Raw genomic sequence first — 72,089 nt, forward strand, 5'->3', positions numbered from 1 at the left:
CAGTTGCTCAGTCATGTCCGACTCTTTGTGACCCCATGGACAGCACACCAGGCTTCCCTGTCCATGGCCCAGAGCTTGCTCAAACTCATGTGCATTGAGTCGGTGATGCCATCCAACTATCGAGTCCTCTGTCATCCCCTTCTCCTCCTGCCTTCAATCTTTCCCAGCATCAAGGTCTTTTCCAATGAGTCAGCTCTTCGCATCAGGTGGGCAAAGTATTGGAGTTTTAGCTTCGGCATCAGTCCTTCCAGTGAATATTCAGATCTGATTTCCTTTAGGATTGATTGGTTTGATCTCCTTGCAGCCCAAGGGACTCTCAAGAGTCTTCTCCAACACCACAGTTCAAAAGCATCAGTTCTTTGGCACTCAACCTTCTTTATGGTCCAACTCTCACATCCATACAAGACTATTGGAAAAACCATAGCTTTGATTATCTGGACCTCTATTGGCAAGATAATGTCTTTGCTTTTTAATATACTGTCTAGGTTTGCCTGGCATGCTGCAGTCCATGGGGTCTCAAAGAGTTGGACATGACTGAGTGACTGAACTGAACTGAACTGAACTGAGGTTTGTCATAGCTTTTCTTTCAAGGAGCAAGAATCTCTTAAGATGCTTTTTGCATATGTGTACTGACTTCTTATATCAGGCAGAGTTTGAAGACAGAAGCAGAAACACCATGGATAATTCAATAAGAAATTTATTATAGGCATTAGACCTTAGACAATTATGGTAGCCGATTAAGAAGTCTGTGCAAGGCTGTTGGCTCTGTATTGTGTAGGACCTGAAGTCATTCAGGCTAGTAACCAAGGGAGCTGGATATTAAAGTCTATGAGCAAGAACTAGAATCTATAAGGATAAACTAGAAACCACAAGGGTAAATCATGATGTTGAGTGAACTGCAGGAGAAGCTGGTGCCCTTCACCATGAAACTACCTATGCATTTGACCCAGGACTAGGAAAAGTTGAATGAGGAGATATGGGTTTGCTTGAGGAACTATGCATTGGGTACCGCTATAACCCTCACAACGTGCATTAGCAGATCAGTGACAATATGTGCTCACTATGACTATGCCTGACACAGTATTCTGATTTTCAATGTGAAAAAAAAAAGACAGTTAATTCACTCAGGCCTTCCAAAAAATGCTCATGCTTCTCCTGTGGCCAACTGTAACTCAGAATCATGCAGGGAAAGACATTTTGGGAAAGTTAGTTTGAACTTAGCTAAGTTGACATACTACAAAGACATCATACTACTTATATTGTTTATGATCCTGTCTACTTTGGTCTGGAACTGAAAACTTGGAGGAAAAAACACACCATAGCATTTAGCATTCTTTTATTTTGAAATTTGGGGCCTTAAAATAGCAAAAACCATTACCTTCTTTGTTCTATTTAATGAATTTTTAGTTAAGAAAACAAATATTTCTTCAAAAGATACAATTTTTGTTTTTTTGGGTCATGCCACACGATTTGTGGGATCAGGAACACCTTGTTCAGGGTGTTGGGCTGCTGGCCCCAACAGTGAAAGCCCTGAGTCCTAACTACTGAGCCTCCAGGGTACTTCAAAGATGTAATTTTTATCATATCACATAATTCATTTCAGAAAAGACTGTCAAACTCTTGTGCAGATTTGGCCTCTGGTAGAGGGTTTGAGTGCATGCTAAGTCACTTAAGACTTAAGTGTTCAACTCTCTGCAACCCTATGGACTGTAGCCCGCCAGGCTCTTCTGCCCATGGGATTCTGCAGGCAAGAAGACTAGAGTGGGTTGCCATGCGCTCCTCCAGGGGATCTTCCCGACCCAGGGATGGAACCCAGGTCTCCTGTAGCTCCTGCATCACAGGCAGATTCTTTACCGCTGAGCCACTGGGAAAGCAAGGCTGAGTGCGTTGTGCCAGCATGTCTAGCTTGACTGCATCCTTGTTTGGTACTCAACTAGTGCCCATCCACACAGATGTGGACGTTTAAACGAGTTTCAAAGAAGTCAGAATGAGGCAGGTAAATTCCCAAATAAGCACATGACAATTGTGACGTCTGCCTTCCACTGAGTGAGACAGAACAGCAGTGGAGCCCAGCATATTTCTGCAACAGATGACATATGTGCAGGGGGAGAGGATATGGTTTTTTAGGAAGGCAATCTAGAGGCAGGAAAATGAAAGGTATTTTTGTCAAAAATAGAATCGGGGGATTTCCCTGATGGTCCAGGGGTCCAGTAAGAATCTACCTTTTGATGCAGGGGTTGCAAGTTCAATCACTAAGATCCCACATGTGTCAGGGCGACTAAGCTGGTGCTGCAACTATTGCTTTCACACACTCCAGAACCCATGGGCCAAAACTAGAGAGTCTGTGCACCTCAATGAAAGATCCTGCATGATGCAAAAAAGATCCCTCATCCCATAATTAACTAATTAATTAAAAAACAAGGTCTGAACAAAAAAAAAAGAAACAAACAAACAAAAAAACATAATAAGGTCTGAACTGCATCAGGGACCATGAAGTTAAATATAAATAGTAAAGTTTAGTTCCAGCTGCTGCCATTGCACCCAAAGTTGTTGGATGGGCTTTTGCTATGGGGTGAAAATAGGGGGATATAATCAACTGGTTTCTGATTCCATTGTGCTATTGTTAAGAGCCCTAGAATTTGTCCTGATATTTTATATACAAATAGAAATAAAGGCTTATGATAATTAGGGAGTCCAAGGGTGGTGAATCTATTTAGGGCAAGGATTCAGATCCGTCTACTAATTAAGATCTTACAAAGAGGCAACCAGTAGAGAAAGTTAGAAATCCATGTCTACCATGCCCCATGAATTGAGAACTCTTCCAAATTATGCTTTGGTAATTAGCCAAGTAAAGTTATGAAGAGTAGCCATTCTCTGAAGCAAAAAATACTTTCCATTTTATATGGTGATGTCATGACTAACACAAAGAACTTTGACTTGAAAATTGTAGTTTATCCATTGAAAACTTGCATATCTCATTTGATAATACTATGAGCGAGTGGACAGAATCAATTCTTCAAGAACTTTCTATCTGGAGAGCGTAACAGAAGACCTACACCTTATATTAGAGTTTCCCCATCTCTGGGTCTCATAAATAGATGAACTAATTGGTGGAGTTTAGAGATTCCATAGAGGGCTTCCCTGGTGACTCAGTGAATTCCTTCGCCAATGCCAATGCGGTTCCATCCCTGGGTCGGGAAGATCCCCTAGAGAAGGAAATGGCCATCCACTCCAGTATTCTTGTCTGGGAAATCCCATGGACAGAGGAGCCTGGCCAGCTACAGTCTCCAAGAGTCGGACTCAACGTAGCCACTAAATAGCAACAAGAGAAATTTCTCTCTTTCCTTAGGAGGATTTAGACAGTTCTTTTTTTTTTTTTCTCTCTCTCTCTCAAACACTTACCATTTTATTGTTTTAATAGCAAATATATATATATACAACATTCGTTTATATATTTTAAATAACCCCCATATGGTCCTACAGAAGGTACTGCAGGGTTTTGTGGGCACCCAGCCCTTTGCTTGGCCATACTCCTGACAGGGCTGCTACTCTCTCTGCAGGACCACCTCCCCAGCTTCCTAGTGTGCTCACGGACCCGGTGTTTTTGTCATTGTTTAGTTTCAGTGACAGACGATAGAAAAGCCAACCCTGTTCTGGGGAAAATGGTGTTTAATGATGCTGCCCTGTTAGCCTTAAAAATAGCCTTGGTGCATTCATTCTTAGAAAACCTTTCCCCTCCGTTACATGTGGGCAGGTTGGTCCTAAAGCTGCCGGGGGCAGCACTCACAGAAGTGGGCGCTAAGGAAGCAGTCATAGGGGCAGAAGGAAGGCGGACGTGTGGCTCCATTTGCTCGTCTGAAATGTGGGTGAGAACTGCTTCCTGTCTCCTGGTCTGGCGGCTCCAGGGAGTTGAGCACACCACCCCTCCATTTCCGGGTACGTTCCAACAGACACAGGTGAATTTCAGAGGAAAAAAAGGCAGATCATTCCTCAGGATGGTGGCTGAGCCAGCGGAGGGCCCCGGAGGGCACACAACCTCTTCCGGGCTTGCTCACTGTGCGCGGCAGGAACACAGAGGCACCTTCCTGAGCAGCTCGCCCAGCAAAGAGCACTGTCCAGCCGTGGAGTGATGAGAGAGTATCAATTCTTAAAGGGGATGGGGATGGGGGGACAAAAGTGTGTCAAGCTGCCTCAAGGAGTAGCCACTCTGGTCCAGCCCTTGGAGCAGCTGTCCTGGGGCAGGATTTCCACTGCCCCACCTCTCTGTATAACTGAACTGGGCTGGGTGGGGACGGCGCAGAGGTGCTTCTGTGTCCTAGAGATCACACTCATTGCAAGTGCAGTGAAGCTCAATAGTCCCTCCTCGCTCATCGGTCAGGCCCTCACTGAGATCCTCCAGCACCTGAAGCTGCGCGATGCCCCTTGAGTGCTGCTGCGCCTAGTAAGGGGCTCGGAGCCCTCGCGGAGGCTGCTGTAATGCACGAGAGCAAGGCGACGCTGGGGACATCCCGTGGCACCAGGGAGGGGTGAGCAAATGGAAGGGACCTTGTCCCCAGACATCCGAGGGTCAAGCCACAGACTTGGTCTGAGCAGTGGGCACAGTGTACAGTGTCACATCCATAGCTCGCCATCCTCGCCCAGAACCTGGGGAGGGGGCAGCCAAGGGGGGACCTGGCGCGAGGCCTGACCACAGTCACTTCCAGCCACGTGGCTTTCCTCAAGTGACCTCGGCTCTTTGAGCCTCAACTTCCTCCAGTGGAAAGGGATAAAACTTTACCTTTTCAAGGTTATCTTGAGGGTTAGAGAAAAAGTGAGTAGCTGGCATAATAGAGTTCCAGTGGGCAAGAACTGGTATTATCAGAGGACACTGGCCTCTCTTTACACCCAGTTGGAAGAATCCAAGCCTGACCCTGCCCTGGGCAGAGAACACAGTCAGAGCTACCACATCATCGTCTACAGAACAGTGACATGAAACTTGTTCCACCTTTCCATCTTGATAACTTGGAAGGCAGTTTTAATTAATTTAGAATTCTTAGCTTTCTTGGATTTCTGCCAGAAAGATGAGCCCCATCTGGGCCCTGTCTGGTACAGGGGGACGGCTGGCACTGCATCTGTTGTTTATGGACTGTAGCCTACCAGGCTCCTCCATCCATGGGATTTCCCAGGCAAGGATCCTGGAATGGTTGCCATTTGCTTCTCCATAGATAGTTGTTAATGACATTATACAAACCTGATCTTGACCAAGCTTAAAGCTATGAGGTCAGCACACTTGGTCATCTTTACCTCTGATATAAGACATTATGAAGGGACATTGTTTGGTGAAAGGGGTATGTTTAAAAAGGAGCAATGGAGAGGAGGGAAGAGAATCTAGGGAAGGCACAGGAAAAAGAGGATGAGCAGAATGAGAGGTAGGAGGAAGAGGAGGTACAGGGGTCAAGGAGGAAAATCAATTTAGGTTTGGATCAGAAGAAAGAGAAGAGGTTTTAAGATTGGATTTTAGATCTTCCACGTTTATTAGCCTTTCCTGAGGCATCATTAACGGCAGGAATTTTCGAATTTTCTTTTAGAGGGTTCTTCATGCTGTTGCCAGACTCAATGAGTCTGTGCCAACAAATGCGCTAAGTTCAGTTCAGTTCAGTTCAGTTGCTCAGTCATGTCTGACTCTTTGCAACCCCATGAATCACAGCACGCCAGGCCTCCCTGTCCATCACCAACTACCAGAGTTCACTCAAACTCATGTCCATCAAATTGCTGATGCCATCCAGCCATCTCATCCTCTGTCATCCCCTTCTCCTCCTGCCCCCAATCCCTCCCAGCATCAGAGTCTTTTCCAATGAGTCAGCTCTTCGCACCAGGTGGCCAAAGTATTGGAGTTTCAGCCTCAGCATTAGTCCTTCCAATGAACACCCAGGACTGATCTCCTTTAGGATGGGCTGGTTGGATCTCCTTGCAGTCCAAGGGACTCTCAAGAGTCTTCTCCAACACCACAGTTCAAAAGCATCAATTCTTCAGTGCTCAGCTTTCTTCACACTCCAACTCTCACATCCATACATGACCACAGGAAAAACCATAGCCTTGACTAGACGGACCTTTGTTGGCAAAGTAATATCTCTGCTTTTCAATATACAATCTAGGTTGGTCATAACTTTCCTTCCAAGGAGTAAACATCTTTCAATTTCATGGCTGCAGTCACCATCTGCAGTGATTTTGGAGCCCCCCAAAATAAAATCTGACACTGTTTCCCCATCTACTTTCCATGAAGTGATGAGACCAGATGCCATGATCTTCATTTTCTGAATGTTGAGCTTTAAGCCAACTTTTTCACTCTCCTCTTTCACTTTCATCAAGAGGCTTTTCAGTTCCTCTTCACTTTCTGCCATAAGGGTGGTGTCATCTGCATATCTGAGGTTATTGATATTTCTCCCAGCAATCTTGATTCCAGCTTGTACTTCTTCCAGTCCAGCGTTTCTCAGGATGTACTCTGCATAGAAGTTAAATAAGCAGGGTGACAATATACAGCCTTGACGTACTCCTTTTCCTATTTGGAACCAGTCTGTTGTTCCATGTCCAGTACTTTGTCAAAGCAGAAGTATTTATTACTTGTGACAAGTAAAGAGGTGAGAAAATAGCTCTCAAAGCACTCTCTCTCCAAACAGCAGGATCAGGAGAGTTCTAAGCTAAGGGCATCTGCATATTCAAGAATGGATGAGTGTGATCTTCCACTAGAGGTGGAGTTCTAGAGGTGATTGTGCAGTGTGACAACCGGCTCAGTCAGACAGATGTTGCTGTTTAAAGCACAGCAGCTATCCCCGCCCTTGGGGCAGAGATTTTAACTTTAAAATGAGGCAAAGCTTACTCTAGGTTGACAAAATCCAGGCATCTAATTGAAAGAAGTCAAGAGGGTCAGCAAAGGTCAGCATCATCAATCCTTAGGCTCCACTTAGTCTGGTGGCTGAGTGCCTGGGGGAGGGGGGGGTGTTGGATCTTGCAAAACATCTCATGAATGTGGTTCAAACTGATCTTTACCTTTGAAACAGAACTAAAAGTCTTTATGACTGATTTATTATCTTTGCTTCGGCTACTTCTCCTTCCTGCTAATAGTCATTTGCTCCTGCATTCTTTGTTCTTTTAAAATCATTAATTGCTGAGATCTATTCTTTGTTTCCACAGGAACACCAAGGAAACCATAGTTTATCTTTCCCCCAATCATCAGCAAAGAGAACACAGAGGGGTTTTGAAATAAGCTTGTCCAGTGTATGCTACTATAGTATTTCTCTTTTACCTTACTTCTGCAAGATATGATACAATCTGGTTCAATCCCATCCCTTCCTTACTAACAATGCTCACTTGAAAATGCAAATGGTTAAATTTTTAGACCCTTTCAACCACTGTTTCTAAGGTACCAAGCAAATGAATTGTCTTATTCATATCCCAAGTCCCACAGAATAACCACTGAAGTTCTGAAGTGTCTTTTGTGAAGGACTTCCCTGGTTGTCCAGTGGTTAAGACTCCCCATTTATACTGCAGAGGCATGAGTTCGATCTCTGATTAGGAAACTGAGATCCCAGATGCATGTGGTGCAACCGAAAAGAAAGTGTCCTTGGTAATATCCTGCCAGAGCTTCCAATATTGAATACTTGTTGCCCCCCAAATTTTGATGCCATTTTCAAATGACAAGAGCAAACAAGAATAAGTGGGCCAGGAAGGTGTCTTGGAGCTATGAGCCCAGTTCATCTGTGAGAACCTGAAATAGTGAAAACAAATCAGGAGGCTTGCACCACAGATAATGAAAAGAATAAAGTTTTAGGTGATGCTTCGATACAGACAGCAAGATCAGGAGCAGGGCTCCTTGCAACATGAGGGGATGTGAAAAGGGGTCTCAGGCATGTTCTTTTCTCCTTGTTGTGCCCGGGATCTGAGTAGCAAGGGGTCCAGTCCTCACTGGAACTGAAGTGCCACAATATTAGAAAATGGGCCGGAACACTGTTTGCATAAACCTTTATTGAAGAATGCTGGGTAGGAGCAAGGATGGCATTTTAGCAAGAGGAGCCCATTGAAATTTAGCCAATTTGAGAAACAGATGGCCAAAGATGGGTCCTTGAGAAAGAAAAATGATTCTTAACTATTGGTAGCCACTGTTTGGTCAAGAGGAATTGAGGGGTGGTGATAGGTAAGGGTTATGGTCATGTGCAAGTAGGGGTAAGGAGGAACCACTGTGGGGACAAGGACATGAGAAGGCTACTTATGTCTTTCAGTCTCTCACAACCTTCAGTATCACCTTGGATATCACCACTGAGAAGGAACAGACCTGATAGAACGGGGTTAAAGTAAGGTCTTTAAAAACAAGTTGAATTTATCCTCCTTAATCATGAATCTTGAAAGAATAGTAGCTTCAACAGAGTAAATTGATTAGCAGCATCAGTCTCCAAGACTCAAAGCTTTTAGCACCTGAATTGCTGGGCTATTTTCTTTTTTGATTGCTGAATCCTGTGGCTACCTTCTCACTTTTTGTTCTTTGTTTTCCAAATTAACCTTGGATTTTGTTTTCCAGTTGGTATTTCAACTCACCAGATCTTTTTGACTATTCAAATACATAAAACAATGAGATCACTTTACCTAGATTGAGATGTTAACACCCATTGTCAATCATAGCAAAAGAATAACTTTCTTGGCACTACTGAACACTGTTCTAGCCTTTAAAGGAAGTAATCTGGCAATATCTGTTATGTTGAAATTACAGTTCATCCTAGCAATTCTCCTCCTGGGAATTCTTTGAATACTTGTGGATTGTTCACAAGTGGCAAAAGTTGGAAACAAAGCAAGTTTCATTAGAATAATAATTAATTTTAGGTAATTATTAAAAATGGCTTAGAGCTATTACTATAACCTGGAGGGATTGCTATGGCTTGTTGCATAAAGTAAGAATCAGAAAAGAGTGAACCATATTCTATTTAATAAAATGGTGAGTAATATCTCTGTATATGTATATTAATATATGGTTAAATGAGCATGGATAAAAGTACTGATGTACACATGGATTAGGGGGAATTAGTGGTTTGTATTAGTGGTTTATACTTACACCAATACCACACTTCTTGGTTATTATATAGCATGTCTTTAAATCAGGTTGTGAAAGTTCTTTTAAACTGTTCTTCAGGACTGTTTTCATTGTTCTTGGTCCTTTGCATTTCCAGGCTCAGGTCTCCAATTATTCCCCTTCTAGCCAAATCCAAAGAATATTTTCCAGTTTATTCTTACTTGATCTTTAAGAGGACTGAAATTTTTTTTTTACTTACATGAACTGCTCTCTTTCTCTGCCTCTCTGAGTATTCTTCTAGTTTTCCTTCTGTTTTTCTGGCTATTCCCATTTCCCTTCAGGGTGTATCTTCCTCCCTTTCTATTAAACACTAGAATTTTTCAAGACTTGGTCTGGACACTTTCCTCATTACACACTTCACATAAATTAATACTGTTTCATAACCAGAACTTTAATCAACTTATACATGAGAGAAATTTATTTTTTTTCTCTGTTATAGTCCTTTCTTGGTGGCTGGCTTAGTGATAAAGAATCCACCTGCCAATGCAAGAGATGCCAGTTTGTCCCTGGAAATGGAAATGGAAATGGCAACCCAATCCAGTATTCTTGCTTGGCAAATCCCATGGACAGAGGAGCTTGGTGGGTTACAGTCCATGGAGCTGCAAAGGAGTTGGATTCAACTGAGCAACTAAACAATAGTAATAGTGGTCCCCCAGCTGGAAAGCTCTTCTCTACAGGACTTGCAATACCTAGTTTACTTCTATTTTGTTCCTTAAACATTCCCTTGGGCAGAGGTTATAACACGGAGTCCATTATATTGACTTTTCTGTTGCTGACACAACAAATCACCACAAACTGAGCTGCTTGACTAATACCTACTTATTACCTCACAGTTTCATTTCCAAGCTTATTCAGGTTGGCATAATTTATTTCCTTCTCATGCTTTGTACATGGCCCCTCCAATTCTAGGCCAGCAACAGTTGAGCCCTCCTCATGCTTTCATTCTCACATACTTACTCCCTGTGATGGAGAAGGAAATGGCAACATATTCCAGCATTCTTGCCCGGAGAATCCCACGGACAGATGAGCCTGGCAGACTACAGTCCATGGCATCGCAAGAGTCGGACATGACTTACCGACTAAACCACCCACACCACAACCTGTGCCACCTCTCTCTGGCTTCCTCTCCTATCCTCATTGTTTGGGTTTTAAGGTTCAAATGATTATGCTGGCTGCTTCACCTAGATCCAGATAACTCAAGCTAATCTGCCTATTTGAAGGTCAGCTCATTAGTGATTTTAGTTATATCTGCAAAGTCCTTTTTGTATGTAAGCAATAATAACCAACCAGACTTTGCAAACCCATGAACCACAGCACACCAGGCCTCCCTGTCCATCACCAACTCTTGGAGTTCTCTCAGACTCACGTCCATCGAGTCAGTGATGCCATTCAACCATCTCATCCTCAGTCATCCCCTTCTCCTCCTGCCCCCAATCTTTCCCAGCATCAGGGTCTTTTCCAATGAGTCAGCTCTTCGCATCAGGTGGCCAAAGTAGTGGAGTTTCAGCCTCAACAACAGTCCTTCCAATGACCACCCAGGACTGATCTCCTTATGGATGGACTGGTTAGATGTCCTTGCAGTCTAAGGGATTCTCAAGAGTCTTTTCCAACACCACAGTTCAAAAGCATCAATTGCTGTGCTCAGCTTTCTTTATAGTCCAACTCTCACATCCATAAATGTCTACTGGAAAAGCTATAGCCTTGACTAGACAGACCTTTGTAAACGAAGTAAAGTCTCTGCTTTTTAATATGCTGTCTAAGTTGGTCATAAATTTCCTTCGAAGGAGTAAGCATCTTTTAATTTCATGACTGCAATCACTACCTGCAGTGATTTTAGAGCCCCCCAAAATAAAGTCAGCCACTGTTTCCCCATCTATTTGCCATAAAGTGATGGGGCCAAATGCCATGATCTTAGTTTCCTGATGTTGAGCTTTAACCCTACTTTTTCACTCTCCTTTCACTTTTATCAAGAGGCTCTTTAGTTCTTCTTCACTTTCTGCCATAGGGTGGTATCATCTGCATATCTGAGGTTATTGATATTTCTCCCAGTAATCTTGATTCCAGCTTGTGCTTCATCCAGGCCAGCATTTCTCATGATGTACTCTGCATATTAGTTAAATAAGCAGGGTGACAATATACAGCCTTGATGTATTCCTTCTCCTGTTTGGAACCAGTCTGTTCCATGTCCAGTTCTAACTGTTGCTTCCTGACCTGCATACATATTGCTCAAGAGGCAGGTCAGGTGGTCTAGTATTCCCATCTCTCTCAGAATTTTCCACAGTTTATTGTGATCCACAGTCAAAGGCTTTGGCATAGTCAATAAAGCAGAAATATATGTTTTTCTGGAACTCTCTTGCTTTTTCGATGATCCAGCGGATGTTGGCAATTTGATCTCTGGTTCCTCTGCCTTTTCTAAAACCAGCTTGAACATCTGGAAGTTCACGGTTCATGTATTCTTGAAGCCTGGCTTGGAGAATTTTGAACATTACGTTACTAGCATGTGAGATAAGTGCAATTGTGAGGTAATTTGAGCATTCTTTGGCATTGCCTTTCTTTGGGATTGGAATGAAAACTGACCTTTTCCAGTCCTGTGGCCACTCCTGAGTTTTCCAAGTTGGCTGGCATATTGAGTGTAGCACTTTCACAGCATCATCTTTTAGGATTTGAAATAGCTCAACTGGAATTCCATCACCTCCACTAGCTTTGTTCGTAGTGATGCTTCCTAAGGCCCACTTCACTTCACATTCCAGGTTGTCTGGCTCCAGGTGAGTGATCACACCATCGTGATTATTTCGCTCATGAAGATCTTTTTTGTACAGTTCTTCTGTGTATTCTTGCCACCTCTTCTTAATATCTTCTGCTTCTGTTAGGTCCATACGATTTCTGTGCTTTACTGTCCATCTTTGTATGAAATGTTCCCTTGGTATCTCTAATTTTCTTGACGAGATCTCTAGTCTTTCCCATTCTGTTGTTTTCCTCTATTTCTTTACACTGATCGCTGAGGAAGGCTTTTTTATCTCTCCTTGCTGTTCTTTGGAACTCGGCATTCAAATGGGTATATCATTCCTTTTCTCCTTTGCTTTTTGCTTCTCTTCATTTCACAGCTGTTTGCAAGGCCTCCTCAGACAGCCATTTTGCTTTTTTGCATTTCTTTTTCTTGAGGATGGTCTAGATCCCTGTCGCCTGTTCATTGTGACAAACCTCTGTCCACAGTTCATCAGGCACTCTGTCTATCAGATGTAGTCCCTTAAATCTATTTCTCACTTCCACTGTATAATCATAAGGCATTTGATTTAGGTCATACCTTAATGGTCTAATGGTTTTCCCCACTTTCTTCAATTTAAGTCTGAATTGGAAATAAGGAGCTCATGATCTGAGCCACAGTCAGCTCCCAGTCTTGTTTTTGCTGACTGTATAGAGCTTCTCCATCTTTGGCTGCAAAGAATATAATCAATCTGATTGCAGAGTTGACTGGTGATGTCCATGTGTAGAGTCTTCTCTTGTGTTGTTGGAAGAGGGTGTTTGCTATGACTAGTGCATTCTCTTGGCAAAATTCTATCAGCCTTTGCCCTGCTTCATTCTGTATTCCAAGGCCAAATTTGCCTGTTACTCCAGGTGTTTCTTGACTTCCTACTTTTGCATTCCAGTCCTCTATAATGAAGGGACATCTTTTTTGGGTGATAGTTCTAAAAGGTCTTGTAGGTCTTCATAGAACCGTTCAACTTAAGCTTCTTCAGCGTTACTGGTTGGGGCATAGACTTGGATTACCGTGATATTGAATGGTTTGCCTTGGAAATGAACAGAGTTCATTCTCTCATTTTTGAGACTGCATCCAAGTACTGCATTTCAGACTCTTTTGTTGACCATGATGGCTACTCCATTTCTTCTAAGGGATTCTTGCCCACAGTAGTATATGTAATGGACATCTGAATTAAATTCCCCTTTCCAGTCCATCTTAGTTAGCTGATTCCTAGAATGTTGATGTTCACTCTTGCCATCTCCTGTTTGACCTCTTCCAATTTGCCTTGATTCATGGAGCTGACATTCCAGGTTCCTATGCAATATTGCTCTTTACAGCATTGGACCTTGCTTCTATCACCGGTCACATCCACAACTGGGTGTTGTTTTTGCTTTGACTCCATCCCTTCATTCTTTCTGGAGTTATTTCTCCACTGATCTCCAGTACCATATTGGGCAACTACAGACCTGGCTGCGTGGTGCAGGAGCGATGGCTGTGAGGTGCAGGAGTCAACGAAAGGAGATATCCCACATCCAATGTGAGGAGCGGCATCTGTGAGGAGCTATCCCACGTCCAAGGTAAGGAGCAGTGGCTGCGCTTTGCTGGAGCAGCCATGAAGAGATACCCCACGTCCAAGGTAAGAGAAACCCAAGTAAGATGATAGGCGTTGAGAGAGATCATCAGAGGGCGGACAGACTGAAACCCCAATCACAGACAACTAGCCAATCTGATCACATGGACCACAACCTTGTCTAACTCAATGAAACTAAGCCAGGCTGTGTGGGGCCACCCAAGACAGACGGACGGGTCATGGTGGAGAGGTCTGACAGAATGTGGTCCACTGGAGAAGGGAATGGCAAACCACTTTAGTATTTTTGCCTTGAGAACCCCAAGAACAGTATGAAAAGACCATTCAGGTATAACCTAAATCAGATCCCTTTGATTATACAGTAGAGTGACAAATAGATTTAAGGGACTAGATCTCTTAGATAGAGTGCCTGAAGAACTATGGAAGGAGATTCATGACATTGTGCAGGAGGCAGGGATCAAGACCATCCCCAAGGAAAAGAAATGCAAAAAGGCAAAATGGTTGTCTGAGGAGGCCTTACAAATAGCTTTGAATAGAAGAGAAACAAAGAGCAAAAGATAAAAGGAAAGATATACCCATTTTAATGCAGAGTTCCAAAGAATAGCAAGGAGAAATAAGAAAGCCTTCCTCAGTGATCAATGCAAAAAAATAAAGGAAAACAACAGAATGGGAAAGACTAGAGATATCTTCAAAAAATTAGAGGTTCCAAAGGAACATTTCATGCAAAAATGGGCACAATAAGGAACAAAAATGATATGGCCCTAACAGAAACAGAAGAGATTAAGCAGAGGTGGCAAGAATACACAGAAGAACTGCACAAAAAAGATCATCACAATCCAGATAATCACGATGGTGTGATCAATCATCTAGAGCCAGACATTCTGCAATGTGAAGTCAAGTGGGCCTTAGGAAGCACCACTACGAACAAAGCTAGTGGAGGTGATGGAATTCCAGTTGAGCTATTTCAAATCCTAAAAGATGATGCTGTGAAAGTGCTACACTCAATATGCCAGCCAACTTGGAAAACTCAGGAGTGGCCACAGGACTGGAAAAGGTCAGTTTTCATTCCAATCCCAAAGAAAGGCAATGCCAAAGAATGCTCAAATTACCTCACAATTGCACTTATCTCACATGCTAGTAACGTAATGTTCAAAATTCTCCAAGCGAGGCTTCAAGAACACGTGAACCATGAACTTCCAGATGTTCAAGCTGGTTTTAGAAAAGGCAGAGGAACCAGAGATCAAATTGCCAACATCCGTTGGGTCATTGAAAAAGCAAGCGCGTTCCAGAAAAACATATATTTCTGCTTTATTGTCTATGCAAATCCTTGGACTGTATGGACCACAACAAACTCTGGAAAATTCTTAAAAATATAGGAATTCCTGACCACCTGACCTGCCTCCTGAGAAACCTGTATGCAGGTCAGGAAGCATTAGTTAGAACTGGACATGGAACAACAGACTGCTTCCAAATTGGGAAAGGAATACGTCAAGGCTGTATATTGTCACCCTGCATATTTAACTAATATGCAGAGTACATCATGAGAAATGCTGGGCTGGATGAAGCACAAGCTGGAATCAAGTTTCCTGGGAGAAATATCAATAACTTCAGATATGCAGATGATACCACCCTTATGGCAGAAAGTGAAGAAGAACTAAAGAGCCTCTTGATGAAAGTGAAAGAGGAGAGTGAAAAAGTTGGCTTAAAGCTCAACATTCAGAAAACGAAGATCATAGCATCCGGTCCCATCACTTCAGGGCAAATAGATGGGGAAATAGTAGAAACAGTGACATACTTTATTATTTGGGGCTTCAAAATCATTGCAGAAGGTGATTGCAGCCATGAAATTAAAAGATGCTTACTCCTTTGAGGAAAAGTTATGACCAACCTAGACAGCATGTTAAAAAGCAGAGACATTACTTTGCCAACAAAGTTCCATCTAGTCAAAGCTATGGTTTTTCCAGTAGTCATGTATGGATTTGAGAGTTGGACTATAAAGAAAGCTGAGTGCCAAAGAATTGATGCTTTTGAACTGTGGTACTGAAGACTCTTGAAAGTTCCTTGGACTGCAAGGATATTCAACCAGTCCATGGGAAATCAGGCCTGAACATTCATTGGAAGGACTGATCCTGAAGCTCCAATACTTTGGCCACCTGATGTGAAGAACTGTCTCATTGGAAAAGACCCCGATGCTGGCAAAGTTTGAAGGCAGGAGGAGAAGGGGACAACAGAGGATGAGGTTGTTGGATGGCATCACTGACTCAATGGAGATGAATTTAAGTAAACTCCGGGAGTTGGAGATGGATAGGGAGGTCTGGCGTGCTGCAGTCTATGGGTTGCAAAGAGTCGGACACAACTGAGCGACTCAACTGAACTAAATAATAACCATGGAGTAACACCAGGAGGTGAAAGTCATATGGTCCAAACTTATGCCTACCACATCCATGTATAGAATTTAGGAATACCATGAAATTGGATGGCAAACAATTAACTTTATTTTCATTAAACATTTTATCGAAAGATACCATTTCCTTCAAATGTAAATTTTGGCAACAAAACCACAGAAATATAGTACTATTTATGTTTTTTCACCATAAAAATCACAGGTATTCTTATGTTATTAGAGTTAATGCAGATAATCTTGAAATGGCATTTTATGTCCATCACTTTCAAAATCACAGTTGTTATTAGATCTGCTACTAGATCTTATTTGTTTTGTTAATACAGAAACATTATCATATCACACATTTGTTTTTTAAAATATTTTGTTAAGTTTTTATACTCAATTAATTTCTTTTGTAATCATATATATTTTATTTTAAGCATTCCAAAACATTATTCTATGAAGGGGTCTATAGGCTTCACCAAACTGCCAGAAAAATTCATGGCACAAGAAAGGAAAAGAATTTTTGCCTTCAGGAACAGTTTTCCTTTCTGAGGTTGAAATTAGGTTACTGCCATTTCTACATTCCAGTATAAACAAATTAGAGAGAGGAATTTCAGGGTAAGACATTCCTTCACACAGAAGTTGCATACAACATTTTTTGCTCATTTGTCATTGTGAGATCTGAAATGTGGCAATATTTAGCTGCAAGGGAGGCTTGGGGAATGTATTCTCCAGGAAAGTGACCTTGTACCTAAATACTACTAACAGGAGAAACAGAATATTGGAGACAACCAGGGCTTCCCTGGTGGGAGTAAAGAATCTGCCTGCAATGCAGGAGATCTGGGTTTGATCCCTGGGTGGGAAGATTCCTTGGAGGAGGGCATGGCAACCCACTCCAGTATTCTTGCCTGGAGAATCCCCATGGACGCAAAGAGTCAGACAAAACTCAGCGACTAAGCACAAGAAAAGAAAATCAATGACCTCATTTATCTCTTAAATGAATAATAGGCATCTTTATTTATTTTTTACAAATTTCTTACTATGGACTTGCTAATGATGTCATGCACTTTTCCAAAACATGTTTTTTAAGTTAAGGCATTAACAAGTCTTGAGTCTAAGTATTATGCTCTTGAAAGACTGAGATAACATCTATAGCCAAAGTAATTTGACTTGAGAGACTTTCTTTTGAATATTGTAAAACACAGGGAGAGCATCTGTAATTTATGACAGGGGACACAGCACAGAACAATCTGATCTTTTGAGGGCTCTTCCCCAGCCTGACCAGTCAGATAACAAAGTTACTCATTTGGCATACTGAGTTATAAATGTCTTAAAGAGAAGGCAACTTATAGTCCAGCCCCTGATTAAACAACTTTCAGGTCCTGGAGATTGTGTCCTCCCCATGCAAGTCTCCTTGCTGGTGACCCTTCAGGGCTGTTGTATTGACAAATGTCAGTTGTACTTTAGGAGTGATGGAAAGACTACACTTCGGAAAATCAGACAGGCTTTCATTGTCTAAAGGAGACAGGAGAAACTCAGCACAAACACAGGCAAGGATACACAGCATGGAGATCAGCAACTCCATCTCAAATAAAGTTGTAGCTTCCTGGGCACTACATCTTGCTGGACTAATATCTTCCTTAGGCTTCCTTCCTTAGGCACTATAGGGGGCTTCCCTTGCAGCTCAGTTGGTAGAGAATCTCCCTGCAATGCAGGAGACGTGGGTTCAATTCCTTGGTCAGGAAGATCCCCTGGAGAAGAAAATGGCAACCCACTTCAGTTTTCTTTCTTGGAGAATCCCATGGACAGAGGAGGCTGGCAGGCTACAGTCCTTGTGAACCAAGTATACCACCCCATATTCCAGGAACTGCTTTTAGCCATGTATTAGTTGATGTAAGTATCCGAACAATCCCGAGGTAAATATTAATGTTATTCTCAATTTACAGATGAGAAATCTGAGCAGAGACAGGTTAAGTAATTTCCCCAAAGCTGTATGTCTAGTGAGTGGCAGGCTCATGAGGGCAAAGGAATACCCTTTCCTGTATATTGCAAGAACTAAGCACCTCTGCCCTTTCTCATTCTTATTGACTCAGATTGGATTACTTGTTTACTTTGTTGACTCTAAAAATGAAAGTTATTTTCCCAGCTAAAAATGGGTTTATTCTAGAATAGCAGGGGACTTGTAACACAAAGAACAAACTTGACACCATATTGGATCTGTTCCTTTAGCTCTAACCTTTTGCTGGTGCTCAGTCATGCTGGTTCTGCAGCTTTGTCCAAAAGAATGTTGTCTGTAGCCTGAAATGTACATGATAGTCCTGTTCTCAAGGCTCTGCCTCCCAGGCTTGACCTTTAAATATGTGACAGTTTTCGTTTGCTGTTTGGTTACTAAGTGTTACCCTTTTATGACCCCATAGACCATAGCCCACCAGGCTCTCTGTCCATGGGATTTACCAGGCAAAAAATATTGGAGTGGGTTACCATTTCCTTCTCCAGTGGATCTTCCTGACCCAGGGATCAAATCTGGTTCTCCTGCATGCAGGCAGAGTCTTTACCACTAAGCCACCAGGGAAGCCCAATTTTCTTTTATGCAGAGATAAAAAATTGCAGAACAGAGAATAACAGTTGTCTTGTTTTATGTTTACAGGACCATCATAACCAGACCTATGTGGATAGCTGCAGGAGCAGAGGGTTATCACATCACCTTGGGGGTATGACCTGCACCAAGAAGGTCACACCTTCATACCTGCAACAACCAACCACACTCCCTCCCCCTTTAGTATAAAAGAAGCCTGAATTCTAATTCAGGTTTAAGATGTTTCTTTGGGACACTGGTCTGCCATCTTTTCTGTCTGCTGGTTTTCTGAATAAAGTCACTATCCTTTGTTCCAACAACTGGCCCCTCGATTTATTGGCAAGTCATGCAGCAGGCGGTGTCAGTTTGCATTTGGTAACTAAACTGCAATTTGGGTCAAGCAAACTATAGCAAAAGCCAGAGTACAACAAACAAAGCAAAGTTACTTTATGGAGAAAATTGAGTTTGGGAGCAGTTCTTTTGAAGGAAATATCATTGGGGAAAAGTGAGGGTGACAGTTTCTCATTGGCTGAGTTGTGGGGTAGTCTATTTCTTTTAGGAGCCCCAATGTATGGGTTGGTCAAAAAGTTTGTTGGACAGCTTACATCTTTTCCTGTTGGGCCCTGTAATTGACAATTCTTTCTGTAATTTACTGAGAGTGGTACCGTACTGTATGACAGCTCCCCCTTCTGGCCTCTCAACTCTATTTTGGTGAGGTTTCCCTTTACTGTATTAATTTTCACAACTTTGATCTATAGAAACCCTCAGGCAAAAAGAGTCTATTTCCTTTGAGAAAGTTTCTCTGTGTTAAAGGATGTTCCCCTTTGTTAGAAATATACATTTTCAGCCCGGAGTTAGACTTACTGAATGGGTAATTTTGTAGGTGGTGCTTTTCAGTCCCTTTTTAACAACCTTCAAAAGATTCTGATGCAAGTTAAAGACAGCCACTGTTGGAGAAGTTTTCTTCTTCAGATACATGAGCTGGCTGTGCAAGCTTGGGAGATAACGGGAGGGCCGGGCTCCCCGGACTCTATTTCATCCGAGCGGCACTAGGACCCCGGTACCGGATCCCGCTACTGCCGTTGCGCCGGGGCGGGGTTGGCTTTCCGGGAGTGGGCCTCCCCCCTCGACCCGCCCCTGGAGGCGGACCCGAGTTGACTTAAACTCCGGGGCCGAGAGGCGCTGCGTTTTCCTGGCTCGCCCAGGTTGGGTTCAGCTCCGGTAGGTAAGTAGGGACCTGGTTCCCGCCGGCACTCGCATGTTTCCTCGGGTTCTCGGCGCGGCGGGGGGGCACCGGCAGCCCAAGTGCCCACAGGCGGGGGCTGGGTGTGCGGCGGCGAGTGCTTTTGTTCTGTGGTGGGGACTCAGCGGCGGCTCCGGGGGCTCGGGTCTCGGGCCAGCGGTGAGGGCTGGCCCGTCGGGCTCGGCTTGGTGCCCGCCCACCGCGCGGGGAGGGCCGGGAACCGGGGCGGATGTCGACCCCTAATCGGAGGGCGGCGCCTCGCCGGGTGTTCTCTGTAGAACGCCTTTCCTCGCCATAGAGGTCGCGGGTGGCGACTGCGAGGACGCATTTTGTTAAACTGCAAGGCGATTGGTTAGACTGATGGATGTGAGAGTGGCTTATGTTTTTAATGATTTCCTGTCGCTGGCTTGAAAAAAAAAATCTTTGTTTTGAATTATTTTTCCAGTGTTCCCTTCCTCCCCACCCCCATTAGGCCGAACCTCCCAAAACAAAATTGCTCAGCTTGCGTCTCCAAGTGGCCCGCAAACACGTTTGTGCTGGAGTCGCTTTCCGTTCCTCAGGAGTAGTTAGTCCCTCCAGGCATTTTTAAATGCACAAATGCGCACGGATTTTAGATGTTCTCGAGGGATACGAATTTCCTAAGCAGATGTCCTTTGGGAACAGCAAGTTTTCAGAGAATGGTTTCAGTGAAAACAATTTATTTGTAATATTTTAGTGCCTGCCTTCAAAATAAAAAGGAGAGTAGGTGAAGGGGATGTGCTGGGGTGCATTTAAATAGACGGGTCGCAGAGCTTGTTTGGGGATTTTTCTGATTGATGTGTTAACTCTAAATCAAACGAGTTCTAATCGGTGTTAACATGAAAGAGTTACCGTTTTATTTTTTCCTGTGCACTTGGATTCTCATTTACTAATTCGATAAAGAATTGTTAAGTTGAAAGTGTTCAGAGTGATAGAGGGAGTGGATCAGGAGGCGTGCACTTGAATTATCACTTAAAAAGTAAATGGTAATTTACGGCAGACCCAGTTTCTATTTGTTACTTTGCCTTCTTAAGGATTCAGTAAGCTTAGTTTGCTTTTGATCCAGTCTTACCACGGTTTGAGCGGCAATGTCATATCAAGTAAGCAAATTAGTATGTATCTTTATTATAAGTTTAATGTGAATTTTATACAGTTACAAATTTTATATTGAATTTATTGTCAATTATAAAATGTTTACTGCTGTCCCTAGGACCAAAGAAGTAAACACTGTGTGGAGTGGTACTGACAAGTTTGGAGGGAAATGGTAACATATACAGTAATAAAGGAGTAATATATTTAAAGGTAAGTGTGTCAGCTTTAAGTACTCTAATTTATCTGTTGTGGAACAGAATGATTAAGCTGAATCAGTATTGGTTCAGTATTAAACTACAATGGCTCAGACAGTAAAGAATCTACTTGCAATGCAGGAGACCTGGGTTCAGTCCCTGGCTTGGAAAGATACTCTGGAGAAGGGAATGGCTACCCACTCCAGTATTCTTGCCTGGAGAATTCTGTGGACAGAAGAGCCTGGCAGGCTACAGTACCTGGGGTCACAAATAGTTGGACAACACTGAGCGGCTAACACCACCACCAGCTTACAATGGATTTGATGACAAAGTTTGAGGAGAAATAATATAGTTGACATAGCAAGGAATTCACTTATTCATCTTTATTAGAAAAGGAATAGATGATGGTCTAAATTACTGAGGAAGAGATCTACTTAACATTATTTTCTACAAGTTCTGTTTCTTATTTTACTTTTCAAATTCATTACTTGTGGCACATGGGGTAAGGCAGCACAGAGCAGAACTCTGAGAGAACCGACCCCTAAAATAGGGACCTCTACAGCCAAAGTGGTCGTTTCTGGGGTGTCCATTCTGTAAACTCCCAAGTAGTATTAGGGAAGTTTCTGTAATGATTTGAGACCATGGTCCCTGCAGTCACACTGCTGAGCATCAGATCTTGGCTCTTCCACTTACTATCTATGCAGCCTTGGGAGAATTATTAAACTTCTCTGTATCAACTTCCTCATCGTTTGTAAAATAGAGATAACAATAGTTTCAACCTCATGGGATTGTTACGGTAAGTTAATGAGTTTTGTAGATATAACACACTTGGAAGAGCTCCTGGTAAATGGTAAGTACTTAATAAATTTTAGCTGTTGTCATATTAGAGGAAATATATTTTATGGCCTGTCTTATAGGAGATGGTTCACTCATTTAAACTCTAAATCAGTTTATCAGCTTTGTGTTGATTAAACCCTTCCCTGTAGATCCTGTAAGTTCTATTTTTGTAAGGAAGTACCAGACACAACTCTAGTTTTTACCTGTTTGAAGTCAGTAATGCTTCTACAAAATTTTCCAGCCAGGGCAGATTTGTCCAAAAGCATTATATTCCCTGTTCTGGATATACAGGACTCTTCTTCCCTGATAGCTCAGTTGGTAAAGAATCTGCTTGCAATGCAGGAGATCCTGGTTCAATTCCTGGGTCGGGAAGATCCACTGGAGAAGGGATAGGCTACCCACTCCAGTATTTTTGGGCTTCCCTTGTGGCTCAGCTGGTAAAGAATCTGCCTGCAATGTGGGAGACCTGGGTTTGATCCCTGGGTTGAGCAGATCCTCTGGAGAAGGGAATGGCTACCCACTCCAGTACTCTGGCCTGGAGAATTCATTCCATGGACTGTATAGTCCATGGGGTCGCAAAGAGTTGGACAGGACTGAGTGACTTTTGCTTTCAATTTTGGAGAAGGAAATGGCAACCCACTCTAGTATTCTTGCCTGGAGACTTCCATGGTCAGAGGAGCCCATCAGGCTACAGTCCATGGACTTGCAAGAATCGGACACCACTTAGCGACCAGACCACCACCACTTCCCATTTAGATGAGCAATGTTTTAGATGTGATAAAAGTGCAAATGTTCAGTGCAAGTGATCCTACCTAATGTTTAAAAAGGATTTAGAAAGGTGAATTTCAGGAATTGCTTTTCATTTTAAATTAGTCATCTCTGTACCGCCACCCCTAGCCCCACAAAGGCATGTTCTGTGCGAAACAGGCTCAGAAAACATTCAATTTGAGACTTTATTTAGTTTCTCCATTGTGTATGACTCTGTGACCCATGCTCTGCAGCATGCCAGGCTTCCTTTTCATTCACTATCTCCTGAGTTTGCTCAAATTCATGTCCTCTGAGTCCAGTGATGCCATCCCAACTATCTCATCCTTTCGTGCCCCCTTAACCAGACAGTTTACCAACCCAATCTATTGAAATGCAAATTAAAATGTACTTTGTAATAAACCTTGTAAAGCAGTATCTTAAGGACCTTTGAAGAATTCTAAGTGCTTTGTTGTTGAGAGACAGCTCTGTGGTATGTCCATCCTTGATATCATAAGAGTGCTTATAAACTGAAGGGCAATGTTAGAGGCTAGCCTGTTGTAAATGTCTCAAGTGAAACATATATGTAATGATTGCAGAGATTTTGTGACAATCACCAAGATTCTCTTGAGATGTATTAAACTGCGGGGCTTCACTTGTAAATGAAAACTGTGTCCAGTACTTTGTCCACCTGATGTGAAGAACTGACTCATTGGAAAAAACGCTGATGCTGGGAAAGATTGAAGGCAGGAGATGGTTGGATGGCATCACCAACTCGATGGACATGAGTTTGAGCAAGCTCTGGGAGCTGGTGATGGACAGGGAAGCCTGGTGTGCTGCATTCCATGGGGTCTCAAAGAGTCAGACACAACTGAGCAACTGAACTGAAATCACTTGTAAATAAAATCTTGTGGTTAAAATCACAGAGTATTATAAGAAATTATTACGTTGTCCAGTTAGGTTTTAAAAAACAAAAAGTCATAAGCAAGTTTTTAGTTTTTAAGCTCCCAAAGAGAATTTATTGGATCATATAACTTAAAGAGTTCCATGTGGCTTGACTTTCAGGTTTGACTGGATCCAACATTTGAATCTGAAAGTTTTAAAGACTTGAAACACCGTCTTTGAGATCTGCTGTCTGCTTTGGCATTGACTTCATTCTCAGGCACACATCCCTTCATTGGATAGCCCTAACATCTCCAGGTATATGATCAGTCAGCTTCAACTTGCACAGAACATGCCTTTTGTCTGTGTGCTCTGCCAAAAGCCTGTACTTCATTGTGTCATGTGCCCATGTCTGTGCTGATAACTGGGAAAAAAATTTTTAAGCTACAGTTTAGAGATACAATTCATATGTCATTCATACAATTCACTTTATCCATTTACCATGTACAGTGGTTTTGCATATACTCAATACTATGTAACTAATACCGTAGTCACTTTTGGAACATTTTCTTGAACCCAGAAAGAATCTCTGTACTCATTAACGGACACTCTCCATTCTACCCATCTGCAGGCAACCATTTAATTAATCTAGTTTGTCTCTAGATTTGTGTATTCTGAACATTTCTTATAGATGAAGTCATAATATGTGGTCTCTTATGACCCTGAACACCTTGCATGAGGTTTTCAAGATGCATTCATATTGAAGTATATATGTCTTTCATTCCTTTCTATTGCAAAGTAGTAATTTCATTGTATGAATATACCACATTTTGTTTTCCTTTCATCAGTTCACACACATTTGGATTGTTTATGCTTTTTGGATTCTCTGAATGATGTTGCTGTGAGCATTCATGTACAAGTGTTTGTATGGACATACATTTTCAGTTCTCTTAGGTATATACCTGGGAGTGGAACTGATCTGTCTTATCATTTGGTAACTATATTTGGCCTTTTGAGAAATTGCCAGATTTTTTTGGCCATACCTTGTGGTATGCAGGATCAGGGATCAAACCTGTGCCCCCTGCAGTAGAAACACAAAGTCTTAATCACTGGACTGCCAGGAAAGTCCCTGCCAGACTATTTTTGATGAACTATGTACATTCTCAGTAGCAACATACAGGAATTTTAGTTTGTCCACATGCTTACCACACTTGTCTTTTTGGTTACAACTATTATAGTGAGCATTAAGTGGTATCCTGTGATTTTGTTGCTTTCCCATGGTCGTTGACAACCCACTCCAGTATTCTTACCTGGAGAGTCCTGTGGACGGAGGAGCCTGTTGGGCTGCTATCCATTGGGTCACACAGAGTCGGCCATGGCTGAAGTGACTTTGCATGCATTGGAGAAGGAAATGGCAACCCACTCCAGTATTCTTGCCTGGGAGTTCCATGGACAGAGGAGCTACAATCCATAGACTACAGTCCATGAGGGTTGCAAAGAGTTGGACACAACTGAGCGACTAACACTTTCACCAGTTCTTTGTATATTCTGGATTCTAGTTTCTTGCTAGTGATCATGTAGGTGAGGATTTGGTTTCTGTTCCATTGATTAGTGTCTATCCTAATTCAGTCCCACATGGCTTTTTTTTACTGTAGTTTTGTAGTTTAAGTTTAAAAATTGGGAGGTGTGAGTCCTTCAATATATTATACTCTTTTTCAAAAATGAATTTTAGGATCGGGTTCTCAATTTCTGCAAAGAAGTCATCTGGAACTTTGGTAAGGGTTGTCCTGAATCAGTAGATCAATTTGAGAAGTATTGCCTGCCACCTTGAGAGTGTCTGAATGTGGCATACTTTTCCACTCATTCATTTAGGTCTTTAGTTTCTTTTGAAGTTATCTAATTTCTGTATAATAATTTCTGTAAATTTTCCACATTTGTTCAATTTATTCCAAAGTGTTTCATTCTTTTGCTGTTAACTATAAATACATTTGATTTTTGTATATTGAGCTTGTACTAGGCAACCAAGTCAAAGTAGTTCTGTTAGTTTTTTTAGTGGATTCCTTATAATTTTCGATATACAAGATGATGCCATATGCAAGTAAAAGTAGTTTACTAGGTAGAGGGAAAACATTCAGGCTTTAAAGCTGTGGCTTTTTTTTTAGATGTCTTATTAAATTGATAAAGTTCCCCTTTGTTCTAGTTGTAGTGTTTTTATCTGAAAGGATGTTGAATTTTAGGATGCATTTAATTTCAGTCATGTTAGATGCTTTTTATACCTCCATTTCAGATGGTCATGTGGTTTGTGTCCTTTATTGTATTGATGTGTTACAGGATATTGGCTCTACATTAAAAAAAAGAAAAGTCAGTCTTGTATTTCTGGGATAAGTCCCACTTCATTATGGCATATAATTATTTTTATATGCTGTTATCTTTGTTTTGCTAGCATTTTGTTGAAGATTTTTCCATCTATATTCGTAATAAATTGGTCTGTATAGTTTTACTGTTTGTTTTTTCCACCTTTTCTGTTTTTAGTATCCTTAGTTTTCTTATACATTAAGTCATCATCCCTTGACCTTTTCTCATGACCCCCCACCATTTTACAGTGGACCAGATGTAGGGGCTAAAGATTAATGATCACCAGTTGTTTTTCCCTCAGGCATATGGAACAGAAGTCAATTACTATCCTTTCCTGGATCTAAGAGCTGATAATTTATCAGACCAAGGACACATTCCTCTAAGAACCAGGAATTCGAGACAAAGGATATAGTTTTAGGTTAATGGAGTGGGATGATTGAAACAGGCTGAGGTCTCAGAGTTCCTATACTAACTCCCTAATGATTTCTACCTCAGTATTTTATAGGATGATGCAAATTGATCTCCAGTGGGTCACTGCTTCATTAGGTCCCTAAAGAGTCACTGCCACAAATTCTATCAGATTTTACTCTTTCCTTCTATACAGTCATGTTATTTGACAAAGTGCTGTGGCTCAGGTGCATGGGATTGTTGACTTTATATCACATTCTTTCTCATCTAGCAGAATTTGAATGGCTCCCCCGTGCTTGCTGGAGAAGGAAGACAGTACTTATCAGGGGGTTGGGGGTGCATAGAAGTCATTGATTTACCTTAGACTGTCACCACTGTCTTCAACATAGCTGCAGGTCAAATGAAAATCTTAATTATAAGGACACTTGGAAACTCAGCAGCTGCTTATTCAGGGAGTGGATGTCCTTGGAGCTGTGTCCTTGGGCAAAGGCCTGAAAACATCATCCTATTAGTCATGATTTCTGATGGTTTTCTGATTAAGGGGAAGCAGAACTCTCTTGTATAAATTTTCTAGAATGTAGTTTTGGCTTGAATTTAACTGTTTGCTGGATCTGTCATCCTTTACTTGACCCTGCTGAAGATAAGGTAGATTATGTCCTGTATGTCTCTTCTGGTACTTGGGGGTCTCTTTGCGTCATTAATGTCAACCTCTGGTTTTATAAAATCTGGATCTTAACCCCATGACAACAAAATGCCTCCATGGCAGTTCTTAGAATCCTGTCAACCTGGGACTACTAAAGCAATCACTATAATGTGCCTGTAATGACAGGAATAACTAACAGTAAAAGGTTATATCAGTTGTCCCTTTAGAGGCATTTCATCATAACTTTATGGGAGCTGAATGGTGAACCTTAGTGGCCTCTGGGACATATTGGGAGCCTGGTTATGGCCTGATCATCATCTTGCTGGGGCTTACTGTCTAGTCACCCATACTCAGTGTTAACTAAGTGGAAATATACTTAAATAAGAGGTTGAGTGCCAGAGAATTTGCTTTTGAACTGTGGTGTTGGCGAATATTCTTGAGAGTCCCTTGGACTGTAAGGAGATCAAACCTAAAGGAAATCCTAAGGAAATAACCCTGAATATTCACTGGAAGGACTGATACCAAAGCTGAAGCTCCAGTACTTTGGCCAACTGATGGGAAGAGCTGACTCATTAGAAGAGACCCTGATGTTGCGAAAGATTGAAAGCAGAGAGGACAAGGGGACAACAGAGGATGAGATGGTTGGAGGGTATCACCGACTCAGTGGACAGGAGTTTGAGCAAACTCTAGGAGATGGTGAAGGACAGGGAAGCCTGGCGTGCTGCAGTCCATGGGGTCGCAAAGAGTCAGACACCACTGAGTGACTGAAGAGGGCATCTGATTGAGTTGACCTGTGCTTCTGAATCCCGTTTGGAGCTGGATACCTGAAAGACTGGAGAGCAGGGATGGACGTGAACAGCTTCACCTTGGTGCTCTGGTGACCTTTCTTTTGTAGGGCCTCACAGGAAAGCTTTGTTTAATCTCAGGCCACTGATACTTTGACCGGACACCCCACAGGTCCTCCTGGTACAAACATTGATAAGCAGCTTCCTGAAAAATGGCACAAGGTGATTCTCTCTGCCTCCCTCGATTCAGTTGCACCAAAGACTTGATGGCCTCCTTCCCTTTGGGGTATAGCTGCAGGCTATGAAATGACTGCAGTTTAGAATTCTCAGCAGTCTGTTTTCTCATCCACCTCTGTATTGCCTTATGGGCCTAAGGACACTGATGTTGGTTTTGCTATTTGCATTAGAAAAAACACTTCATAAGAATCCATTCAGTCTTAATCTGCTTTCCTTCTGCAGCAGTGTAGAAAGCCAGCCTAAAAGCTGGGACAGTGGGACTTCCAGCCCTGCCAGCCCTGGCCCTTCTGCTTGGGACTGCTTGGCTTCATGCATTTGTTGTAACCATTAAATGTGACAGTGCATTCAAAGCATTCAGTACAGTTCATAACATAAATTTCAAAGGTTATTAGCTCTTACTATTTATAGAGTTGTATTATAAAATGTAAAATCTAGAATAGTCTATTCTTGAAAGCCTAATTCAAGGACAGGGATACAAAAAGCCAGACCTGAAATAGCTTGAGTAAATCTTGATGCTTTAGAATTCCTAGGAAGTGGGTTTTATATTTGCTGGTATTTGTGGTTTCGTTGAGTTTTTTAAAAGTATCTATACCTTTTTCCATTGCAGATCAGTTTTTAAATGAAAAATACTAGTTTTCCTCAATTTAACCACATCAGGGGACTCTCCAAAGAAACAGAAGCAGAATGAAAGCCATAAGGAAAAGGTCCAATTTAAAATACCAGAACAGATACAAGTGTTTTTGAGGTATGAGAAGAGTATCATATTTTTTTAAGAAATACTATATTTTTGAGGTACTGGAATGCTGACAGATGAAATCATGCAATGTTTATGGTTGACACAGATGTGAAGGGAGGGGTGGAGACTTTCCCGTCTATAACTTTAAATAGGGACTTCTTTAACTTGGTCTTCAGCAGTTATTATTTATTCATTTGACAAACATTTATCAAAGCTTGCTAGACAACTCCTATAGATACGTATCCTTTTAAAAATATTTCTTGGCCACACAGCACTGCATGTGGGATCCTAGTTCCCTGACCAGAGATCCAGCCTGTGACCTCTGCCATGGAATCATGGAGTCTTAACAAGTGAACCCCGGGGAAGCCCTTATATATGCATCTTGTAGGTTACCCTGAAACGGCCTTTTCAAAACCCATCTCTTGATTTTAATAGCTTTATCTTTCACTGTGATAATGTTACAGTTTCTTTGATAAATTAATGGTTACCTTTGCATATAAAATGATTATTCATGTGGTCTAATTTGTCCTCTCATATTCTGTTTCTACTATTTTGTATAACCTAAAGTAGGCCTAGCCATGGGAAACCATAAGAGGTCCATTTCAGTAGAGTTCTTTCTGTTGGCAGTTGTACGTGCTTGTACATAAGATAGGTGTTAATATGATTATTCTTTAAAGGTATGATTTTTAGGTTATTTTTTGGTTTGTAATTTTCTGTGATAAGGCTGATTTTAAAATAAAGGAGGCTTTCCAGTTAAACCATGTTCTTTGCATTGTATGGATATAGAATATTTTTAAAAAATTCACAAGTCTTAATGTTAGTGAGGTCTTCATGAAAATTTTATGTGAAAATCCACAGGCTTTGTTACATTTAGTCTACTGCAGCCATTGACTTCCCTTCTTTTTCCTGCTTCACAAATTGATTTTAATTTTGCAGTTTACAGCTTGCTGTTCACTACTTACTTGGCCATGGATTTTAGTGACTTGCTTTCCTCCCACTTTTTCTCACACCAAGTAATATTAATAATATGTAAGATTTAAATGTAGGGATTGTCAAAGCTAAATTTTTTTTTTAATTAAGAAATTTGAAAGATTTTCTTTTTGTGTGATGACACACAGAACATTTCCATGGATTCTCTTTGAAATAGAGGAGTATATGAATTACGACTGTGAACCAACCCCCGCCAGTGTAGACCCTAGCACTTTATCAATATCAACACACCCGCACTGCTTGCCTCCCCTCCTGGTGAGGGCCACCTCACCTTATCAGCATCAACAGATTAATAGTGCTTGTTCTCCAAACTGTAAAACCGACATTCAGATGGGTGGGTTAGTAGAGCCAAACTTTGTGCCAGCTATATCAAGGATCATTATTTAGGGCTTGCTAATTTACCTATAGCTAGTCACAGCTAGGAGCATTCCCTACAACAGAGTATAAACATCTAGAGCTAGGTGGCCTGCTGGCAGGTGCACCCATCACTAGACTGCTTGCTGACCCTTTTACCACTTGACAAAAGTACCTGAACTGTTGAATCCAATCTATAGTAACGGCCAGAGAGCAGACAACCTTAAAACTACAAAGCATCCAATGGACAGCTGTGTACTACAACCTAAGGTACTATAGTTTTTTAATTTTTAAAAAATCTCCACTATAAACTAGAAAGGTGGGTGTGTATAGTATGTTCAAAACTCCTATTTCCTTGTGTGTTTTTTTTTCCCTGGCAATTCTGTTCATTATCAAAAGTGGGGAATTGAAGTCTTTGACTTTTGGTGAATTCCCTGTTTTTGACTTGTCTGTTTTACTTACTTTTTAATGCTCTCTGAAGTGCTTATATATAGTTGTTATATATTGGTGGATTGACCATTTCATGGTTATAAAATGTCCCTCTTTATGTAGAGAAAAATTTTTTGTTTTAGTCTTAGCTTTTTTCTGATAATGTATATAGTTATTTTGCCTTTCTTGTGGCTGTTGGCATATCTTTTTTTAGCCTTTTGTTTTGAATCACTTTTATCTTTGAATCGAAGGTATACCTATTGAAATATATAGTTGGCTAGCCCTTTTAAAATAATCTGACATTCTGTCATTTGAATTGTTTAATCCACTCACTTTTAGTGCAATTGTTAATATAGTTGGATTTATATCTGCTGTTTATACGTTTTATTTTCTGTCTCATGTGTTTTTGTTTCTCACTATTTACTTTTGCATTAAGTGAATATTTTCTAATGTATCATTTTAGCTGGTTTAATAATTTTTTCAATGGATATTTAAAAAGTTATTTTATAAAAGCACAAATTACTTTTGAAAGTCATTTTGGGGACTTCCCTGGTGACTCAGTGTTAAAGAATCCACCTGCCAATGCAGGAGATGTGGATTCAGTCCCTGGTCTGGGAAGAACCCACATGCTACAGAGGAACACATGAGAAAGTTTCCATTCGGGCCATGGAAAACATCTTTCACAAATTCTAGAAGTCCTCTGACTAGCCTATGTGCATCACAGCTTTTGAGCCTGTGCTCTGAAGCGCAGGAGCAGCAACTGCCTAGCCCATGCACTGCAGCTGCTTAAGCTTGCAGCCCTGGAGCCCATGCTGCACAAGAGAAGCCACCACAATGAGAAACACAAGCACTGCAACTAGAGAGTAGCCCCTCACCACAAATAGAGAAGAGCCCTTGCAGCAAGAAAGACGTACCATAGCCAAAAACAATAAAGAAAATTATCTTTAAAATCATTTTTGTTTCTATCTTTAAGGGTGTTAAGTAACCATCCTAAAATCTGATTTGTTGTATTTGTGATTTTATATTATTTTAATGCCATAGCTCAAGGTAGCTATGTGGGATCTTAGTTCCCTGACCAGGTATCAAACCCAGGCCCCAAACAGTGAAAGTGTTTTCGTAACATCTGGAACACAGGGAATTCCCAGAGGTAGGATTTTAAATACAGAGATTTGATACTGTAAATACAGATTACATTTACAAAGCTGTGATATAGATTTGGTGATAGTATGGTGGCAGATGGTGCTATTTTTTTTTTTCCCTCTGAAATATAAGCCCCTGAGTAGGGGGATCAGGTTTATGGGTTGGTGTCTCTGGGAGCAGTGAGGAGACAATAGTGGGAAAAATAAAATTACTTTAAAGTTTCAGCAAAATAAAATAGAATTGTTGTATACCTGTTGATGTTTGTATAAACTCAATCCATTGGCTTGTGTGATTCCCGCCCCCCCCCCCCCCCCCCAGATAACTTTGGCTACTCCTGTGCAGAGAGGTTTTTAAAGTTCAGCCTTTGTTGGAATTTGTTAGGTAAGTGCCATGGCTGTCACAAGTTGGGGGTGATCAGAGGGTATGGAGATTTGGGGGCAAAAGTTTTTTTCCAAGAAAAAGTTAAATGATACACCATTGAAATCCTGACTCTGGTAATCTCCATTAAAATATATTTTGAAATATCTAAGAATATATTATATCCAGAAGTAGAAACTATAGTCAGGAAAAAGATCAGAAAACTTTGAACTCCTTCCTTTATGTGGAGGGTGGGTGGCACACCAAGCAGCACGTGGGATCTTGGTTCCCAGACGCGGGATGGAGCTTGCACGCCTACAGTGGAAGTGCAGAGTCTTAACCTTTGGACTCCCAGGAAATTCCCATAACTCCTTCTAATTTAATTAGTTCAATGTTGAGTTTTTCTGTGCCAGCACGAGAGGTGGAGTTGGGGAGGAAATCCGACAACCCCAAACTACTTATAAAGAGCATTTTTCTTCCTACCTGTAGGCTCTTTTGGAGAAGGGATTGGCAATCCGCTCCACTATTTCTTGCCTGGAGAATCCCATGGACAGAGGAGCCTAGTGAGCCACAGTCTGTGGGGTTGCAAAGAGTTGGACACGACTGAGCGACGAATGGTACACTACTATAGGCTCTTTTATTAGTCTGCCAGGACTGCTCTGACAAAATGACCAACGTTTGGTCATTTTTTTTCACCAGCTGAGCTTAAACAATAAATTTCTTACAGTTCTAGAGTCTGGACGTCTAAGATAAAAGTTTCTAGTTTCTTCTGAGGTCTCTCTTCTTGGCTTGCAGACAGCTATCTGTTTATGTCTCCTTACATGGTCTTTTCCTGTGTGTGCATGTTCAGTTCAGTCACTCAGTCGTGTCTGACTCTTTGCGACCCCATGAATTGTAGCACGCAGGCCTCCCTGTCCATCACCAACTCCCGGAGTTCACTCAGATTCACGTCCATCGAGTCAGTGATGCCATCCAGCCATCTCATCCTCTGCCGTCCCCTTCTCCTCCTGCCCCCAATCCCTCCCAACATCAAAGACTTTTCCAATGAGTCAACTCTTCGCATGAGGTGGCCAAAGTACTGGAATTTCAGCTTTAGCATCATTCCTTCCAAAGAAATCCCAGGGCTGATCTCCTTCAGAATGGACTGGTTGGATCTCCTTGCAGTCCAAGGGACTCTCAAGAGTCTTGTCCAACACCACAATTCAAAAGCATCAGTTCTTCAGCGCTCAGCCTTCTTCACAGTCCAACTCTCACATCCATACATGACTACTGAAAAAACCATAGCCTTGACTAGATGGACCTTTGTTGGCAAAGTAATGTCTCTGCTTTTGAATATGCTTTCTAGGTTGGTCATAACTTTTCTTCCAAGGAGTAAGCATCTTAATTTCATGGCTGCAGTCACCATTTGCAGCGATTTTGGAGTCCAAAAAAATAAAGTCTTGCACTGTTTCCACTGTTTCCCCATCTATTTGCCATGAAGTGATGGGACCGGATGCCATGATCTTCGTTTTCTGAATGTTGAGCTTTAAGCCAACCTTTTCACTCTCTCACTTTCATCAAGAGGCTTTTTAGCTCCTCTTCACTTTCTGCCATAACGGTGGTGACATCTGCATATCTGAGGTTATTGATATTTCTCCCAGCAATCTTGATTCCAGCTTGTGTTTCTTCCAGTCCAGCGTTTCTCATGATGAACTCTGCACATAAGTTAAATAATCAGGGTGACAATATACCTTGACATACTCCTTTTCCTATTTGGAACCAATCTGTTGTTCCATGTCCAGTTCTAACTGTTGCTTCCTCACCTGCATACAGATTTCTCAAGAGGCAGGTCAGGTGGTCTGGTATTCCCATCTCTCTCAGAATTTTCCACAGTTTCTTGTGATCCACACAGTCAAAGGCTTTGACATAGTCAATAAAGCAGAAATAGATGTTTTTCTGGAACTCTCTTGCTTTTTCCATGATCCAGCGGATGTTGGCAATTTGATCTCTGGTTCCTCTGCCTTTTCTAAAACCAGCTTGAACATCAGGAATTTTACGGTTCACATATTGCTGAAGCCTGTCTTGGAGAATTTTGAGCATTACTTTACTAGCATGTGAGATGAGTGCAATTGAGCATTAGTTTGAGCATTCTTTTGCATTGCCTTTCTTTGGAATTGGAATGAAAACTGACCTTTTCCAGTCCTGGGGCCACTGCTGAGTTTTCCAAGTTGGCTGGCATATTGAGTGCAGTACTTTCACAGCATCATCTTTCAGGATTTGAAACAGCTCAACTGGAATTCCAACACCTCCACTAGCTTTGTTCGTAGTTATGCCCACAGCGTCCTCTCAAGGAGGTCTTGAAAGCCCGGGCAAGCAAGTGAGCTCAGTAGGCTTCCACGCTCTGAAGAGCTATCCAGAGACAGAAAGAAGGACGTGGGGGACCCAAGTCTCTAGTGGAACAAGGGTATTTTATTAGCAGAAATGCATGCTTATATATCTTCAGTAAAATGATTATTCAGCGGTTAAAAAGAATGTAATTACACCAGTTGCAACAAAATGGATAGTCTGTTAATTACATGGTTGCTGAAGAGAGTCACTGAAGGGAATCTAAGCAGGTGCTCTTTCCTGTGATCTCAGTCATGAGAACTGTGTGCAGCTCCACTCATTCCTGTATTCCAGGAACTGATAAGGAACAGAGAGTCCTTGAGAAATGGCACACAAAGAAAGAAAATGCAACATACTGGATCCCTTAAAGTTAAACGTCCCTGACAAGGATGGAATCTTCTTCAGTAGGACTGATATCCTATTGGATATTTAGAGGAAGAGACACCAGAGCCCACTGCATTGTTTATTTCTGAACTACTGGCAATTTCCTAGTTCCTTCTACAATTTCTAGATTAATTCCACTGTGAATTAATCTGAAATATCCTTCAAAAATGAGATCTGTTTATGGCCTAGCAATATGGTCAATATTGGTAAAAATTCCTTGTGTTCTTGGAAAGAATGTGTATTCTGCAGTTGTTTGACATACTGTTAATATGTTTGAGTCAAATTTGTTTACCCTGTCATTTAATACGGTTGTGTGTGTGTGTACACACATGCACACATGCACTCATTCATGTCTGACTTTGTGATCTCATGGACTGTATGTAGCTCACCAGGCTCCTCTGTCAATGGAATTTTCCAAGCAAGAACACTGGAGTAGGTTGCCATTTCCTTCTCCAGGGGCTCTTCCTGACCTAAGGATTGAATTAATGTCTCTTGTGTCTCCTATATTGGCAGACGGTTGTTTTTTTAACCAGCTGAGCCATCAGGGAAGCCCATTATGGTTACAGATTTGTCCATTTTTTAGATATGTCCATGTAAGTGTTCTGGAGAAGGAAATGGCAACACCATTCCAGTATTCTTGCCTGGAAAATCCCATGGATCCTGGTGGGCTATAGTCCCATGAGGTCGCAAAGAGTCGGACACGACTGAGTGACTTCACTTCATGTAAGTGTTGGTGAGAGTATAATTTATTTCAATCTGTTTGAAAGGCAGTTTGTCACTGATTATGAAAACAATTTTAATGTCTTTTGAATTCACTTGTAGAAATTTCCAGGAACATTTAGCACAAATATAAAAGCATAAATACATGCTTTAGTGTAGGATAGTTTATAAGTACAAAAACCTAAGAAAACCAAATATTCATCAATAGAGAAATGGTTAAATATTGATACACTCATAGAGTGGAATGTTTATGCAGACAGTGAATAGGTATATGTGTAGTGGAATGATAAGATGTCCTAGTTATACGGATGAAAATCAGGCAAACTGTAAGTAGCATGTTTGGTAGGATTCTGTTTTAAAAGAATGAGATTTTATGCTTTGGTGATTTTTATGTATAGAAATTTTCTGAAAGAAAAGTTAACAGTAGTAGATAGCCCTAGGGAGTTAGACACTGGAGATGAACAATAGTAGTAAAGACTATACAGTATATGCTTGATTGTTTTTAATTTTTTTACAGTGATTATGGGTATCTTAGAATAAAGAGCTGGTTAAAATAAATAAATGCAGAAAGTAATTGTCTCTTAAGTGTAGCAAAAAAATTGCTAATTATATTGAGTAGAATGAGTTTGTGTTCAGTTCAGCTCAGTCGCTCAGTCGTGTCTGACTCTTTGCGAGCCCATGAATCCCAGCACGCCAGGCCTCCCTGTCCATCACCAACTCCCGGAGTTCATTCAGACTCACGTCTATCGAGTCCATGATGCCATCCAGCCATCTCATCCTCTGCTGTCCCCTTCTCCTCCTGCCCCTAACCCCTCCCAGCATCAGAGTCTTTTCCAATGAGTCAACTCTTCGCAAGAGGTGGCCAAAATACGGGAATTTCAGCTTTAGCATCAGTCCTTCCAAAGAAATCCCAGGGCTGATCTCCTTCAGAATGGACTGGTTGGATCTCCTTGCAGTCCAAGGGACTCTCAAGAGTCTTCTCCAACACCACAGTTCAGAAGCATCAATTCTTCGGTGCTCAGCCTTCTTCACAGTCCAACTCTCACATCCATACATGACCACTGGAAAAACCATAGCCTTGACTAGGCGGACCTTAGTCGGCAAAGTAATGTCTCTGCTTTTGAATATGCTATCTAGGTTGGTCAAAACTTTTCTTCCAAAGAGTAAGCGTTCTTTAATTTCATGGCTGCGGTCACCATCTGCAGTGATTTTGGAGTGCCCAAAAATAAAGTCTGCCACTGTTTCCCCATCTATTTCCCATGAAGTGATGGGACCGGATGCCATGATCTTCGTTTTCTGAATGTTGAGTTTTAAGCCAACTTTTTCACTCTCTTCTTTCACTTTCATCAAGAGGCTTTTTAGTTCCTCTTCGCTTTCTGCCATAAGGGTAGTGTCATCTGCATATCTGAGGTTATTGATATTTCTCCCAGCAAACTTGATTCCAGCTTGTGTTTCTTCCAGTCCAGCGTTTCTCATGATGTACTCTGCATATAAGTTAAACAATCAGGGTGACAATATACAGCCTTGACATACTCCTTTTCCTATTTGGAACCAGTCTGTTGTTCCATGTCTAGTTCTAACTGCTGCTTCCTGACCTGCACACAGATTTCTCAAGAGGCAGGTCAGGTGGTCTGGTATTCCCATTTCTCTCAGAATTTTCCACAGTTTCTTGTGATCCACACAGTCAAAGGCTTTGGCATAGTCAATAAAGTAGAAATAGATGTGTTTCTGGAACTCTCTTGCTTTTTCCATGATCCAGCAGATGTTGGCAATTTGATCTCTGGTTCCTCTCTGCCTTTTCTAAAACCAGCTTGAACATCTGGAAGTTCACGGTTCATGTATTGCTGAAGCCTGGCTTGGAGAATTTTGAGTGTTACTTTACTAGCATGTGAGATGAATGCAATTGTACAGTAGTTTGAGCGTTCTCTGGCATTGCCTTTCTTTGGGATTGGAATGAAAACTGACCTTTTCCAGTCCTGGGGCCTCTGCTGAGTTTTCCAAATATGCTGGCATATTGAGTGCAGTACTTTCACAGCATCATCTTTCAGGGTTTGAAGTAGCTCAACTGGAATTCCATCACCTCCACTAGCTTTGTTCGTAGTGATGCTTTCTGAGTCCCACTTGACTTCACATTCTAGGATGTCTGGCTCTAGGTGAGTGATCACACCATCATGATTATCTGGGTCGTGAAGATCTTTTTTGTATAGTTCTTCTTGCCACCTTTTGAATAGTATTATTGCCACCTCTTCTTAATATCTTCTGCTTCTGCTAGGTCCATACCATTTCTGTCCTTTATTGAGCCCATCTTTGCATGAAATGTTCCCTTAGTATCTCTAATTTTCTTGAGGAGATCTCTAGTCTTTCCCAATCTGTTCTTTTCCTCTATTTGTTTGCATTGATCGCCGTAGAAGGCTTTCTTACCTCTTCTTGCTCTTCTTTGGAACTGTGCATTCAGATGCTTATATCTTTCCTTTTCTCCTTTGCTTTTTGCCTCTTCTCTTTTCACAGCTATTTTAAGGCCTCCCCAGACAGCCATTTTGCTTTTTTGCATTTCTTTTCCATGGGGATGGTCTTGATCCCTGTCTCCTGTACAGTGTCATGAACCTCATTCCATAGTTCATCAGGCACTCTGTCTATCAGATCTAGGCCCTTAAATCTATTTCTCACTTCCACTGTATAATCATAAGGGATTTGATTTAGGTCATACCTGAATGGTCTAGCGGTTTTCCCTTCTTTCTTCAATTTGAGTCCGAATATGGTAATAAGGAGTTCATGATCTGAGCCACAGTCAGCTCCTGGTCTTGTTTTTGTTTACTGTATAGAGCTTCTCCATCTTTGGCTGCAAAGAATATAATCAATCTGATTTTGGTGTTGACCATCTGGTGATGTCCATGTGTAGAGTCTTCTCTTGTGTTGTTGGAAGAGGGTGTTTGCTATGACCAGTGCATTTTCTTGACAAAACTCTATTAGTCTTTGCCCTGCTTCATTCCGCGTTCTGAGGCCAAATTTGCTTGTTACTCCAGGTGTATTTCTTGACTTCCTACTTTTGCATTCCAGTCCCCTATAATGAAAAGGACATCTTTTTTTGGGTGTTAGTTCTAAAAGGTCTTCTACGTCTTCATAGAATCGTTCAACTCCAGCTTCTTGAGCGTTATTGGTTGGGGCATAGACTTGGATAACTGTGATATTGAATGGTTTGCCTTGGAAACAAAAAGAGATCATTCTGTCGTTTTTTAGATTGCATCCAAGTACTGCATTTCGGACTCTCTTGTTGACCATGATGGCTACTCCATTTCTTCTGAGGGATTCCTGCCTGCAGTAGTAGATATAATGGTCATCTGAGTTAAATTCACCCATTCCAGTCCATTGTAGTTCAGTGATTCCTAGAACGTCGACGTTCACTCTTGCCATCTCTTGTTAGACCACTTCCAATTTGCCTTGATTCATGGACCTGACATTCTAGGTTCCTATGCAACACCGCCAAAAATTTTATTGAGATTTTCCATATTTATTGTTACATCTTCCTTTGCTCTTTCTCTTACGTGAATTGAAGATGAAGCTTTGTCTAGTGTGAGGTTTAAGGAATTTTGTTTGACATGGTCAGCATTAGTAATAAAGGTAAGCTGAGAAAATTATCTTAAAAATTCTGACCATGCCAAACAGCTTTTTAATAAAGAATGTTTATTTTCTACAGATTCCTGGCATTCAAAACAGTTGGCTTTTAACACACTGATACTGCATCAACTTGACAATGAATTGGAATGCAAAACCAGAGAATCTCTCCTTCCCACCACAGTATCCTAAAAAACAAGCATCTTTTGTGGAGCAAGGACTTAGCACAACATCTCAAAGTTCTTTCCATACTGGAAGTAACCAGGAACCATGCCTGTTTCTCAGTAATTCACATCCAGTTTCACAGCCACTGCTCAACATCAGGAATCAGAAGACTCCTCCACAAATCCCTATTTCTGATTTGCATAGTGGAACCATTGTGACTTCACAAACTTCAGTAGAAAGAATAACATATGCAAATGTTAAAGGACCCAAACAACTAAGTCACGATTTGCAGATTTCTTCAGGAGTTACACAGGATGTGTGGTTGAACTCACCAATGGGGAGTTCTACGCTTTCTCATACAGGGGCAACTATATCTCATCAAACTGGTTTTGGAACGAATATACCCAGTGTGCATGCACTACAGAATCAGTTTCTAACATCAGATACTTATTCTATGCAGGTACATGTGATCCCTTCTAATTCTGGAAGAGTTCCTATAACTTACCAAGGAAACCCAAGACTAAACCTACCTTTGTCAGAGCAACAGGTTGATTGGGCACCTCAGCGAGCATCCAGTGGACTGACTTACCAGGATTACAGACCACTTCCAAAGCAATACAATTATTCATCACGAAGCTTTTCACAGGAGCCTACTCTTCAGAAACAAAACCCTATGTCATCTGTATCATTCCAAGTTAAAAATAGTCAATCTCCAAATCCTACACTGACATTTAAGTCAAAGCAGATTGCAGCTGTACCATCATATCAATATACAGTTACTCAAACTGACAAAAGACCTCCTCCTCCTTATGACTGTAGATATGCAAGCCAGTCTTTGCAGAGTACTCCACGTGTTGTTAAACAATCCTCTATGGAAGTTCCTCAGAGTCAAGAAATGCACTTACCTGAAATGAGGAAAGACTTTTGTAGAGACTTTCAACAGCAGTGGCAAAACCTGAATGGAAATTTCAGTATGATGGAAAGTTCCTGTAACTTGAAAGTAAATACCAGTGTCAATCATTCTTTTAATGAACCTGTTAGATCATCTGTGACTGGTGCTCAGGCTCTTGCTCAGAATAATCAGGAGAGAAGAGTGGATTCTCAAAATCTAACTTCAAATCAAGTACTGGATACAAGTGTCACAAAAGAAAAGTTAGTGAGGGATATTAAAACATTAGTAGAAATAAAAAAGAAGTTTTCAGATCTTGCAAGGAAAATTAAAATTAATAAAAATCTCTTGATGGCAGCAGGTTGTATTAAAACACCTAATACCTCTTATAGTGAATCAGCTCAAAATTCTGGATTGTCTTTGAAACAAACTGCCAAAATCCAGTCTGGACCACAGCTAACCCTAGTCAGTCCAGAGACTGTGGAGGATAAACCACCAACAGTAATGGAATCTGCAGAAGAAACTAATAGACTGCATAGTGTGTTGAGTTCCAACCTTCAGGACAGAAATTTTAACCAAGTCAGTTCTGTTTTACTAAATTCTGCCTGTTCAGAAAAGTTGCCAATACCAGAACAAGTCCATGATTCGGAAGCTGTGAATCCTTTAAAGACATCAACTGCTGAGGTAACTCAGGCACCATTAAATAACACCCAGCTTTCATCAGGAAATTTTGTCAGCATTGCACAAAATGTGCCAACAAATTCTGAAATAACTTTTCTTCCTCATTCTACATCATCTGAGGAATATATTTCAAAATATCCAAATAAAAATAGGCTAATTCTCAGTCTACTTACTTCTGGAGGTAAAACTCAGAAGAAATTATTAAAAGATAGTAGTGAATGTATTCAAGATTCTAAACTGCATAATTTTGAAATGAATCCAAATACTGAAAACACTGGTAACCAACTGAAAACCATGGAAAATGTAAATCCTCCAAGGACTTGTAATATAAATGCCAAAATTGCAGACACTTCTCGCTTTGAGTATAAATCGTTTAATGGGGTGTCTAACAGTGGCTCTCCCTTTTCCATGGAATTGCTAGCAACATGTCTGTCTTTGTGGAAAAAGCAACCTTCAGAACCTACCAAAGAAAAACAGGATAATGAGTCAAAAACAAACACAACAGCCATTGCAGTTTCAAAGCCTGCACCCATCTGTGAGAGTAGTCCATTTTCACCTGTGGGAAATTCTCAGAATAAGATAGTAAACACTTCACAAGAAACTATTTCATCAGTGGTAGCACAAAATTATGAGTCTTCAGGAACAACTACTACAAAAGGGATTGCTGTAGTATCACCCTTAATTCTTTCAGATGTCAATACATTGTCTGTCAAAGATACATCTGAAGCTTTACCTGAAACAGCATATCCAGTTATTAAAGAAGGCAGTGTTTGTAGCTTACAAAATAAATTGACAGAAAATACTGCTGCTTTGAAGATTAATGTTAATGAACCAGTAACAAGTACTACAGGCATCACGATTTTCCCACTAATTGAGGACAAGCAAAGTCAGTCAACTAATACTAATTCAGAAAGCATACCTAATACCAATCAAGGAAAGCACAGTGAATCAGAACCAGATATCCAATGTCCTGTGAGTGATCAGCAAGCCTCATATATATCAGAGAACAGTAGTAGTGTGTGCAGTGATGTATTACAGATTGGCAGTATTTGTTCTCTTGTTGAAGGTGATACCTCTTATGATTCCCAAATAGCAGAGATATTCAACTTGCTCCCTTTGCAAAAAGTTGAGTCACAGAAACCTCTACCCAATCACCAAATGATGAATAGTAGACAACAAAATGAACATTTCACTGAAAATAAAGACTTTGTCTTTAAAAAAGATGAATTTGTGCAGTGCACAGATGTTTCAAATAAAATAACAGACCAGTCAGAATCACTGCAACCTCCAGCACTGTCGCCTTTGAAATGTGTTGAAGCAAAGAGTGGAATTCTAAAGGAAAGCAGTTTGGAGCATATCACTGAAAATGAAAACATGGGAAATGATACATGTTCATCAGCTGCTATTCAGCAGGATAGTTACCCTCAGGAAGCTGATTTGTCCTGCAGTTATACTGAACAGGATCCTACAACAGATGAAAGTCTCCATGATAAGACATCTGTCTTATACCTACATGATCAGCTGTCAGAACTTTTAAAAGAGTTTCCCTATGGTATCGAACCTGTGAACATGCATGAAAGTTCTGTGGTACAGCAGATGGCAGACCAAATCTCAGAAGCTCAAACTTGTGGTAAAACTGATTGTGACTCCAAAGGTTCAACAGACCAGATACAAATTACAATATTAAACACAGATCAGATGAAAGAATTGTTTCCTGAACAGGACGATCAACCCAATGAGGTTGACAAATTGACAGAACCTCAGAAAGAAAACCCTGTAACAAAGGAAGAGAACCAGTGTGACCCACAGGCACGCGGAGTGGAAGAACATTGTGCTTCTGTACCATTGGATTCGGAAAAAGATGATATCCGTTGCTGTGCTTTGGGATGGCTCTCTATGGTTTATGAAGGAGTACCTCAATGCCAGTGTAATTCCATTAAGAAGTCAACTTCAGAAGAAAAAAAACAGACAAATCCATGTTCTTCAGAGGCCAAGAGTTATAAACAAGGAGAGAGAACCTCTGACAGAGATGTTCCTGTTGCATTTAACAGTCCTCCAAATAATCCTCCAAAGATTCCTCTGACTTGTCCAGTTGAGAAAAAACATTTTCCTGAAACAAAGCAAAGCAGCAATATAAAAGACAAATCCAAAACAGAAAGTAACAGTTCACTAAGGACAGAGCAAGAATTATCCAGTCAACTTTTATCTAAAGGTGATAAAAAACTGGATTCTTTGCAGAGTCACAAAAGAAAGCGAAATCTGCAATTTCATGAGGCAACTTTTCCTTCTGCTAATAAAATTACAAAATTTTCCCAAGAGAGCCCGCAGAGGAAGTTCATGGCACAAAACTTAGGGCCACTAAAACCAAAGATGAGTTTTTTGACAAGCAAAACTAAAGATTTGAATATGAAGAATGGTTCTTTGGTACAGGCAGTATCACCAGAAAAGAGAAAATTGAAATCGGGAGGCTCTAAACAATCTTTGGAAGAAAGGAAATTAGATGAAGGGATCATACTTGATTCAGAGATAAAGAGGAAGAAACATGATAAACAAGAGCAGAATAAAAATGTAGGAGGTGGTGCATTTAAATTCTGTAATTTTTCAACCCCAAATGAAAGAGCTTGGATTAAAGAAAAGACAGTATCAAATGTTAAATCCTCGGGCTTTAAAGATAGCTCATCTAAAATGAATAGAGTTCTATCACCAAAGGAGTATTTATCAAGGCAGAAGCATAAGGAAGCATTGAAGAAAAACTATCTGAAAAATAGTGATTCTCAGCATATGAGGCCCAGTAAACTTTCTGTGCAAGTGGAAAGTTGTGGGAAATCAAATGAGAGACCCAATGGCAGTGTACAGACCTGCAAGGAATCATTAAATATCAGTACAGGCCATGGTAAAAGCATCAAAACCCATCATTCCAAAGAGTCTAAAACATATATTTCAAGGAATATTAAAGGAACAGTTGGTGGAAAGCAGTCTGATAAAATGTGGATTGATAGAACCAAGCTAGACAAAAATTTAAATAATATAAATAATGAGGGTGAATTAAGCCAAATGTCTTCCCAAACAAAGGATCAAAGGAAGCTGTATCTGAACAGAGTTGCATTTAAATGCACTGAACGTGAGCGCATTTGTCTCACAAAATTAGACAATTCACCCAGGAAGCTTAAAGAAAAAAGACCAGAAAGTAAATCTAAGAACCTATTACCTGTGAAAGATACCACAGAAAAACTAAGCATGCTGGAGTTTAAATTATGTCCAGATGGAGTGTTTAAAAGTACAAACACTGTTGAAGACCAGAAGGATCTGCCGCACACACCTAGGAAGGAGCAAGCCCCTGTGCAAGGTCCAGTATGACTTTTTTTTGCTGGTGTCTGCAAAAGTGTAAAGCATTGTAGGTCAGCAAGTGGCAGAGCACCTCCCTTGGGTAGCTAGGAAACACTTAAAATTATTTTGCGTTTACTGAGGTTTTCTCAGTATGTTGATAGTTCATTGGTCAATATTTGTTTTAAAAGTTTTGCCCCACTTGTAAATTATATTACATGCACATTAATGACAAGGTTTATAAAGTTTGCAAGGTTTTCCAAATACAAAAGATCTCCCTTTTCACTAAGGAGTGAAGAACATGCTTTGAGCAGTTATAAAAGTATCAAGTATACATTATTTTAAGTCTTGCTTTTTGTTCAGTTCTTTGGGCTTACAGTTTCAGACCCCCAGTGATTTTGAAGTTTTGGTCTAAATAGTAATAGCTGCAATTGTTAATGAAGTCTTTTTGTATATACAAAAGTAGTTTGACTTCTTGCCATCTTTGAGTCAGTTGATGACTATTATATCACTAAGGTTAAAGTGGTACCTTCTCATATACCCCAGAATGGCAATCATGACTGTTCATTAGCTGAAGGATAGAATTCTTAACACAGTGCAAGATGGAAGGAGAAAATAGGGGACTCAATAAGGAAATATTTAAGGGTAGTGGTTAGTATATGCAAAACATTGTGTTGAGGAAACCCAGATTGGAAAACTAAAGGATTTGAATGGAAATCTTAGTTTCTCTTGCACTGTTCAGACAGTGTTGGGGTGTATAACGTTACAATGAATAACTTACTTTTTCTTAGAAGGTGTATGGATATGTGAGTATATAGAGTATAAATTTGTGTTGATTACACTTGGTTCTTAAAACTAGATTATTAGAATCTGAGAACCTGATTGTAACAGAAACATTGGGTGTAGGTACAGCAGTGTCAGAGATATGTTCTGTGTCATGCCTTTAAGTACATTGACATGTGTTGGTGTTCAGTCCAGGTGAGAGAAACATAATTACATTATGAAGATAAACTTTTTAATTGTGAGATTCAGTCACCTCATACGGAGAAAGCATTTTTCCAGGCCCTTTTTAGAGTTAATGTGTGAGTATACCTAATGCCTTCTAAAATCTGTTTTAGGCTTACATGGTTTTCCTTCATTATAGTACTAGAAGAGATGAGTAGCAAAGTCTAGAGATCTGAAAATGAATATTTAAATAGTTTCAGGAATAAAAAGTACAAAAGAAGACTGGTTAAAATGTGTGACTGAGGAGAAAAGGATGCCGGAAGCCAACCAAGAAATAGGTAAAACTATCTATTTGAAGTTTTTATTTTACTTATCTGACACTCATATCTAAGCTGGATTATAGTTCTGAAACTATCGTGAAGCTTGGTTTTTATCCATATTTCTTTTAAAAAATGATTCAGTGTTTGAGTAGTGGGAAGACATTCTCCTATGTTTTCTGTCATGCTTTGGACATAAAAGTAGTGATCTGTTTCCTTTTAAGAAGAAAATTCTCCCCTTGACTTAGGCAAGGGGTTGGCATACTTTTCCTGTGTAAACCATGCCCAATAAATATTAGGTTTTGCGAATCATGTTTCCTAAATACTAGACTCTAACGTTAATGATAACATGAAAAAATGACTAAAATAACAAATGAATATGGGCTATGTTCCAATTAAAGTTTACTAAAAGTTGTATAGGCTGGGCTTGGCCCACAGGCCTATTAGCCTACCCTCAGTTAGATTTATTTGCAAATTAATTTAATTTTCAAAACCAAGTAGACAAAGATTCGTATTTATCAGTGAGAGGTTAGATCATTTGATTAAAGTTACATAGCAGCAATAAAGAGAAGCAAGAGAGGAAGTGTGACAAAGGTTTATTATTGTTGTTAGTTGCTAAGGTGTGTCCAACTCTTTTGCAACCTCATGGATGATAGGCTACTAGGCTCCTCTGTCCATGGAATTTCCCAGGCAGGGATACTGGAGTGGGTTGCCATTTTCTTCAGGGAATCTTCCAGACCCAGGGATCGAACTCATGTCTCCTGCATTGGCGGGTGGATTCTTTACTGCCGAGCCATCAGCGAAGCCCACAGAAGAGTTAAAAAACAAATATATATAAACAGGCATGTATAATTTGAGTCTTCTACATTGAAGATGTGTACAGGAAAAAAATTCAGCTGAATCGAATCGAAAGAAAAAGGAATGAAGTCTTAATTAGAATAGGAAGACAATGGAAAGTGCAAAAAATTAGTGAGAAAGTAGAAAACACACTCCTAAAGTTGGAACACAGACATGAGAAAGATGTAAATGGGTGTGGCAAGTGGGGCAAGAAAGGTCTTTGGAAGTGGGAGGGGACACAGCTTGCCTCATTGCCTCAGAGATGAGAGGCATAACTGGAACCTGAGTCCGAAAATACTCAGAAGACAGACACATTCGCAGAGTGACCAGAGAGGCTCAGGAAACGTCATGAGCAAAATGACAGACAAGAAGATAACTGCAGACAGGATGAGCAATAAACAGTGAAGGTGGGACATCAGTGCTCAGGTTCATGATGAAAAAGACACAAACCAGGACCCAGAGAAGAGTTGCACGCAGCAGGGTGAGAGGAAGGCTAAGAAACAAGTTTGGAGCTCTGTCAAAAGTCTAATGAGACTTAAGGAAATCATGAAAAAGCATACCAAGATGAGGCTAGAGAACTAGAACAAGCTTAAAGCAAAGGTTGTCAGTTCTTAAAGATGGCTATAAAAAATACATTTTAGATAAGTGACAGTAAATTTGGTGGCAAAGGTTGGCATGTAAATGGAGCAAGTGGTGAAACTGTCAGGCTGAGGTAGAGGAGATGACAGAATCCAGTGGAAAACCACTTAGAGCCCACCTCAAGGATCAGCATTCAGGACAGAAAACTAATGTGGTCAGAGAAGAACTTGAAACATTACTCTGTTACCAAAAAATGAAGAATAATAATTAAGAGGACAGAGTACTTGACCCATCCAGGCTGAAAGAAGTAAAATAGGACTTTTAATCCAGAAAGGAATGGCTAGAGCAGGAAGGCAAAGTATAGGGACTCAGAATTGTAATAGCTTCTCAGATAAAGAGGTACATTTTAAAATGCACAGAAAAAGGAATAATAGCTGGCTAGGCCCATCACAAAAAGGATAGTGAGACTAATCATAGCACTGTAATTGAAAGAAACAGAAATACAGATATTTCTTAGAATACCTGATGCATAGTAAGGCCAGAATATGCAAACTGTACTCCTATGCTCTCTTTGGAACTGGCTTACCTTGGTTCATTTTATATTGCTAGTTTAGATGGCTGTTAGGAAAGTCACATTCTTAATAGTATGCAAATGACAATAGATTTTACTGGGTAGGGGTATAGGTAAAGGAGAATAGCTCTGGTCAGTGAAGATGGGGATGGGGTAGTAAATGGCGCCTAAAGGAGAGGCAAGATGTCCTGTTCATATACTTTATAATTCTATAGGTAAAGAGCCATTGTTTGTTACACTTCACTCTTTATTGCAGATAAGAATGCATGTTTTCCCTCTCTATATTGATTGTACTGGTCACTAACATTAAGAGTAACAAAGTAAAATTTTTGTTTCCTTAGATGATAATGTTTTGGCTAATTCAAGGCTCTCCAAGAGAAACTGCAGTGCAGATGGATTTGAGATACTACAAAACCCAGTAAAAGATTCAAAAGCAATGTTTCAAACCTACAAAAAGCTGTATATGGAGAAGAGAAGCAGAAGTCTTGATAGCAGTCCTTTAGAATAATTTTGAGACTTTAATTCTTCTGGTGGTTCTGTAATTACCACCAGAAAAATTCTGTTAAATATTTTTCTGGAAATACTCAAGATTGCCATGATAAAATTTCTGAGTCTGGTTACCCCTTAAGTTATACATATCATTGAAATTAATTAAATTGGCTTAAGAACCTTATTTTGTGGGTAGCAGACATAAGAAATAGGTGGTATTTGTCAAGGAAACCATAAGCTATTGAATTCTGACATTATTGAACCAAGTGTACCATTATCTTAAAAGAAATTTTTATACAAATCTTGTTTTGAAATGCTAACTATCCATCCTAAGGGAGATTTGTTCCTTATTTAAGGACTAGTTTATTTCCTCTGGGACTGTATTTTTGTTTTTAAAACTTTCTAGCAAAACTTATTTTTTCAGAAATGCTCACTGTGAATGTCGAAGTATATTCTTTAGTATTTTATACTGAATTGTTAACTTTTTGTCGGAAGTCTTGTTTTATACTTGTTAAACTGAATACAGTTTTTGGAATAATGTTTAAACATTACTTTTCATACTTGAAATAAACATTTATTTTTTAAAAACTAGGTTGGAAATGGTTTGATTTTAATTTTGTTGCCTATCCTCACAGCAGCACATTTTAGAAAGGTGTTTTTAAAAGAAATGTTAAATGTTTTCAGGTTTATTCAGAAGAGGAGCAAAAATTTTTCTAGGTTTAGGAAATTTCAAGGAAGGCAAAATAAAATTCTTCAAATGTTTCTGGGCTTTACTCTGTTTGACAACTAGAAGTAAAAAATTTGTTTTCATGAAACCTTAATGTTACAAGATTTTAAAAATATATTTTAAATTTTTTTCTGGGAGTAGGGAGAAATGGAATATTCATTGAAAGTACTGATGCTGAAGCTGAAGCTGCATCTTGGCCATCTGATGCCAAGACCTGAGTCATTAGAAAAGACCCTGATGCTGGGAAAGATTGAAGACAGGAGGGAAGGGGGGATGACGGAGGACCTGGTGGTTTGATGGTATCACTGATTGAGTAGACATGAGTTTGAGCAAGCTCCAGGAGATGGTGAAGGACAGGGAAGCCTGGTGTGCTGCAGTCCATGGGGCTGCAGAGTCAGAAATAACAGAGCAACTGAAAAACAAGGGAGAAATGGGGAGTTACTTAATTGATGTATAGTTTCAGTTTTGCTAGTGTCAGTATTCTTAGCACTGCAGAAATATGCACTTTAATAAACATCTGTGAGGTGGTAACTCATTTTTCACAAGTTTTAACAATACTTTCTGAAGAGTTCAGAAGATGAGGCTTATCAAAATATTAAGCAGCATGCTTCCATAGGAAAAGTCACTGTGCTCATCCTGAGTTTAAATGTCAATAGAAGTTTCCATTAGAAAAGCAAAGTTGTAAAATGGCATCAGTTGAGGCAATGCAATAGTTCCAGACTAATAGTGGTCCTCATGTTGGTCATTGTGTTCTTTACAGCTGGGATCTCTCCAAAAAAAGTCTCCCTTAAGAATGTCTTTGATAAAGTAATGCAAGTTATTAAGTCTCAACCCCTGAATATACATCTTTTAAATGTCCCAGGTGATGAAATAGCAAGCACATATGAACTATATACATTCCAGAATGATGTAAAGCAAGAGAGATAACAAAAGCAATGGTGATGTTATGGTCATTGAGAAGTAGTCCCATGGAACATCATTTTTACTTGAAGTCATCTGACATGTTTGTCTCAAACTACATCATCCTGATAATTCAACGTGAATAAAAGTATTTGTTGTCAGTGATAAAATTTAAGCTTTCAAAGAAAAATTGGGATTTGGGGAATTTTTTAAATCTAAGACTGTGCATTTGATAGCATCCCACTACCTGGACGCATACTCAATTCAATGAGAATATTAATGAACATAAGTATTTTTGATACTATACACCAAAGTGCCAGTATTTGGAACATCTATATAGCTTAGTGGACCAATATTTCTGATGACCAATGCAAAAAGAGAAAGAGATCCATTCAAAATGCCAGGTAGACCAGTGGATTTTAATAAAACTGTGTGAAAATTTCTTTATGGTATCAGCTTCTTACCAGCTGAGAAATAAAGCTAAATTCATTGCCACTAAGTCTTTATGAAACAGTTGCTTGTCAACTTTTGATACAGTATCAAGAATGATGCATGATTATCTGAAAAGGCTGTGAACACTATATAAAAAACTATATTTGAGATTGGATTTTGTTGATGTCAAGACAATATATCTGAGCAACAGAAGGTACAAGTAAACTAGAGAATTCAGTTGTATGCTATAAAGTTAGATTTGCAAAAATGTAAAACAATGCTTTTCTCAAATTTGTTTAGATAATTATTTTTTGTAACTTTTTTTTTCTTTTGGCTGTACCACTCAGCATGCAGATCTTAGTTCCCCAACTGAGGGAGCATAGAGTCCTGATCTCTGGACTTCAAGAGAAGTTCCAAAATGTTATTTATTTAATCATGTAATGGAGTTACTTTTAAATGAAAAATGCTTTTAAAAATGTGTTTCAATTTCTCATAGATTAAATTTTGAAAAACATCTGTTGAGTTTCCTCAGTTTTTAAGATTGTAAAAAAAAAATCTCAGTGGCTAAAGTGATTCTGGAACAAGCACAATTGGATAAGTTTGGTCTCACCTCTATCAAATAACTTGCAAATATTTTTCTCAAATCAGGTAAGATATTTAGAGTTGCACATGTGTACTTAACAGTGTTGAGGGACTTCCCTGGTGGTTAAGTGGCTAAGGCTCCTTGCTCCCAAAATAGGGGTTCTGGGTTCAATCTCTAGTCAGGGAACTAGATCCCACACACTGCAACTACGTTCACATGCCTCAGCTAAAAATCCTGCGTGCCACAACTAAGGCCCTGGCATAACCAAACAAGTAAAGAAATATCTATTTTTTAAATGTTCAATTGGCTGCTGTCACTATTTTTTGTTTAGAATTGACTGGCTTGATCTTGTTATCCAAGGGACTCTCAGGAGTTTTCTCCAGTACCACACTTAGAAGTACCAATGAATAATTAATGACATTGAATTTCAGCAGAGAATCAAAGAAGACTGCACTGACTTAGTAAAGAGAAATTCAGTCTGTTAAGTGTTATGAGGTTCAGGGCAATTGTGTGTAGAATATTACTTTATGCATAATACAAAGAAAAACCCCCAGGGAAAGAAAGGATGAAGAGGTCCTTCAGGAAGAAGGGAATTAAAAAAATAGAAAGTAGGATGCAAGAGTGAAAGATAAATCAATAAATACCCACCTAAGGAATGATGCTAAAGCTGAAACTCCAGTATTTTGGCCACCTCATGCCCCTCTGCCAACAACACAAGAGAAGATGCTACACATGGACATCACAAGAAGGTCAACACCGAAATCAGATTGACTATATTCTTTGCACCCAAAGATGGAGAAGCTCTATACAGTCAACAAAAACAAGACCGGGAACTGACTGTGGCTCAGATCATGAACTCCTTATTGCCAAATTCAGACTTAAAAGAAAGTAGGGAAAACCGCTAGACCATTCAGATATGACCTAAATCAAAGACCTAAATCAAATCCCTTGTGATTATACAGTGGAAGTGAGAAATAGATTTAAGGGTCTAGATCTGATAGACAGAGTGCCTGATGAACTATGGAATGAGGTTCGTGACATTGTACAGGAGACAGGGATCAACACCACCCCCATGGAAAAGAAATGCAAAAAAGCCAAATGGCTGTCTGGGGAGGGCTTAAAATAGCTGTGAAAAGAAGAGAGGCGAAAAGCAAAGGAGAAAAGGAAAGATATAGGCATCTGAATGCAGAGTTCCAAAGAATAGCAAGAAGAGATAAGAAAGCCTTCTTCAGTGATCAATGCAAAGAAATAGAGGAAAACAATAGAATGGGAAAGACTAGAGATCTCTTCAAGAAAATTAGAGATACCAAGGGAACATTTCATGCAAAGATGGGCTCGATAAAGGACAGAAATGGTCTGGACATAACAGAAGCAGAAGATATGAAGAGGTGGCAAGAATACACAGAAGAACTGTACAAAACAGATCTTCACGGCCCAGATAATCATGATGATGTGATCACTAATCTAGAGCCAGACATCTTGGAATATGAAGTCAAGTGGGTCTTAGAAAGCATCACTACAAACAAAGCTAGTGGAGGTGATGGAATTCCAGTTGAGCTGTTTCAAATCCTGAAAGACGATGCTGTGAAAGTGCTTCACTCAATATGCCAGCAAATTTGGAAAACTCAGCAGTGGCCACAGGACCGGAAACGGTCAGTTTTCATTCCAATTCCAAAGAAAGGCAATGCCAAAGAATGCTCAAACTACTGCACAATTGCACTCATCTCACATGCTAGTAAAGTAATGCTCAAAATTCTCCAAGCCAGACTTCAGCAATACGTGAACCGTGAACTCCCTGATGTTCAAGCTGGTTTTAGAAAAGGCAGAGGAGCCAGAGATCAAATTGCCAACATCCTCTGGATCATGGAAAAAGCAAGAGAGTTCCAGAAACACATCTATTTCTGCTTTATTGACTATGTCAAAGCCTTTGACTGTGTGGATCACAATAAACTGTAGAAAATTCTGAAAGAGATGGGAATACCAGACCACCTGACCTGCCTCTTGAGAAATCTGTATGCAGGCCAGGAAGCAACAGTTAGAACTGGACATGGAACAACAGACTGGTTCCAAATAGGAAAAGGAGTACGTCAAGGCTGTATATTGTCACCCTGATTATTTAACTTCTATGCAGAGTACATAATGAGAAACGCTGGACTGGAAGAAACACAAGCTGGAATCAAGATTGCCGGGAGAAATATCAGTAACCTCAGATATGCAGATGACACCACCGTTATGGCAGAAAGTGAAGAGGAGCTAAAAAGCCTCTTGATGAAAGTGAAAGAGGAGAGTGAAAAAGTTGGCTTAAAGCTCAACATTCGGAAAATGAAGATCATGGCATCTGGTCCCATCACTTCATGGGAAATGGATGGGGAAACAGTAGAAACAGTGTCACACTTTTTTTTTTTTTTTGGCTCCAAAATCACTGCAGATGGTGACTGCAGCCATGAAATGAAAAGACGCTTACTCCTTGGAAGAAAAGTTATGACCAACCTAGATAGTATATTCAAAAGCAGAGACATTACTTTGCAGACTAAGGTCCGTCTAGTCAAGGCTATGTTTTTTCCAGTAGTCATATATGGATGTGAGAGTTGGACTGTGAAGAAGGCTGAGTGCCAAAGAATTGATGCGTTTGAACTGTGGTGTTGGAGAAGACTCTTGAGAGTCCCTTGGACTGCAAGGAGATCCCACCAGTCCATTCTGAAGGAGATCAATCCTGGAATTACTTTGGAAGGAATGATGCTAAAGCTGAAACTCCAGTACTTTGGCCACCTCATGCGAAGAGTTGACTCACTGGAAAAGACTCTGATGCTGGGAGGGATTGGGGGCAGGAGGAGAAGGGGAAGACCCAGGATGAGATGGCTGGATGGCATCACTGACTCGATGGATGTGAGTCTGAGCGAATTCTGGGAGTTAGTGATGGACAAGGAGGCTTGGTGTGCTGTGGTTCATGGGGTCACAGAGTCAGACACGACTGAGCGACTGAACTGAACTGAAAGAATTGACTGCAGAAAGTAAACTGTAATTAATGAAGACTAATTTTAGAGGAGAAATATAGAGTAAAAATATCCATCTGAATGGTGACGTTTTGGAGGGAGACAAAATAGGACTTAATAGTAGGTAGACAGGGTAAGGGAAAAAAAGGGAGGAATCTTGTTTCTGGATTGTGCCACAGAGTGGGTGCCACTGAGTGGGTGGAGAGGTCTGCCTTTCCTGTATAGGACCAGATATCTTGGGACTGGGGATTGATTTTCTTCAGCAAGTGGCCAGCTTTAATGGAGGTTTTGCAGTGACCAACTCCTTTTCCTGGAGGACAGGCTGTAAGGCCACAGTCTTCAGCAAGTTAACCCACACTTAGTGGCTGAGTCAGGGATTGATTGTCTTAAGCAAGTGGCCAGCTTTAATGGCACTTTTGCAGTTGAGCTATTTTGCTGTGAAAGTGCTGCACTTGATATGCCAGCAAATTTGGAAAACTCAGTAGTGGCTACAGGCCTGGAAAAGATCAGTTTTCATTCCAATCCCAAAGAAAGGCAATGCAAAAGAATGCTCAAACTACTGCAAAATTGCACTCATCTCACATGCTAGTAAAGTAATGCTCAAAATTCTCCAAGCCAGGCTTCAACAGTACGTGAACCGTAAACTTCTGGATGTTCAGGCTGGATTTAGAAAAGGCAGAGGAACCAGAGATCAAATTGCCAACATCTGTTAGATCATCGAAAAAGCAAGAGAGTGACAGAAAAACATTTGCTTTATTGACTATGCCAAAATCTTTGTGTGGATCACAACAAACTGAAAAATTCTTAAACAGGTTGAAATACCAGACCACCCTACCTGCCTCTTGAGAAATCTATGCAGGTCAGGAAACAACTGTTAGAACTAGACATGGAAAAGCAAACTGGTTCCAGATCGGGAAAGGAGTACCTCAAGGCTGTATATTGTCACCCTGCTTATTTAACTTATATGCAGAATACATCATGAGAAACTCTGGGCTGGAGGAAGCACAAGCGGGAATCAAGATTGCCGGGAGAAATATCAATAACCTCAGATATGCAGATGACACCACCCTTATGGCAGAAAGTGAAGAACTAAAGATCCTCTTGATGAAAGTGAACGAGGAGAGTGAAAAAGTTCGCCTTAAAACTCAACATTCAGAAAACTAAGATCGTGGCATCTGGTCCTGTCACTTCATGACAAATAGATGGGGAAACAGTGGAAAGAGTGACAAACTATTATTTCGGGCTCCAAAATCACTGCAGATGGTGACTGCAGCCATGAAATTAAAAGACGCTTACTCCTTGGAAAGAAAGTTATGACCAACCTAGATAGCATGTTAAAAAGCGGAGACATTTGTCCACAAAAGTCCGTCTAGTCAAAGCTATGGTTTTTCCAGTACTCATGTATGGATGAGAGAGTTGGACTATAAAGAAAGCTGAGCGCCAAAGAATTGGTGCTTTTGAACTGTGGTGTTAGAGAAGACTCTTTAGAGTCCCTTGCATTGGGAGAAGATCAAACCAGTCCATCCTAAAGGAAACCAGACCTGAATATTCATTGGAAGGACTGATGCTGAAGCTGAAACTCCAATACTTTGGCCACCTCATGCAAAGAACTGACTCATTTGAAAAGACCCTGATGCTGGGAAAGATTGAAGGCCAGCGGAGAAGGGGATGACAGAGGATGATATGGTTGGATCGCATCACTGACACAATGGACATGAGTTTGAGAACTCAAGGAGTTGGTTATGGACTGGGAGGCCTGGCATGCTACATTCCATGGGGTCGCAAAGATTTGGACACAACTGAGAGACTGAACTGAACTTGCAGTGGCCAACTCCTTTTCCTGGAGGACAGGCTGTAAGGCAACAGTCTTAAACAAGTTAACCCACACTTCTTAGTGTTGAGTCAACCCAGTATAGATTTTTGAGAGGAATGGAGCTATGAACTTGGACCAAGGTACCATCTTCACAGATAACATTTTCTTGGATGGTCTTTTAGGATAGATTTTAATAGAAAGTCTGAGGTTTAATATGGGACCTTTATAATTTATCCTACCATTTGCTTTGTCTAATTAGAATAGATTGATCTATGAGATAAACAGATTTTTTTTTTTAAGATACCCAAAAACCTACACTCTTAACCTCAATTGAAAGAGAAGGGCAAGAAAGAATATTTAGCCTTCTCTGTTTTAAGTCCTTTAGTTGCTTCCTTCCTGTCTTTTATTCTCTTCTCTGTAACTCCAAGTTGGTGATTTGCTTTAGATTCCAGGCAATTGTGCAGATCCAGTGATCAGGGAACTGCTGTATTTTAGGTATGTTACATTCCATTGATCAATGGTATGGCACGCTCTGATTGCTATGATTATACAGTGGAAGTGAGAAATAGATTTAAGGGATTAGATCTGATAGAGTGCCTGATGAACCATGGATGGAGGTTTGTGACACTGTACAGGAGACAGGGATCAAGACCATCCCCAAGAAAAAGAAATACAAAAAAGCAAAATGGTCATCTAAGGAGGCCTTACAAATAGCTGGGAAAAGAGAAGAGGAAAAGCAAAGGAGAAAAGGAATGATATACCCATTTGAATGCAGAGTTCCAAAGAATAGCAAGAGATAAGAAAGCCTTCCTCTGTGATCAATGCAAAGAAATAGAGGAAAACAATAGAAAGGGAAAGACTAGAGATCTCTTCAAGAAAATTAGAGACACCAAGGGAACATTTCATGCAGATGGGCTAAATAAAGGACAGAATGGTATGGACCTAACAGAAGCAGAAGATATTAGGAAGAGTTGGCAAGAATACACAGAAGAACTGTACAAAAAAGATCTTCATGACCCAGATAATCACGATGGTGTGATCACTCACCTAGAGCCAGACATCCTGGAATGTGAAGTCAAGTGGGCCTTAGGAAGGATCACTACAAACAAAGCTAGTGGAGGTGGTGGAATTCCAGTTGAAATATTTCAAATCCTAAAAGATGATGCTGTGAAAGTGCTGCACTCAATATGTCAGCAAATTTGGAAAACTCAGCAGTGGCCACAGGTCTCCAAAAGGTCAGTGTTCATTCCAATCCCAAAGAAAGGCAATGCAAAAGAATGCTCAAACTACCGCACAATGGCACTCATCTCACACACTAGTAAAGTAATGCTCAAAATTCTCCAAGCCAGGCTTCAACAGTATGTGAAAATTGAACTTCTGTATGTTCAAGCTGGTTTTAGAAAAGGCAGAGGAACCAGAGATCAAATTGCCAACATCGGCTGGATCATCAAAAAAGCCAGAGAGTTCCAGAAAATCATCTGCTTTATTGACTATGCTAAAGCCTTTGACTGTGTGGATCACAATAAACTGTGGAAAATTCTGAAAGAAATGGGAATACCAGACCACCTGACCCGCCTCCTGAGAAATCTGTATGCAGGTCATGAAGCAACAGTTAGAACTGGACATGGAACAACAGGCTGGTTCCAAATTAGGAAAGGAATATGTTCAAGGCTGTATATTGTCACCCTGATTATTTAACTTATATGCAGAGTACATCATGAGAAACTCTGGGCTGGAGGAAACACAAGCTGGAATCAAAGATTGCCGGGGAAAATATCAATAACCTCAGATATGCAGATCCACCCTTATGGCAGAAAGTGAAGAACTAAAGAGCCTGTTGATGAAAGTGAAAGTGGAGAATGAAAAAGTTGGCTTAAAGCTCAACATTCAGAAAACTAAGATCATGGCATCTGGTCCCGTCACTTCATGGCAAATAGATGGGGAAACAGTGGAAACAGTGTCAGACTTTATTTTGGGGGGCTCCAAAATCACTGCAGATGGTGATTGCATCCATGAAATTAAAAGACCCTTACTTCTTGGAAGGAAAGTTATGACCAACCTAGACAGCATATTAAAAAGCAGAGACATTACTTTGTCAACAAAGGTCCATCTAGTCAAGGCTATGGTTTTTCCAGTAGTCATGTATGGATGTGAGAGTTGGACCATAAAGAAAGCTGAGCACTGAAGAATTGAAGCTTTTGAACTGTGGAGTTGGAGAAGACTCTTTAGAGTCCCTTGGACTGCGTGGAGATCAAACCAGTCAATCCTAAAGGAAATCAGGCCTGAATGTTCATTGGAAGGACTGATGTTGAAGCTGAAACTCCAGTACTTTGGCCACCTGATGTGAAGAGCTGACTCATTGGAAAAGACCCTGATGTTGGGAAACATTGAGAGCAGGAGGAGAAAGGGACGACAGAGGATGAGATGGTTGGATGGCATCACTGACTCAATGGACAAGAGTTTCGGTAGACTCCCGGAGTTCATGATGGACAGGGAGGCCTGACGTTCTGTAGTTCATGGAGTTGCAAAGAGTCGTTCACAACTGAGTGACTGAACTGAACATATCCAAAATGTGGCTCCTACCTTGTGATACTGTTGGGTTAGTGAAAACATAATTCCAATTTTGGACCGTGAATTTTAAATAATTATAACTAGGCTCTAGCTCTTCTTTATTAACCAAAATAGAGACCATTCATTACATTCAACGCATTTTTGGCAATGAGAATTAACTTTATTTATTCCTGTAGTGTAAAAATCTGTGCTTGGGATTCAACAAACTCTTGGAAAGCATCCTGCTGGTGGTGTAAGTGTTTTCCCTGCAAAAAGTTGTCAAGATGCTTGAAGAAGCGGTAGTTGTGAGAGGTCAGGTGAATATGGCAAATGAAGCAAAACTTTGTAGCCCAATTCATTCAACTTTTGAAGTGTTGGTTGTGTGACATGTGGTTGGGCTTTGTCATGTATAAGAACTGGGCCCTTTCTGTTGACCAAAGCTGGCTGCAAGCATTGCAGTTTCCAGTGCTTCTCATCAGTTTTCTGGGCATAATTCTCAAATGTAATGGTTTCACTGGGATTCAGAAAGCTGTCATGGATCAGATGGGCAGCAGACCACCAAACAGTGACCATTGTCTTTTTTTTAGTATAAATTTGACTTTGAAGTGCTTTGGAGCTGCTTCTCTGTCCAATCATCGAGCTGGTCATCACTGGTTCATATATAAAGTCCACTTTTCATCACACATCACAATCTGAAATCATTTGTTGTTGTTGCGTAGATTAAGAAAAGATGATACTTCAGAACAACAATATTTTGGGTTTGTGGTCAACTTATAAGGCACCAACGTATCGAGCTTTTTCACCTGTCCAATTTACTTCAAATTGTTGACCATAGAATAGTCAACATTCAGTTCTTAGGCAACTTCTCATATAGTTTTAAGAGAATCAGCTTTGATAATTGTTCTCAGTTGGTTGTTGCCAACTTCTAATGGCCGGCCGCTACCCTGCTCATCCTCAAGGCCCTCGTCTCCTTTGCAAAACTTCTAGAACCACCACTGGACTGTACGTTTGTTAGCAGTTTCTGGGCCAGTTGTGTTGATGTTACAAGTTGTCTCTGATGCTTTACAATCCATTTTGAACTCGAATAAAAAAAAAATTGCTCAAATTTGCTTTTTGTTGAACATCATCTCCATAGTATAAAATAAATATAAAATAAGCAAGAAGTAATAAGTCATTAAAAACTGTAAAGCAGGAAATGCATATTAAAGTGATATACAACATAACCACATTATTTAAGAGTATATTCCAATATCAAATGGCAAATTTTAACAATTCAAAACCACAGTTACTGTACCAACCTAATATATTTTCCAAACTCTATTTTTAAGATATCAAAGTATCAAGTATAAATCATTTATTTACTCATGACTGTATAGCCTAAGTAAAATATCAAGTTGTTTGGTTTGGGGAAAATTACCTCAACTCAGTTCTTTTTATTTTTTGTTTTTTAAAATTGATCTATAAATTCAAAGTGCTCCCAATCATAATCAAAACAAGTTATTTGTGAATATCAACAAACTAATTCTAAAAAATTTATGGACAGGAAAAAGACCCAGAATACTCAATGAAATACTGAAGGAGAATAGAGTTGAAAGACTGACATTCCCTGCCTTGAAGACTTACTATAAAGTCACAATAATCAAAATAGTGTGATATTAAAGAAAAAATAGTAGATTAGTGAAGCAGAGTAGAGAGACCAGAAGTTGTTGCTCAGTCGCTTAGTCATGTCCAAATCTTCACAACCCCATGGACTGAAATACCAGGCTTCCCTGTGCTACACTGTCTCCCAGAGTTTGCACAAACTCAAGTCCATTGAGTTATGCCATTCAATGAGTTCATACTCCTCCTGCCCTCAATCTTTCCCAGCATCAGGGTCTTTCCCAATGAGTCAGCTCTTCACATGAGGTGGCCAGAGTATTGGAGCTTCAGTTTCAGCATCAGTCCTTCCAACAAATATTCAGTGTTGATTTCCTTTAAGATTGATTGGTTTGATCTCCTTGCAGTCCAAGGGACTCTCAAGAGTCTTCTCCAACACCACAGTCCAAAAACATCAATTCTTCAGCATCAGTGTTCTTTATAGTCCATCTTTCACATCCACGCATGACTACTGGCAAAACCATAGATTTGATTATATGGACCTTTGTTGGCAAAGTGATGTCTCTGCTTTTTAATATGCTGTCTAGATTTGTCATAGCTTTCCTTCTAAGGAGCAAACGTCTTTTAATATGGCTGTAGTCATCATCAACAGTGATTTTGGAGCTCAAGAAAATAAAATCTGTCAACTGACAGAGGATGAGATGGTTGGATGGCATCACCGATTCAATGGACATGAGTGAGCAAACTCCGGGAGATAATGAAGGACAAGGAAGCCTGGAATGCTGCTGTCCATGGGGATCACAAGAGTCTGACATGACAGAGCAACTAAACAATGGTAATACATCTATTAAAGGGGACAAAATTCAAAATACAAAACCAAATGCTAGAGAGCCTTTGGAGCAACAGGAAGTCTCATATATTGCTGGTCAGAATGCAATGCATTTCACCCACTTTGGAAGAGAGTTTGTGGTTTCTTACAGGAATAAACTCTTTTACCATGTAATCCAGCAATCATGTTCCTTGGTATTTAGCCAAAGGAGTTGAAAACTTGCACACAGATGTATATAACAGACTCGTTGCAACCCCATGGATTGTACCCCGCCAGGCTCCTCTGTCCAGGCAAGAATACTGGTGCAGGTTGCCATTCCCTTCTCCAGGGGATCTTCCTGACCCAGGTATTGAACCTGGGTCTCCCATATTGTAGGCAGATTCTTTACCATGTGAGCCACCAGGGAAGCCTTATAACAGCTTTATTCATGTGAACACTTATAAGCAAAAACATTGCCTTAAGTAGGTGAATAGATAAATAATAGTACATCTAGACAACGGGATATTATTCAATGCAAAAAAAAAAAAAAAAGCAAGCTACCAAGCCATGAAAAGATATGAGGGAATCTTAAAAGCACATTACTTAGTGAATAAGAAGCCAACATGAAAAACCTACCTCCATACTACACAATTCCAACTAAGATATTCTGGAAAAGGCAAATGAAAATTCTATATATGATACTATAATAATAGGTACATGTCATTATTTGTCCAAATCCATAGAATATACAACACTAAGAGTGAACTCTAGGGTAAAATGTGGATTTTGGATCACTACAGATTCATCTGTTGTAACAAATGTGCCACTCTGGTGGGGATATCAGTAATGGGAGAACCTATGCATGTGTGGGGCAGGGGGTACTTGGGGTTCCTTCCTCAATTTTGTTGTGATCTTAAATCTACTAAAAAATAAACTCTGGGAGTGACATCAGCATTATAGTGGCATGATACCCTCCTTTTGTCTCTCCCCTTCAATTTACAATCAGTAAAATATCCATAATTAAACCAAGGTCCCTCTGACCAACACACCAAGACACCAGAGTTCTACACATCAGTACCTCGAAAAGGTGTGCACTGGAATATATAGTGGAGGCAGGACTAGGGGAAAAGTGGAGGCCGTGCTTGCAATCCTAGCCAGCAACCACCTGAAAGCAAAAGTATACAAAACTTTGAATAAGGTGATAAATATAATTTCAGAATCAAAAAATTACAACTCTATATCAGTATAGGTTGTTCAACAATTATAACATAAGGTTAAAGTGGGGGGAGCAGTAAAAATAACTATTTTGCTGTTGTTTGGTCACTAAGTCACATCTGACTCTTTTCTGACCCCATGGATGGTAGCCCAACCTGCTCCTCTGTCCATGGAATTCTCCAGGTAAGAATACTGGAGTGGGTAGCCATTTCCTTCTCCAGGGGATCTTCCTGACCCAGGACTATAGGTACTTCAATTTGGTAACAAACTTGCAACATAAAATGAGACAATTTGTGACAACAAAAACATAAAAAGGTAAGAGGAACAGGACAGAACTCACATAGGCAAGTGAAGAGAATATGTCATTGACAGAAAAAGGACTATTTGAGACATTTTATCGAAACCTCTTGTTGATGCTTTTGAACTGTGGTGTTGGAGAAGACTCTTGAGAGTCCCATGGACTGCACGGAGATCCAACCAGTCCATTCTAAAGGAGATCAGCCCTGGGTGTTCTTTGGAAGGAATGATGCTAAAGCTGAAACTCCAGTACTTTGGCCACCTCATGCGAAGAGTTGACTCACTGGAAAAGACTCTGATGCTGGAAGGGTTGGGGGCAAGAGGATAAGGGGACGACAGAGGATGAGATGGCTGGATGGCATCACCGACTCAATGCACATGAGTTTGGGTGAACTCCGGGAGTTGGTGATGGACAGGGAGGCCTGGAATGCTGCAATTCATGGGGTCGCAAAGAGTGGACACAACTGAGCGACTGAACTGAACTGAACTGAACATGTTAACTACAAGTCTAGAGCAGAGACACAAAGCCTATTAAAAGAGGAAACTGAGTAGAACAGGAGTTGCAACAGTGGCTCAGGCTGCCCAGGCGGTGAGTCTATGACCCTGAGTGCAGAAAGTGGTAAGGTACCTTGTTTTTCTGATGAGAAATGACCATGTTAGAATGAAAGGAAGCTATCTGCTCAGACCACTGTCTGTGGAATCTTTGAAAATGATAAAATAGTGTTGGATTCTACAGTGAGAGCCTCTGGATCAGCTATGTGGTAAGATGTTTCAGAAAGACAAGAAGCAATACAATAGTAGCAATTCCCAGAGCAGAGAAATCAGTACTAAGGGCAAGTCTATAGACTACAGCCTTGGGGGGCTTTCACGGTCCAGCAAGGTGGCAAACTTTGACACCAATTCTACCAAGACCTCAGGACAAAGCAACAATAATTCAGATACCTGTGCAGGATTTATAAAAAAGAAAGAAAGAAAGAAAGAAAATACATTGATGTAGTTGAGAAACTGAAAGTCTCTGAAGGGCAAAGTCTTGAGGGGGTACTAGAACTGATAAATTATATAGCTGTCACTCAAAAAGATTAAAAATTGCCTTTTATCCCTTTGGAGGAAGAACTTACTATGCAGCTTACCAAGTTTGGTATAGAAGTATCCACATCAGATCAGTATGATGTTTTACATGGGTATGCTCTGTATTTAATCACCCAAATGGTATGTTATGATGATGATCTGGGTGCAGGAAAAAGCTTATTGGCTTTGAAGACTACAGATGCAAACAATGAAGAATACAGCCTGTGGGTTTACTAGTGCAATAGCCTGGAAAAAACACAAGCAATCTGTAAAGTTTTATCCATTGCTTTCAACACTGTATTGACATCTGAGAAACCTTGAATTTTGCAGTCAAGGGGAAGTTGACTTCAAGTGCAAATTCAGCTGTTTTCTCACTAGTTCTGTTTTCAGTCTGTGGTGTTGAACTATTATGGAAATATAAACGATCCTTTGCTCTAAAGAAAATGCAATGTACAAAATATCAACCATTTGTTTTTCTATTGTGTCTTATTAAACAGTGAAAAAGAAGAGGAAACTGAGAAAAACAAAATAGAAAACCACGAAACTAAAATGGCAGACAGAAATACAAACAAAAAAAGAAACAATGGAGATATAGAGCAACTAGAAAATAAAAGATAAAATGGCAGTACTAAGTTCTCATTTATCAAAAATCATCCTGGAAATTGAATCCATGAATTAAAAGACAGAAAGTAGCTGATGAGTTTGAAGACAAGACCCAACTAAATGCAGCCTCCAGAACACTTAGTTCTAAAGACAAATGTAAGCCCAAAAGTGAAGGGATGAAAGATGATACTCCAAGTAAATGAGAGCCCAATAAAGCAAATGTAGCCATACTTATATCCAACAAAAATAAACTTCAAGCCAAAAAACATAACAAGAGACAAAGATGGACATTATATAATGATAAAGGGGACAACTCATCAAGAAGACATAATGATTATTCATATGTATGCATCTAACATAGGATCACCAAAATATATAAGCTAATTATTAACAGATTTAAAGGGAGAAACTGACAGTAACACAATATAGTGGAGTATTTTAATACCCTACTTATATCAATGGATAGATCATTCAGGCAGAAGGTCAACAAGGAAACAGTGGCTTTAAAATAAAAATTTATATCAGATGGGCTTAATAGAATCACAGAGAACATTCTACCCAAAAGCAGCAGATTACACATTCTTCTCAAGTGCATATGGAAAATTCTCCAGGATAGACCATTAATTTGGAAAACAAAACTAGTCTCAATACATTTAAGAAAATCAAAACCATATCAGGCATTTTTTTTTGCCACAATGATTATAATCTAGAAGAAAGCTAGAAAAATCACAAATATGTGGAAACTAATCAGCATGTTATTTAACAGCCATTGAATTTAACATAGAGCTTAAAAGAGAAATGAAAACATATCTGAAGACAAACTAAAATGAAAACATGATATATAAAAATCTAAGGAATGTAGCAAAAGTGGTACTAAAAGGGAAGTTTATAGCAATGCAGGCCTATCTCAAGAAACAAGTAATAATTCAAATAATCACTCTACCCTTACACCTACTGGAATTAGATAATGAAGAGCAAACAAGGCCCAAAGTCAACAGAGAAGGAAATAATGAAGATATGAACAGAAGTAAATAAAATAGAGACTAAAAAACAACAAAAAAGATCAATGAAACTAAGAGCTGGTTCTCTGAAAAGAGAAATAAAATGAACAAAGTTTTAGCTAGACTCACTACGAAATGAAAGAATAAAGTCAGGAAAAAAGTGGGAAAATTACAATTGATACCACAGAAAGAAAAATGGACAAATTCTTAGAAGCACACAATCTTCCAAGTCTGAATCACGAAGAAATAGAAAATCTGAACAAGCCAATCACTAGCAAAGAGATTGAAACAGTAATCAAAAACTTCCCAAAAATCAAAGTCCAGGACCAGACATCTTCACTGGTGAGTTATCTCCCCAACTCAGAAAAGATATAAGACCTATATTCTCTCAAACTTTTCCAAAAATTGAAGAGGAGGGAGGGAACAATTCCAAAATTTTACAAGACCAATATTACCAAAAGTTAAGTGAGGACAATAAGAAAAGAAATTTACAGGCCAATATCCCTGATGTACATAGATGCAAAAATCCTGAACAAATTATCAGAAAACCGAGTATTAAAAATACATCAGAAGGATTATATACTATGATTAAGTGGTATTTATTCCAGTGGTGCAAGAACTGGTTCAATATTCAAAAATCAATCAATGTAATACACCACATTAACAATCTGAAGTATAAAAATTATGTTATTATATCAATAGAAAAGGCATTTGACAAATTAAACCTGTTTTTCAAAGATTTCAATCTCATTCATGCACTATAAAGCTACTAGCCCTCGCAATGGCCTGTGAGCCCAACTTCAGCAGGAGCTAAAGTATCTAGGATTTAGAGTCAGAGAGTAGTAATTTCATCCTGACTTTTCAATGAGCTGATAGTTAGGCTGTGACTGCTAAGCACCGAGATACAGAATTCAAAGATGTAGTATTTGCCTTTGTTCCTGGCAGAACAGAATTTAATGTTTTTGCCTCATTGTGGAAGAATTCAGAGATGAAGCAGGGAGGTAAAAAGTAAAGTGAATTTATTTAAGCAAAAATACTCAGAGGGAGAGCAGGTAGACAGGTGAGGAGCTGTTGTCCTGTTTCTCTTTGGCCAGCTGGTTATGAGGGCCATGCAAATGAAGGGGCAAAACATTCACTGGGGAAGGAGGAGTTTGGGGGTCATATTCCTGATTTTCATCCCCACTCTATCTTCCTGAAGGCAGGAGGGATTTTTTTCTTACTTAGCTTAGATCGTGTCACAGCATAGGTGCATGATGGGGACTTCTTATCTGCAAGGCTAGTTTTATTGCAATGAGAGCATATTTAACAACAAGTTACATTCACAGGCAGGAGATTCCTGCCTTCATCTTTCTTTATCTGCTTCCAGGACACTTATTGCCCAAAAGGTGTGGTTTCCTGTCAGTCTGCATGTTCCTGATTTCCTGTCTGCCCATGAACGCCCGCTGTTTACGAGATGCATGATTTCCTGCTACCTGGCCCCTGCCCCCATTTCTATGCTTTTATCTAACTACCTGCCTGCTGTAACACCTTAAAATTAAACACTAGCTGGCAACCCGGGCAAAGAAAGATTACAGAAAAACACTTTTTATCTCGCTAGCATTCACTGAGCACCTACCGTGCGCCAGACACTATTCTTCACAGCATGGAATCATGGTCAAAAGTACAGACTCTGGAATCAGCCTCCTGGAGTTCAAATCCTAGCTCTGTCATTTACTAGTTGTGCTACCTTGGACAATGTATTCAATACTTTACCTCTCTCTGCTTTACTTTCCTCATCTATAAAAGGGCACTAATAGGAATTCCCTGTGGTGAGGACTCTGTGGTGAGGCCTCTGTGCTTTCACTGTCAAGGGCAGAGGTTCTATCCCTGGGTCAGGGAACTAAGATCCTTCAAGCTGGGTGGAGAATTTATTTTAAAAATTAAATAAAGGGGCAAATAATAACAATACATACCTCAGAACATTATAATAAAATGAGTTCCTAACTATAAAGGACTTAAAGACAAGGCCTGAGCTTCCCTGATGGCTCAGATGGTAAAGAATCTGCCTGCAATGCAAGAGACCTAGGTTTGATCCCTGTATTGGGAAGATCCCCTGGAGAAGGGAATAGCTACCCATTCCAGTATTCTGGCCTGGAGTATTCCATGGACAGTATGGTCCATGGGGTTGCAAAGAGTCAGACATGACTGTGACTTTCACTTTCACTAAGACAATGCCTACCTAGCATATCAGAAATTATATATAAGGTTTTTTTAAAAATTAATCTTAAAATCTGTCTATCAGGACCTTGGTGTCATGGTCCAGGAGTGGGTTGGAAAAGAATTTCCAGATATAAGACAGATGAGAGGTAAATAAAGTTTATTAAGGTGGGAGATGCTGTTAGAACAGTGGGCCAGCTCAAGGGAGAGCCGACTTTGAACAGGGGCCCTTAGTCCACTTTTATACCCAGAGTACAAGGAGTGGGATAGGGGTCTTGCGGGTCATTTGCTGACTGAATGAGGCACATGTACTGGGTGGGGGAAATACCTTTTCCCTGTGTGGGGTAGGAAGGGAGACAGGTTATACTGCTCAGGAAGACCTGAAATCCACTAATAGTTAACAGCATGGGGGAGGGAAGGACAATAAGGGTCTGATTTTTCTGTTCCTGAATTCCAAGACCCTCCTTCATTTTATCTGCTCTTTAGTCTTTGGGTCACCACACTTGGCATGGAAAAGGAACAATTTATTTTATTTAACATACTTTTCCTATTTCGAGAGGAAGATTATGAAATAAAGCACTAATTTAAATGTCAGTTTTAGAAATTCTTTCATCTGCTCCACAAATATCTATAGAGTCCTCCTCCGAGACAGGCATTGTCCTGTCCAGTAAACAAAGTGTCAAAGAATTTAGAGCCCAGTGGGAAAGACGGCATGGAATAAGCATGCAAACAACCATAAACTTAACAACTGCGGTTTGTGCCAGGAGGGAGAAGGCAGAGTGCAAAGAAAACCATAGAAGGAAGACAATCTAAGTGATAGGAAAAAAATGAGAGTAGGATATAAAAGAATAGGAAATGATGTTTAAGGTGAAATCTAAAGGGTAAGGCTTAGAGGAGCAAAAAGGAATGTAGAAGGGAAGTGGGGAAACATTCCAGGAAAGGGCACTGCAAATGTGAAGGCCTTGAATGTCAGAGGAATTTGGGGGTGCTTGAAGAAATGCCACAGGAATTTGGGGCATTGGGAAACAGTGAGAGAAGAGCAAACTGAGACATGAAAACTGACACTTAGGCAGGAGTCACAGAATGCAGTGCCTTTTATACTGCAGTATACTAAGGATGAGGACAAGTTACTTTTGGAGCAATAGAAAGGCATTAGAAACCATGCACAAAAGTGCTGACAAGATCGTATTTGTACTCTAAAACATCCTTCTGAATAAATGAAGAATCAAAGTGTAGCAGACCTACCATATTCTATTTTCTATAAATTCTCACATTAAGTTAAAGTAACTAGGGATATTTTAGATGTAAAACAGGTAAAATTAATTGTTCAGCTTCTCTCTTCAAAGATGCAAGTCCTAACCTTGACTAAATATGTTTACTTGTTATATTGAGAAAGTGAAAGCGAAAGTCGCCCAGTTGTGTCTGATTCTTTGCGACCCCATGGACAGTCCATGGAATTCTCTAGGTCAGAATACTGGAGTGGGTAGCCCTTCCCTTCTCCAGGGGATCTTCCCAACCCAGGGATCAAACCCAGGTCTCTAAAATTGCAGACGAATTCTTTACCAGCTGAGAGCATACTAGTAATTATATGGCAAAAAAAAAAAAAAAACCACACACAAAAAACCCTGACCTTGAGAATGTTAACAAGTTTGTACTATTTGGCCTCAAAAGGCCAAGTGCTATCATTTTATTTATCTTTGAAATTTTTTTCTGGCTGAACCACTGGTGGAATCTTAGTTCCCCAACCAAGGAATGAACCCTGACCCTTAGCAGTGAAAATGTGGAATTCTAACTGCTGGACCACCAGGGAATTACCAAAGTATTATTATTTTAATTTGATTTTGATAAGTGATAGGAAAAAATGAGAGTAGGATATAAAAGAATAGATTATACAAAACTACAACAAGGTATCATTTTATACTGTTCAGAATGGCCATCATCAAAAAATCTACAACCAGTAAATGCTGGAGAGGGTGTGGAAAAAAGGGAACCCTTCATTACTGTTGGGGGGAATGTAAATTGATACAGCCACTATTATGCAAGTTCCTTATAAAGACATACTGTATGACTGAGCAATTCCACTCCTGGGCATATACTTACAGAAAAGCATAATTCAAAAAGATACATGCACCCCAATGTTCATTGCAGCCCTGTTTACAATATCCAGAACATGGAAGCAACCTAAATGTCTATCAGTGGAGGAATGGATGAAGAAGATGTGGTACATAAATACAGTGGAATACTACCCAGCCATAAAAAAGAACAAAACAATGCTGTTTGCAGCAACATGGATGGACTGAAAGACTGTCATATTAAGTGAAGTAAGTCAGACACAGAGAGACAAACATCATATGATATCACTTATATGTGGAGTCTTAGAAAAAGGGTACAAATGAACTTATTCACAAAACAGAAGTAGAGTCACAGATATAGGGGAAATAACATGGTTACCAGGGGATAAGAGGGAGGAGGGATAAATAGGGAGGTTGGGATTGACATACCCACACTATAATAAGAACCTGCTGTATAGCACAGAAAACATGGCTCAATATTCTTTAATGGCCTATATGGAAAAAGAATTTTAAAAAATGGGTGACTCTGTATATGTATAACTGATTCACTTTGCTGTACACCTGAAACTAACATAATATTGTAAATCATGTACTCCAAAAATTTTTTTGAAAAAAAAAGATTATATTATGTTATATTATTATTAATTATTCTCTATTTGACAGAGAATTTTATTTATCTAAAAACTGTGAAAAAAATACCCATTTTATTGTCAAAATTTTCTCAGCTTCCCATAAGACCACCAAAGAAATCTACTCAATCAAGCTGAGTTCACTGATGTTATTGCAGCATAGAAGAGACCACCTTGATTCAACTGTGACCCAGGAGCAAGGCTGCTAATTAGGATAGGATTGAAGATTAAGAGTTTGAAGGCCTAGACTTGTGGTTTAAAGATGGTCCTTCAAGGTAGGGACTTGTTTGGAGCTAGGCAAAGTTTATGAATGCAAAGTGAAGATTTTAAAATAATTTTTGATAAGCAAACTGGTGTCAGAGAAGCAAGCTCTTTGTCCAGGTTACCAAGCTGTTATTTTAATAGGAAAGCTATTCCTGTGGATGATCTGCCCAGACACACTGCTTGGCAGACATATCCTGAGGTAAGCAGTGAAGTTATTCATTCCTCTTAGTCCTATCTCCCTGGGTAAAAATTTCCTGGAACAAGAATTAAGGCATGTAGTCTCTATTTTCACTTTCCCTTCAAAAATTCTCCTTTCAAAATCCACTAATAAGGACTTTCCTGGCAATCCAGTGTTAAGACGCCATGCTTCCAACACATGGGGGCATGGGTTCGATCACTGGTAGGGGAACTAAGATCCTACATGCTATGTGGTGTGGCCAAAAATTAAATAAATAAAATCCACTAATACAAGAAATTAATGAGATGTAGTTCAGGAAAGTAGTTAGACTACAAGTACAGTAAAGGATTAATATCTTAATGTATAAAATGATATTAATATTAAATATATATATGCTGCTATATATTATTCATATAATATTTAAATATGAAGACTCAAATAGGTTAAAATTAAAAGTACGAAAAAAGTTACACCATGCAAACTCTAGTCTTAAGAAAACTGGAGTGGCTGTGTGTGTCAGACAGGTAGACTTCAGGACAAGGAATGTTAGCAGAGATAGAAATATATTTCATGATCATAAAAGGATCAATCATCAAGACAACATAACAATGCAAACTATGCAAAATATATATGCACTTAATAACAGAGTTTCAAAGCAGACTGTTATGTAGGAATGAAAGTGACAAAACTGAGAATTTGACTTTCTCAGTTATTATTAGAAATGGTTTTCAGTTATTTTTTCACCCCTCTCCTATAATTAATAGAAAAATAGAAAGCAAAAAAAAAAAAAAAAAAAAAAAAAAACAGAAAAAGATAAAGAAAACTTAAAGAAAGAATGACAAAGTCAAGAGTCCTTCCTTGTCCTCAATCTGTATGCCTCATCAGTCACAAAGTTTTGGAAATATAGTTTCCTCTACATTTCTTAAATCTGTTCTGTCATCCCCATTTCCATGAATTGCAGACATGAACTGATATCCTTCCCTCATTAGCTAGCAGCAATCTGACTTTCCCTTGGTAATCAGGATCAAAAGCAGAGACATTACTTTGCCAACAAAGGTACAGATAGTCAAAGCTGTTTTTCCAGTAATCCTGTATGGATGTGAGAGTTGGACCATAAAGAAGGCTGAGCACTGAAGAATTGATGCTTTTGTACTGTGGTGTTGGAGAAGACTCTTGAGAGTCCCTTGGACTACAAGGAGATCAAACCAGTTAATTCTAAAGGAAATCAGTCCTGAATATTCATTGGAGGGACTGATGCTGAAGCTGAAGCTCCAATACTTTGGCCACCTGATGTGAACAACTGACTCATTGGAAAAGACCCTGATGCTGATAAAGATTGAAGGCAGGAGGAGAAGGGGATGACAGAGGATGAGATAGTTGGATGGCATCACCAGATGGCATCATGGCTCAAACTCATGTTGGAGAAGAGTTTGAGCAAGCTTTGGGAGTTGGTGATGGACAAGGAAGCCTGGTGTGCTGCAGTCCATGGGGTCACAAAGAGTTGGAAATAACTGAGCAACTGAACTGAAGTGAAAGGAACCAGATGCAAAAGGCCACCTATTACATGATTTCATTCATATGAAATATCCATAATAGGCAAATAAATTCACAGGGAGTAGATTAGTGGTTACCTAAGGACTGGGGGAGGAGGAATGGAGGTGACTGCTAAGGGTACAGGATTTATTTTGGAGATGATGACAGTATTCTGGAATTAGATAGTGGTTATGGTCACAAACTTAATGAAAATACTGAATCACTGAATTGTACACTTTATATGTATTATGAATTATGTCTCAATTTTTAAAAAGCAGAGGAAAAATCACTTCATGGCAAATAGATGGGGAAACAGTGGAAACAGTGTCAAACTTTATTTTTCTGGGCTCCAAAATCACTGCAGATGGTGATTGCAGCCATGAAATTAAAAGACGCTTACTCCTTGGAAGGAAAGTTATGACCAGCCTAGACAGCATATTAAAAAGCAGAGACATTATTTTCTCAGCAAAGGTCCATCTAGTCAAGGCTATGGTTTTTCCAGCAGTCATGTATGGATGTGAGAGTTGGACTGTGAAGAAAGCTGAGCACCGAAGAATTGATGCTTTTGAACTGTGGTGTTGGAGAAGACTCTTGAGAGTCCCTTGGACTGCAAAGATGTCCAACCAGTCCATCCTAAAGGAGATCAGTCCTGGGTGTTCATTGGAAGGACTGATTCTGAAGCTGAAACTCCAATACTTTGGCCACCTGATGCAAAGAGGTAACTCATTTGAAAAGACCCTGATTCTGGGAAAGACTGAGGGCAGGAGAAGAAGGGGACGATAGAGGATGAGATGGTTGGATGGCATCACTGACTCAATATACATGGGTTTGGGTGAACTCCAGCAATTGGTGATGGACAGGGACACCTGGCGTGCTATGGTTCATGGGGTCGCAAAGAGTCAGACACGACTGAGCAACTGAACT

General features: G+C 40.1%; 1 protein-coding gene and 1 pseudogene across 8 annotated transcripts; both read left to right on the forward strand.

The window, feature by feature from the left end:
- Window positions 1–19,475: 19,475 nt before the first annotated feature.
- Window positions 19,476–48,298, forward strand: LOC120858536 (retroelement silencing factor 1-like). 8 transcript variants are annotated; one of them, XR_005719887.1, is made up of 7 exons: window positions 19,514–19,611; window positions 20,858–20,949; window positions 28,432–28,569; window positions 31,792–31,854; window positions 38,993–43,991; window positions 45,088–45,252; window positions 47,560–48,296. XR_005719887.1 is itself a non-coding variant. In XM_040234655.1 (7 exons), the coding sequence occupies exons 5-7, from the start codon at window positions 39,050–39,052 to the stop codon at window positions 47,724–47,726; spliced, it is 5,193 nt and encodes a 1,730-aa protein (XP_040090589.1). In that variant the 5' UTR covers window positions 19,514–19,611; window positions 20,858–20,949; window positions 28,432–28,569; window positions 31,792–31,854; window positions 38,993–39,049; the 3' UTR covers window positions 47,727–48,298. The 8 variants fall into 8 exon arrangements, 7 of the variants coding, with proteins under 7 accessions (XP_040090591.1, XP_040090594.1, XP_040090589.1 ...); XM_040234655.1 differs by having other exon boundaries at window positions 45,169–45,252; window positions 47,560–48,298; XM_040234656.1 differs by having other exon boundaries at window positions 19,543–19,607; window positions 45,169–45,252; window positions 47,560–48,290.
- A 13,884-nt stretch (window positions 48,299–62,182) lies between these two features.
- On the forward strand, window positions 62,183–64,424 carry LOC120858541 (annotated as a pseudogene).
- Window positions 64,425–72,089: the final 7,665 nt, after the last annotated feature.

This window comes from Oryx dammah, unplaced genomic scaffold (assembly GCF_014754425.2).
Source record: "Oryx dammah isolate SB20612 unplaced genomic scaffold, SCBI_Odam_1.1 HiC_scaffold_29, whole genome shotgun sequence".
Lineage (NCBI taxonomy): Eukaryota > Metazoa > Chordata > Mammalia > Artiodactyla > Bovidae > Oryx > Oryx dammah.

Bases quoted from the DNA above. Each gene is read 5' to 3' on its own strand.
- LOC120858536 (XM_040234657.1), top strand. From the start codon at position 39,050: ATGAATTGGAATGCAAAACCAGAGAATCTCTCCTTCCCACCACAGTAT. The intron at 43,992-45,168 runs GTCCAGTATGAC...ATATTTAAATAG, and splicing joins GGAGCAAGCCCCTGTGCAAG to TTTCAGGAATAAAAAGTACA. The intron at 45,253-47,559 runs GTAAAACTATCT...TTGTTTCCTTAG, and splicing joins GGAAGCCAACCAAGAAATAG to ATGATAATGTTTTGGCTAAT.